General features: G+C 34.8%; 3 protein-coding genes across 32 annotated transcripts in view; 1 reads left to right on the forward strand and 2 right to left on the reverse strand.

Annotated features, from left to right (window-relative positions):
* Positions 1–13,349, reverse strand: part of LOC127855761 (ras-like GTP-binding protein Rho1) — a 16,344-nt gene extending 2,995 nt beyond the window's left edge. The window contains exons 1-3 of the mRNA XM_052391564.1: positions 12,792–13,349; positions 5,153–5,243; positions 1,169–1,278 (exon numbers count right to left, since the gene is read on the reverse strand). Of these exons, the coding sequence (XP_052247524.1) occupies positions 1,169–1,278; positions 5,153–5,243; positions 12,792–12,911 (321 nt within the window). The 5' untranslated portion in view covers positions 12,912–13,349. The remainder of the gene's footprint in view (positions 1–1,168; positions 1,279–5,152; positions 5,244–12,791) is intronic.
* Positions 13,350–31,631: 18,282 nt separating this feature from the next.
* On the reverse strand, positions 31,632–50,768 carry LOC127855503 (CCR4-NOT transcription complex subunit 9-like). Its single transcript, XM_052391156.1, has 9 exons — positions 50,629–50,768; positions 50,232–50,398; positions 48,476–48,596; positions 44,373–44,460; positions 42,843–42,949; positions 40,722–40,817; positions 38,626–38,724; positions 36,781–36,872; positions 31,632–34,010 (listed from the first exon to the last, which is right to left on the reverse strand). Exons 1-9 carry the CDS (start codon positions 50,653–50,655, stop codon positions 33,836–33,838), a joined length of 972 nt encoding a protein of 323 aa, XP_052247116.1. The 5' UTR covers positions 50,656–50,768; the 3' UTR covers positions 31,632–33,835.
* An 11,090-nt stretch (positions 50,769–61,858) lies between these two features.
* Positions 61,859–72,089, forward strand: part of LOC127855476 (parathyroid hormone/parathyroid hormone-related peptide receptor-like) — a 233,525-nt gene continuing 223,294 nt past the window's right edge. For 6 of the 30 annotated variants that reach the window (XM_052391094.1, XM_052391089.1, XM_052391092.1 and 3 more), the window contains exon 1: positions 61,892–62,537. The gene's annotated coding sequence lies outside the window, so the exon portion shown is untranslated. Of the gene's footprint in view, positions 62,538–72,089 lie in introns of all 30 variants that reach the window. The other 24 variants (XM_052391073.1, XM_052391071.1, XM_052391077.1 and 21 more) reach the window with 14 other exon arrangements.

The following is a 72,089-nucleotide window of genomic DNA, read 5'->3' on the forward strand; positions in this document are numbered from 1 at the left end:
ATGCCAGTGTTTTTTGTCACCATTTTGGGAATGGGGCCGGGTCCCTTTGGATTAAGAAAATTCGCGGCGTTTAGACTAAAATTGGGAAATTAGTGTTGTTGTTGTTGTTTTGCTGACAAATGCTTCAAATGCTTCAAAATTGAGGATACAAGTGTGTCCAGTATTAAATTTACTAAGGTTGATCTTATATGGATGGGAGATGAACAAAATATTGATCTAAAAAAATATAGTTCCTTTGGGAATTTTAAGCTCCCATTTGGGAAAAATATATACTTATTTCCATTGGGAATGGGTCCGGTTACCGGATCCGATTTTGAATGAAAGAAAACACTGTTTGGATGACGTGTCGTTTGTATTTTGGAATTTATGAGGCCTTTCCGCGCCAAAGTTGCGTTAGACAAGTTGCCTTTCCGCGCCAAAGTTGCGTTAGGCAAGTGGCCTTTCCGTGCCAAAGTTGCGTTAGGCAAGTGCAAGAGTCACAACAAGATATGTGTTTGTCTCGACTGCATATACACAAACATGCTGGGTTATATGTGTTTTGTTTGATTTTGTCCGATTTAACAATCGCGTTTGAAATCTACCTTAGTTGAAACACTATCTATCCAGTTTACTGAAGGACAAGGTTTTAGAACCACACTGTAATTAAGACATTAACGATGACAATATCGGGGCAAAATACAATCGAGCAACAAAAGAAGAGCTCAATTTTAGTTATAAATGCAATTGTTGTGGGCTTATTTACTACAATGGGACAAGATAGCTTACCGATTTTACAAAAGTCTAGATGTAGATAAAATAACAATGTGTTTTTATGAACGGAGCATTGGGCCGTTTACTCTGCTTATGAACGGACTCATGGCCAACACGATAACCGGGTATTATTGTTTTGTTTATTTACTTCAAATCAATTGCAAACGGTTAGGTTGAAGCTAATAATAAGAGTATTGGTTTGCGTTTAATGTTTATGTTTCGTCGAGGGGCGGCTAACAATGTTTAAAATACGTGAAAATCGATGCGTTTTATCTTAAATGTGGGGAAAGTTTTTGCATTAAAATTTTGTCTTGTGAAGAATACATGCATACCAAAGAAAAATCATGCAAACAGCCTAAAGACAATTTACAATAAATTGTAATATATTTTAAAAATTAAAAACAACGATAATGCTTACCTTTGTCACAATGTTATGAAGCGAGTCTGGGTTTACGATAGAGAAACACGCGAGCACTAGGTCTGCACCAGTATATGACACCGGACGAACACGGTCATACGATGAGTTGCCTGAAAATATACAATATGCGCTTGCTTATTATACGGTTTATATAAGAAACAACAGTGCATTTCGAGAGTTGTCGGAACATGCCCTAACAAATAATATTGAAAAAGTAAATCAAATGTAAGAGGCATAAATGTAATCCCACTTAAAATAAGAGAACAATTGCTGCTTGTTTGAAATACTTCCTCCGTGCGATAGATAGACGAATGGCGTTCATATATTAGTGCATTTCAATTGAAGGTGCGTTTAATGGTCGACCGTACATAATTTATTATTTGAGATGAATTAACATATAAGTAAATAAAATTAAAGCAGATCTGATCGTTATCTCGACAGTTTCCCTATGAACAACATGCCGTTATATGCATTTGTAAAATAAATCTATGACATTGATAAACGGCGAATGCACAAAAGAACGGCGTCCTTGTTTACTTTCAAAGTAATATTTTTAGAGCTAAAAGTAGCGTGTCATCCAAGAATTAATGGCTGCAGCATGTGAATGACAATGCTTTACTCGTTTTGCTGACGTAACGCTATGATGAAATGATATTGCCGAGACTTCCGAAAAGTAGGGGAGTAATGAATATGCATCATCATGCGCATAAAAGTGTCAACGTTAATTGCGTCTTATCATCGCTTTAAATGTATCCCACGGACACTATAAATTTAGAATTGCCTACAGGTTTAACTTAACAATCGGAATCTCATTTTCATTTTAAATTAATGTTTGCCCTTCAGTGGCATATGCGCTCGACTGAACGAGTGTCTATTCGCCTTATCAAAACGAATATTAGTACAGACACTTGCAAAAAATAAAAATAAACATTGAAAAAAGGTTTTCGTTTCCGATATTCATATTAAATTTCATAGTTTGGTCATATTGAATAGCCTATGTTGAACAAAATTCAAATAACCTTCTTCGGTATGTGATATTGAGGGCAAGCAAGGTTACCCGACAAATCTGATTAAATTCCTTTGCGTTAATCAATGGCATATACTTGGCATTACAAGACGTTTCCTCATTTGCATATATGCAAATTAACGAGACGCTCCTATTCGATTACCGGTATTCCAAAATAAGACCCAGTTTAAATCATGGGGGCACGAGCCGGCATCTCTAATCTGTCTTGACCAGAAAGGTACAGGATCAAAAAGAAAGCGAACAATATCTTCGAAGGATTTACAGAGAGTTAAAGCATAGTTCGACAGATTACAATTAATCCAATTCACTTCAGAGGGTTACAAACAAATCCCTTTAAAGTAAGTGTACATTAACAGGATTGCGGCACACCTATTAAGTCTACCCTATGTTTAATACAACAATGGCACGCGCAGTGCGCTAGACGGGAAAACTGTTAACTCTTTCAGTGCTGGAACCGATATTTGAAGGCCTTTGCAAACAGTTCGGATCCAGATGAGACGCCACAGAACGCGACGTCTCATCAGGATCCAAACTGTTTGCTATTCTGATACTATTTTTGAAAAAAATGTAAGAAAATGCTAATTTTAGAAATTCAGCAGACAACATTTTAGCAGACAATAAATGTCCCAGCATGCAAAGGGTTAACGAGCAAACTATCCTTATTGCAAATTATTTGATATGTATAATACGCCAAGCGTTCTGAATAACAATGCGATAAGTAATAGCCACAAAATATGCGAATTTTTTCCCGAAGTCATGGGGTTAATTTAAAACAAAAAGCAATCCAAACATAATCTTGCACTTCTTTTTGTTTGAAAGGACACATTCTTGTTAATGAATGAATGTACACAATCGGAAAAATGTATTTCTTAAATAACATTCATTAACCCCAATTATGCTGAAACAAAAGACAACTTATTGAACATTCGCCGATCAAAAGACTCGCCAATCCCGTCGACATTGGCAAACGATTTGAAATCAAGACACCTGCACGACACCGCACCTCTCACAAAAGAAGTGTTAGCCAGACAGAAATGCCTGACATTCCGCGAACGTGATCGTCTTTAGCCTCGTTATAAGTCTTTCGGCTTTTCTCCTTTAGAATTATAAAAAAAGATTTGTTTTTAAGTTTCTAAAAACGGCACTGACAACTTTGAAGTTCAAGTGGGCTTTTTTAACTTTCTAAAAACGACACTGGCAACTTTGAAGTTCAAGTGGGCTTTGCGAACCACTGAAATGGCTTAAGAAAATTATGTTCGAATACGGCATTTAACTGGCAGTAAAATGCATACAACTGCATATTTTTTAACATTGATACGGCATGTGACCGTCATGCACTTGGATTTGTTTAACACTGACACAACAAATGTTGTGCAAAAAATGCTATTCGGAATGGTCACTGTTAAAATAAGCATTTTGCTTTGCTACCTGTCTCCTTTTATTTTAATGCACTTTACCCCGAAAACAGGCAGAAAAATAACAGTCTTCATCCAAAGTGTGGACATAGATCAGAAATAAATAAAGTAATAAATTACAAATTACTGTACAATTAAATCATTATGCTGAACTAACTTCGTTGATACATGCATTATCAGATGGATTTACATGTGCACTTAATTCAATGACAAATTATTTTCAAGCGAAAAATTATTGATCACTCTTGCTTTGTTTTGCATATCCATCCATTCAGTTTAAACCCGGTGCAGTTTGCGGTTAATTGAGTGATTAATGAGGGCCATCGCGATCGTTGTCGTTATGGATCTTCACATTGAGCTACTTTTACTCGTTGAAATGTTTGACATTCTCAGGTCGCCAAGGTTTACTGAACTTACGACTGTCGGTATTGTTCCTTATTTGTTTATTAAGTCCTCGATCAAGAGATGTTAAGTATCAATTGTATGTTCTTGTTCTCTGCATAAGTGTGTCTCCCGCTTGCGCATAAGGACCTTGTATTGTTTCACGGGAGTTGAGGAAAACGACAAATTAACCCGGCCGTGCGTGGGGTCTCCGCATACCTTTACTGTATTATATACACCCATATATCTGGTAAAATAAACTCTGATGTGTGTTTTGCCGAGTGGGGATATCTTTATTTCCACTGATAAAGGCTTTGGGCTTTAGGTATTATTCCACCGCATACCGATGTCAGAAAGATAATTTCGGCTGACATTAGTTCCCAGATATGAATGGTCTTAAACTTCATTAAAACACCTGATAATGTCTTCAAATGCGCCTTCTTTTGTTAGAGACATGTTAAATCGATTAAATTTTTGCAGATATCTGATCTTGCAATTACTTCTATCACAAATGCTCTATTAATGTGGTTTTTTGAATTGGTCTGGAATTCCATAATTTGACGCTAAATCATGGAATTCAGTACGTGAAGTGAGAAATAAAAAATACTAATTTGAGCAATTATATACTTAACGCTAACTTATACCATCCTCTTCAATTTAGTTATCGAAATTTCCAATACTTATTAAATCCGGAGTGCAATGTACGTTATATTTATTATACAAAACATGAATGCTTTTAATTTGATTATAATGCTTATTGCAATATACAGCTTGCCAAATAACCACACATGGCTAAGCCAGTGTACTAAGAAAATAATCAATATATTTCCTAAACACTAATATTATACACTTCAAATGTTGTCCAATGACCAAGCGTGTTAAATAAATTTAAAAGGTACCAATAACATTATTTCAGAATAAAACTTAAGGGCCACTTAATGAATGTTTATGAATACCTTGGTAAACAGCGTTGACCCAGATGAGTCGCCGCATGATGCGGCGTCTCATCAGGGTCTGCGCTGTTTGCTTTAAGGAATTTCCGTATTCTAAATATAGAAATAAATATACTAGACATCCCTTATTTTGGAACTAAATTGATCCAATTTAGAAGGATGGGAGAGTCCACTAGGCATAAATAGGTTAAGGAATGACGAATCTTACCTGACGTGTCCCAGATTGATAGGTGGACTTTATACGCCGCTGACGCCTGATAGGTGGCGTTGTACGTGTCGAATCCGGTTGGGGTGTACGCCTGCAAATACAGACAGCAGTAGTGTCATAGCAGCGATAAAAACAAATAAAAAATGCTTAAGAAGACTAAGCATGTAATTTTCATGTACCAAGTTTTGAAGGAAAAAAAGGATCATTACGACGACTAAGCATTTTCTGTTCATGTACCAAGTATGTATGGAAGAAAAAGGGCTGCAATTTCCATTTAGCTAATGCTAATCTTTCATCATCAGGAACGAGTCCGCCTTTTAGTGTTGGATATCATTAAGGAACCCTTTATTACGATATACATGAAAGATACGAGGGTTTTGATACTCCCCATGAACTCTTTCTCCCGACGTATCTTCCTTGATGCATTAATGATTGGGATTAAGTTTTAATGAATTCGCACCGGCTGCCATGATGCGGGATTTACGTTCTGGCCTAAACCCTTTTAACAGGGGATCATTTTAAACATTTTTCATCACACGCCATAAATTCTCAAGTCATTAAACCGTTAACAGAAGACCAGATGCCTCTGCCGTGGCTTTATATCCGGCTAACAACAACATTGTAACATTCCCATTCGCATACTTTTCTATTGAAACGTAAGTGTGTGCATCGCCAAACATCGCATCGTCTAGACCGCCTTTAGCGATGTCAAAAACGCCTTTTAAGGAAGTTTGGCAAACGTTCAACTTACCCTGCGTCTGTTTGCATGCCTGTTAACGGAATATAATTATAGCAAAACAAAGCGATACCTTTTTAAAATTTTGATAACGGAAATTTGCGTTAACCAGGCTTGTGAAACATTGATGCACGTGGCGGATTCTTGGAGCGCATTTGGCATGTAAATTACAGACGTGAGTCCGTAAAGATAGATAATACATTGAGCAACTCCTGAATCTGTAAAATGTTAATCATTTAAAGTGCGTACCTCCGCTAATACCAGTGTATGTGCGGACTTAACCATTACCGGTAATATTGACACGCATACGCGTATTTGAACAAGTATCTAACGAGTTATTTAACAACGTTTCTGTTCTGATGTTCTGTTTTGAACTCTAAAATTAATAAATTCGCGTGAGATAACGTCTTACAGAAAACGTGGAACAACATAGGATATTTTCTTGCGGAAACTGAAAAAAAAACTTAAATTGATATTGGCTATGGATAGACGTGCGATACACGTGGCGTTATGGTTAGGAGAACACACCATACGGTTCCCGCCCCATTTCACTCGTCATTTAGAGATGACCATTTGAATTTCATGGGTGTATAGACCCGTTTATGACAGCCGAGGCATATCTGTATGATAATGGCTGGAATGCTTTCATGTTAAAGACGCGGTGCGCAACACACTTGGTTTTTATTGAGCTTCTTTATAGCACAGTTGATAACACATGGGCACATTTTAAAGTTCATTCGGGTTCAACAGTTTTTACCCCGTTGTCTTTAAGGACGCCCGCGTTTCCTTCTTAAAATCGAAAAGAACAGTTTGCACACGTTCGTTTGAAGATACCGCCCTTTTTGAACAACGTCAAACATTGGTAATAATGTTGCTATTTTCAAAGAAAAAGCCTAACGTTCATATCTTTTTTTACCAGTATATATGTTTGGAGATATTACAATCTTTCATATCCGTTCTATTATATTAAAACACGTGTTCTATGTATATGGGAAAGGCCCATTCTGAGAACGAGTGTAACCCAATATAACGTAAAACCGGTTTCATTGATGATTTTTATTACCAAACGCTTCAACGCACAATAGGTGTGGTGCACGGATATTTTGTAATATTAAAGCATGTTCTTAACATCTTAATGAAGGGTAAAACAACTGATGCAATGAAAACAACCTTGGTGATGTAGGATATTTGTTCAAAAACATTAATGTGTGATCGCCAGACCTGTCGATTAATTTCACATCGGCATAAATTAGTTGTGTCTGGTTCAGTTTAGCGTGTCTTAAGAACTTGTCATTCATGAAAACGCATTTACATATGTATATCGTTATAAAAGTTTTTCGATCGTTTTAATGATACTTTCTTAAGTCGTACCGAACCAAATGTGTCATTCTCGTGTTTTAAAATGAACACTGTATGGCACAGCGGCATGGATTTAACCCTTTCAGTGCTGGAACCGAATTTTGAAGGCCTTTGCAAACAGTTTGGATCCAGATGAGACGCCACAGAACGTGGCGTCTCATCAGGATCCAAACTGTTTGCTTTTCTACTAGTATTGGTTTGAAAAAAAAGAAGAAAATGCTTATTTTAGAAATTCAGCAGACGACATTTTAGCAGACGACAAATTTCCCAGCATGCAAAGGGTTAAGAAATGAAAAACAACAAGAATACTAATGCCAAGACCTCGCTATAAATGAATTCATTAACTTCGGATTCTAAACACCCTTCTGTATATACAGGGGTTGGATAACTAAATACTAAGAGTTTTTTTTATTTGTAGAGAAATGACAGACAATCTATGGTCTATATATCTCAATAAAGTCGCGACGTTTCAATAAACACCTGGCTATTCTGAATATATATATTTTTTCGTATTTTAAAAGATCTATCTTTGTTAAATCTTCGACCTGTTGCTAAAATTAATCGACGTTTATTTAGACAGATGGTTGTCTTCTATGAGAAAACCTTATCAATAAAAAATTATTCCGCCGGTCCAGAAATCCCCAGCTGTTTTCTTAAATGCTTTATCCACGATCTTACTTTTCACCCAATCTTTTATGATGCACTTGTACTTATTTCCCATATCTAGCATGTTTCAGACCGTCTATTCAAAAAAAGGCTCTTATGATCACATTGAAAATTCACGACTAAAGTTTGTGCAAATATTTTCGGAAAGTAACAATTAGCAACAAACAAACATATCTTACAATGCATGAGACGGCACTTTTTATAAGTATAATATTTCAGCGAAGATAAAGTTTCCTTTACTTTTAATCTGATGAACAAATTGTTATAAGTGTACACGGATTTTTGATGTTCTAAGTACTTGAGTATTAATGTGGCAGCTTTTTGCAATCAATGACAAGCAATGTCAAGTGTTGCCGTATTTCGTTGAAAAAATACCAGAGTATACTAAACGGCGTCTAACTGAACGCGGAAGACAATACACAAACACACGTCATAAATCGCGACAATTTTATGATAGACACCTATCAACGCTATTGCGCAAGACCTATAAATGACAAGATCGAACAAGCTTAACCTATCACTTCCGTTGACAAGCTCCTGTGAATAATAAATACTTCGTGCAGCCAAATCCACCCGAGGGGACGGGGGTTAGGCAATCAGTACAAGGGCCGACTAATTGAAAATCAATAACGCAACACACTAGCATTGTCTTGCCCCCCCCCCCCCCCCGAAAACGTCCACATTCATCAAATGGATAAAAATATTAAAAATTATTTGCATTTTGCAATTGCTTTTTTTTATAGTAAACGGACAATCCAGTACGAGCAGTGGTCGGTACACGCCCTTTTCACCTAGCGATCCGGATTCGATCCCCGAAACCGGCGCCTGTGAGTATTAATGGTGGTCGCCATACCGGACATATGGGGTTTCCTCCTGGTACGACCCACAAATACGCAGCACAATCGAGTATATAATTAAGTAATCATCAATTGCGCTTCGCTTAATTGCACAAATAAATGTTCTGTACAAATCAGTTCCCTTCAATGGGAAAATAAAATACCCAGTCATTCATTATACCAGTTCTAAACGACGATCTCAACAAATAGACATTGTAGACCAGTTATTATTCCCCCAATAAAAACGTCTGACATAAGCAAACGTGAAGTAATTACAGCCAAATCCAGTGACAATTAGTGCATTAATTAGTACATTAATGACCTAGTGTAATTGCGGAGTAAAAATAAGTGCGTGCAATTTAATGCGCATTAATATTTTTCGTATGACTTGTGCTGCAACATTACTGCATAACGAGCGTTTGATAGGACATTAATGATTCAAGCACATTAATCATGTATTTATACTAACTTATTCGTGATAAATGTGCATCCGACTAAAGTATTTGGTGCAATTTATATGGACTCGAACTCAATTTCATTATGTATCTTATGATTATTTCAAGTTTTATTTTAAATGTCCACTTTAAACGGGCGTAACTTTCTGTTGTCATTCCGCGACATACCGGCGGGCGCAATAGTCATTATGATAAGAGGTAGTGTTTCCGACAAATGTGCATTCCATGAAAAAGTCTACAGTCATATCGTACATTCCGCCTTGGCAAAATCATGAATGTTAAATAAACATAAATTGTTTGTCTAATAATAATTATTTCTCAATAATTTTAGAAAATATACCGGATTTTCGCAGCGGATTTTACCGGATTTTAAATTTTTAAATACATACTATACATTGTAATAATAATACAAGTACATATACAGCAGGTCTCTACGTATCGTGTTTAAACTACTCCTCAAAACAATCTATACATATCTACTATATCATTCATAAGTAAGTAAATGTCAGGGAAATAGTAACATAATACATGTTCCAGCAGATTATATATTTGATATTTTAAAATACCAATTTCTTGGCAGCATTGACATTTGAAACTGAAAATGCCAGGTTTCCAGCGAAGCCATGCAGATTTCATTCATGTTGACATTTGCTGACTTCATTTGCTGGTATTTTTGCGGATTGTATTTTAGGGTGACTTTTACAATTGCGTTATGTCTTTTGTTATATCGGCAATGGTATTTTAAAAACAGAAATTACCTTGAATGTGCACTTTATCTATACAATTGGAAATGTCATTAATACCGTATACGATTCAGGAAAACATTATTATAGTCGTAATGAATTCCCCTCAAAAAACATCGTTATGTTTATCTTTTAATTTTTTAATAAATTATCAAACACTACATTTGTGGTTTATGATTGCACTAAGAAATCGCCATAGGAGAGTTTAATACGATTGACGTCAGTATAACCATACTATCATCTTAAAATATCATTTGAAATGACTTTCATTCAACGAAGATAACTACGTGGGTGTGGGTGTGTATTCACCGTCTGCTCTCCATTTGTGACATCTTAATACCAATGTGCACGCTCTTAATAAAATATTTGCATAATAAGTTCAACCACTCTCTCGTCTCTTCTATTGCGGTTTAGCGGTTTCGTGGATTTAAGGACAAATATCTTAACATATTTTGTTGTAAACGGAATACCAACGTTTTCCGTGTCTTAGGTCGATTATGGTTGATCATGGCTAAATATATTAACCCATTTATGCCTAGCGTCCTGAAAAAAGGCCTTGGCAAACAGCGTAGACCAAGATGAGACGACGAATAATGCAGCGTCTCATCTGGGTCTGCGCTGTTTGCTTAAAGAAATTTCTGTAAGAAATATTCTAAATATAGAAATAAATATTCTAGAAATCCCTAATTTTGGAAATAAATTAATCCAATTTAGAAGGACGGGAGAGTCCGCTAAGCATACATGGGTTAATTCGAAACTTTTAAGGATTCGTAATTTTTAACATGGCATTGTTTTTTAACAGCAGTAGTTTTTTCCCTGTTAACTTATAATGAACACTTTTAACACATTATAACCGTTTCTTGTCTTTACAGAATTTGTCCGATGTCTAAAAAACCGTGTTAAAATATAGTTTCAATTAAAATGTACATTTCATATACCCCTAAACACGTGCTAAATAAATGGTTCTGTTCGTAAGGAAGGCCAAGGTGAAAGACAACTAAATGTTAGGTGATTGTGAGACGCCAGAATCAGTTTTTTTGACCGACTGGTATCTCCTTTTATCACCGCCCGCGTGTCCCGCTATATGTCTATATATCTTTAAGAATAGTGTGGTGTGACTGAAAAAGTTACACTTTTGTAATAAGGACATACAGCTGACACTGTGTTATGTTTGGGCCTAAATTTGGAGATAAGTTAGAAAGACAAGTACGCTATAAGTATTTTATACTTATGAATAGCTGTTTAGCGTCGATTATATAATGCCATTTTGTGTGCATGTTAATGCTTTTAAGATTCTGTTATACATGCATTTAAAAAAATACAAATAGACTTGCGCGAGCAATTAGTTGAAGATTCACTTAAAAATTGACAATGTATTTGTTCAACATTCTAGCAATGTAATTTTGACTTTAATATACACTGCATTTTATAACAGTTTCGTTTGAATTGTTGTATCAATTAAACGCTTATTAAAACATTATCGCTATTTTTTAATTTTGTAGAAACATTTTTTGCCGAGGTTATTTGTTCAATACTACATCAATGTTAAATGTCATATCTGACAACTTCCTTCGAAGAACAAATACACATATTTTTTGTCTCAACAAATGACAGAAATTAATGCATCATTGACCTTTCTAAGCAAGTGAAACAGGCCCGATATATCTTAGTGAATGACGAAATCCGCATTTTTGCCCGTCGCCGAACCGTGTGATTTTATGACGAAGGAAGATAAAACACCTTGATTTATTCTTTCTATAAACGCACGGCTAGCCGATATACTAGTCAAGGATGTGGTTTCCATGTCGATTTCACCAAATAGTTGAGTCTCAAAGGACGGTTATACGAATCACAGGCCATTTTACGCCAAATATGTTATAACGAACGAGTGCTTCCAAACTTTAAATCATTATTTTAAAGAAAAATTAACGTTACAAACTTCATTGATTTTATGATTTGACCGGTTCTGTTGTTCTTTATATTTAATATTTAGAGAATGACTGACTCTTTTGTTTCACTGCAAATAACTCAAGGCTATTTCGTTATTTCACAAGTCAAGAGTCATTATAAATCTTTTGTCGGCCAATGACGGAAATCGAAATTAAGATCTTATTATTTCGGTACATAAACAATCTCGCGATACCCTAGGGCGTTCATTTCCTTTCCTCTTCCACTCACGTGGTGGGGTTACCGTGAAAATCTGATACACAAATATTTCGATTGCATAATTGATCATTTGCCGTTATCTGCCTAATTTACTTTATCAGTGTTTGGTATCAAGGCATTACCTTTGCCGCCGGTATCACAGATAGTGAACCGGACTGACTTAATGATTGCTTTCTTCTATCACAGTGTGAAATGTATGTAACGTATTCATAGAAATTACGTGTCCTGTGTACACCACACCTTGCAAATCAAAGATTATACAAACCCAAATACAGGTTTTCCCTGCTGCTTTTTTTAATGAAGCTGTATTTTCCAAAGCGAAAAGTATGGATAACACACCTCGTTTGGCATTTAATCGTATATTATAATCATTACATGTATTATATAATATATTATATGCGTCATCATTAAAGTGTACTTTTATTCCATGCTTATTTTTACTGTATACATAATTGTTTAAATTAAATACATCGTGTACCGAGAAGTGTTTACTACATTAACTTAAACCAAGGGGTCTTGATACAAATAAGAGCACGTTGTTAGATGTCTAGCAGCAGTTCGTCCTTCAGAAAAGCTATACCATCGAGTTAAAAGTAAATGTAGTTTCATCGAACAGTTAATTAATAATACCCTTTAAACTTTGTAATAGTAATATTAAACTGAAAACACGTTTCTTACCTCAACGAATGTGTTGCTCACGTAACGTTTGATCATCGTCGTCTTGCCGCATCCACAATCCCCGACGACGACGATTTTCGTCTTCACCTCTGTATCAGATATACCATCCATTTGACCCATCTTTTTTGCTTTCTAAAAAAGTTTAATGTCCGTCTAGTACACAAATGTCACTTGTTTAGACTTCACCACTCGTTCAAACCACTTACACAAATATTGGGATGATATATTTAGTTATGTCCGAAGAATGTTTGTCACATGTTCCGCGCGCTTCGCTGTCTCTATTTTCAACTGAGATTTCTTTACGTCGCGTGTATTAATATCTTTATCGAAATTCCCAACACTTTTCAACCAATAGAAACATTACTAGCGGTCGCTTTATCCGGTATTAATTATCACAAATTAGCTTTTTTAACGTATTCAATCTCTGTATCTAGAGTTACCGTAGAAATAAAGCCGATCTAACCGCAAATTCGCGTCGCGCTAAACCCGTCTTTACTCCACCTGCTCTATAAGGTGTGTGAATTGCATACCTGTATGGGAATAGAACCTATTCATTAAGATACCGTTTGCTTACATTGCGGACCAATCAGCGCTCTCGACAGTACGCATGCGCGGGTTTAGGAAAATGGCCGATATTTCTCAATGAAGAAGAACGCTATTAAAATACAACGTGTTTAAACATGCACAATCAGTGAGGAAGCGCGCATTCTTATTATCAAAGGGTTTCTTCAAGCGATGAATGAGTTAACAAGGCATGAAGATCTTTTTTCTATGTTCTGCATTGTTTGGATATTGCAAAGAATGCGTGTTTAGGTTGATGAAAAGAACAATTTAAGATTAATCATACTTCACAATTAATTATGTAGTAACTGCTAATGTTACTGTATAAAACATAACAAGCGACGCATTTTACAAATGTAAAATGATTTAACCCTTACCGATCAAAGTAGTTAACTTATAAGTAAAAGCGTGTGTAATTTTGTTAATATTGTGTGAGATTTTTTTTTTTAGCATAATCCGCATTTTCACAGAATGAATGAAGCTTCTTCCTTGAAATGCGAACGTTGAATGGACCTTAATACCGCTCTATAGAATGTTGTATTTATTTTATTATACGTACGGGTTTTAAGTACATAGACGTTGTGATGGTTTTATGTCTTATATGTCACCTTTGTTTTATTTCGTTATTTCATTCGTTATGATAATACTCTGCGTTCAAGCTAACATGTGTTTTGGGTGTTTTTTTTATACATAATTATAGTTTTATTGAAAAACACATGATTTACTAAATTTTCAAGTCAAATAAAACTTTAATCGCAAATAAATGTTTATAAAATCTAGTCCCTTGATGTTGTTAACGCTACACCTTTAAAAAATGCTTAAGAGGAAACGCACATTATCGCACATCATGGCGGTCGTATTTATCCAAGATAAGGCAATATCTACATTTTGAAACGGTAACATTTGCTATCTTTCAAGGACGTGTCCTTAACAGGGCATGAAGGATGGGAAATTAACCTCGCCGGCTAGCATTGCACAAGATGAAATGAAATCATGGCAATTAATAGCTACAACAAAATCGAGACAAGCACAGTTCAATCTCAGTCGTTCGATGTTTACGGGAACCCAGCTGTCTAACCACTTGATGAGGTGTTACTTAAGAGCATACTGTTGTATCATTTGGAGAGATGAACTCCCCTTTGTCTATTTAAGGGTACAATACAGGGCCCTCAATCTGTGAAATCCACGGCCGAAATTCGGCCGCACCCCCCCCCCCCCCTGAAAAGTATACTTTTTTCCCCTTTTTGGTGGAAAACTTCCCCCTAAAAAAAAATTTTTTTTTTTTTATTGATAGATGCCTCATGATTATTATATCTCAATTCTATTTTCATTTAATCTTGTCAAACATACTAAATTATGAAATAAGCAATGAATATAGTGCAAACATGTACAAATGTAATAATTAGAGAGTAAGTTAAAAATCCCCCAAAAAGGGAAACGCCGTGAACATTCCCCCTGCTATGGGTAGCGACCCGCTTCCCCTAAAATGGATTGAGGGCCCTACAATATGTCTTAATAAAGAATGGCAGCTAAGTACTGTGTCATTTATTCGGTCAGTTGATAAGTTACTCAGCTTAAACCAATGTTTTGTTTGCCAATGCGACTTACATGTTATGGTCATAGTTGATTGTGTTTTGGTTAGTTTTTAGGCATGTGTTAATAACGGTCAGTATCATTTGTTTGTTTTGGTCGGGCCCAATGATTTGTTTCGATCAGTATGTCTTATTGTAATTAGTATTAATTGATGGCCTTTTTTAAGTCAGTATAATTGGCATGTTTTGGTAGGTATTGTAAGATTGTTTTGGTCAGTATCCTTGCCTGTTTAAGGTCAGTATCATTGTGTTTTTTAGGTCAGTATCATTATCTTGTTTTGGTCAGTATTATTATCTTGTTTAGGTCTGTATCATTGTCTTGTTTTTGTCAGTATTATTATCTTGTTTTGGTCAGTATCATTGTCTTGTTTTAGTCTGTATTGTTTGCTCTGTTTTGGTCAGTATCATTGGCTTGTTTTCGTCGGTATCATTACCCTGTTTTGGTCAGTATAATCGACTTGTTTTGATCAGAATCATAGGCTTCTTTTGTTCAGTATAATTTACTTGTTCCGGTCGGTATAATTGTCATGTTTTGGTCAGAATCATTGGCTTATTTTGCCAGTATAATTGACATATTTGGTCAGTATCATTGGCTTATTTGGTCAGTATAATTGTTATGTTTTGGTAAGTAAGATTGCCAGATTCTGCCAGTCACATTTTTTGTTTGGTTAATATCATTGGCATATTTGGTCAGTATCATTGTCTTGTGTGGGTCAGTAACTATGTCTTGTTTGTTATCAGTATCATTTGCTTATTTTAGTTAGCATCATAGGCTTTGTGTCAGTATAATTACATTGGTTTAGCCAGTATCTACTTTTGTTTCGGTCAGTAAAATTGCCTTGATTTGGCCGGTAATATTATCTTACTTTATCAGTATCATTGGCATGTGTTGGTCAGTATTATTAACTTTTTTTGGTCAGTATTATCGACTTTTTGGTCTGTATGGTTGACATTTGCTTGTTTTGGTTACTTACTATCATTCGCATGTTTTGGTCAGTATCATATGCTTGTTTCAGTTAGTATAAAGTGCTTTTTTTGTCAGTATCATTTGTTGTTTCGGTTAGTGTTAAGTGCTTGTTTTGGCCGGTATCATTTGCTTGTATCGGTTAGTATTAAATGGTTGTTTTGGTCAGTATCATTTGCTTGTTCCGGTTGGTATCAAGTGCTTGTTTTGGTCAGTATCATATGCTTGTTTCGGTTAGTATTAAGTGCTATCACTTGCTTGTTTCGGTTAGTATTAGTTGCTTGTTTTGGTCTTTAACATTTGCATGTTTCTGTTAGTATTACGTGTTTGTTTTGGTCAGTATCATATGCTTGTTTCGGTAATTATTAAGTGCTTGTTTTGGTCAGTATCGTGTGCTTGTTTCGGTTAGTATTAGGTGCTTGTTTTGGTCAGTATCATTTGCTTGTTTCGGTTAGTATAAAGTGCTTGTTTGGTCAGTATTATATGCTTGTTTCGGTTAGTATTAAGTGCTTGTTTTGGTATGCATTGTTGGTTTATTATGGTCATTATTATTTATTATTTTTAGGTTATGCTTTTGTTTGGTTAAAGGGGCCTTTTCACGTTTTGGTAAATTGACAAAATTTTAAAAAGTTGTTTCAGATTCGCACATTTTCGATTTAGTTATACCATTTGTGAGGAAACAGTAATACTGTATATTTACCATGCTCTAATATAGCCTTTACATGCATCATTTGAGGATTTTAAAGCATGACAAATTTAAAGCGTTGCTACGCGAACCGATTCAATAATTTGGAGAGTTCTGTTGTTGTCGTTATATTTTGTGAAACTACGAGGATTGCATATATATAGTATAAAATACTATTGTATGCAAAAGGATGGTCGAGGGGCCTAAATGGGACACTTTTTACGCCAGGACTCCATGGGTCAGTGGTTCGCGCCTTTATGAGGGTTACTTTTTTTCTTTAAAAATAAATAATTTATTCTTGATTTTTTTACTGGAGCTTTTTAGTGCAAATGTTTACATTTAGCAATAGACAACATTTAATTACAAACTTCAAAACATGCCAAAATCTGTGAAAAGGCCCCTTAAAGTATCATCGGTTTGTTAAAGAAGGTGTCTTGTAGTTGTTGTGGTAGGTATAATTGTTGTGTTTTTGTCTGGTCATCACCACTGGTTGTTTCTGTCCCATTGGCTTGTTTTATGAAGCATTCGTTCTTTCTGGTTGGGAACAGAGTGTAGAGTGTACGTACCATCAGTAAGTCAGCGATCTGTGTGATAAACCTCAATGTACATGAATGTAAACTCAAAATGAACACTTTTATTGATGGCTAGACACCGTTATGTATATCAGACACTGATAATCTTTTATCGGCCGTGGTTTCGTAATTGTAATTTTTATACTTATTTATCTTTGATTAGTACGAATTGGTGTTTATCTGTCCATGAACTTCAACAGTTGACTTAACTTTCATTATTTATTCTTTTACGTTTACTTAATTAAGCGTTCTACCTTAATCCCAGTGCACTCGATGATTTAAAAAAATATTTAAGCGTACTTACTCTCTCTTACTTGACCGTTACTGCAACGTTCGATCGTTTGAACTAAGGTTAATAACTTAATACAAAACTTCGTGTTAAATGAATCCAACTACTGCGATGGACTCGAACTAGCATTCACCATAATACCTGTTTGTCTAACGTGATTGATTTTACTCCATTAGAAGTTCGATTGTGGTTCATTTATGGTCGCTGACCTACCGCCTTTTTATGTGCAAGGTATTTTATGGTTGCTGACTTTTACTTTTTGTACTTGATATATCTCCCAATTTGTTTTAATTTGCATTCTTGAAATGGTTTTAAAGCATCAAATGCGTTTTGTTTGTCATTTATAAATGTTTATTACAATTGTTAAATTTTCATTCACCATGTTTCATTCAAAACAAAATTGAAGGACACTGATTGTGTCTTGAAGAAAACCTATACAAATTGCTGAATACTTCTTCTCGTCCCACTCGTCCTCGTCCTCCTCGTCCACCTTGTCCTTCTCATCCTTCTCGTCCTTCTCGTCTTCCTCGTCCTTTTAGTCCTCCTCCTCCTCGTCCTTCTCATCCTCCTCGTCATCTTCGCCCTCCTTCTCCTCTTCTTCCCCTTCCTCCTCCTACTCCTCTTCATCATCATCATCATTATCATCATCACCATCATCATCATCATCACCACCACCACCACCACCACCACCACCACCACCACCACCACCACCACCACCACCACCACCACCACCACCACCACCACCACCACCACCACCACCACCACCACCACCACCACCACCATCATCATCATCATCATCATCATCATCATCATCATCATCATCATCCTTATAATTATTATCAGCGTAATCTAAACAGCATCATTATCAATAATTTTACCAATGGATGATCACGGTCAACAACGACATGCTGTATGGTCATTGTATTAATAGTGTTAAAATGTCATTGCACTAGAGCAGCGAAACACGGTCTATCCTTTCTCCTTCCGATATTAACTCGATAATCGGTTTAATGCACGCCTAATCAAGTCCATTGAAGAAAATAGTAAATAAAAGCACGACTAAGCCAGACAGCGTGGTTAACGCCCATCGAATGCGGCTGTTATAATTTACAACCATCCCGGGTAGCGACATGGGCTTAGCAAGTTGTTTAACATTATCGTATCTATGAATGAACACCCAAATATTTACTTTGCGGTTTTGTGATTTAATGCTTCGACAGGGAAAGAGTATACTGCGCCACAAAAGTAAGGTTGTCCATCAATTTAGCGTAAATTTTATATCAAGCGCGTTGAAATGCCTCATAAGCACGGGAAACATTATCAATCATAGACGTTGAAGACAGCGAATTTTCAAACATAAAAGACAATAAATGTTATTTTTTCCGAAACTGACACATATGGTAGACACGGTCTCTGCACATAAATATTTATTGATGCAATATTTTCATTCCACTTTGCATTTTTCTTAAAATGTATTCAAGTGATTACATCAGTTTTTTATAACATCCATTTTATTTGTGCAAATATTAATCGAACTTCCTGTTCTTGTAATACGCAATATCTTAATTAAAGATATATTTACAGTTTTCATTAGAAAACGATTTGCAAGTTTTATGTTGAAATATATTTTTAAACTATGTAATGTTTAAACAGATTACACATGTATGTGTAAAATTAAACCAAGTCTATATCGATTTTGTGTAAAATTGCTTCTATGTGCCTGTATATATTATTTCTTTAGCAATAGTTTCTTATCAGCTAATAAACCCTGATTTGAAGATCTGATGAGAAGGAGTTAGTCAATCGCGGATAACGTCAAACCAATTGATCCTTGTTCTGAGAAAACTGGGCTTAATGCATGTGCGTAAAGTGTCGTCCCGGATTAGCCTGTGCAGTCTGCACAGGCTAATCAGCGACGACACTTTCCGCTTTTATGGTATTTTTCGTTGAAAGGAAGTCTCTTCTACACGAAAATCCAGTTAAGGCGGAAAGTGTCGTCCCTGATTAGCCTGTGCGTACTGCACAGGCTTATATGGGATGACACTTTTTTGCACATGCATTATGCCCAGTTTTCTCAGAACAAGGCTCACTTGATCTAATAGCCAAGCATAAGATTTACAAAGAGGATTGTGGCCACATGTGTCGCTTCTCAACTAAGACGAATGTGACAGTCATTTTGTATTGGCCAATAAACAACGCTGATTCCGAAACATTGTTTCGACTCTAGTGTTCTTTTATATATTTTTTTCCCACTGAAATTATAATTTAACTATGATGTATTTAGGTTTTTGTGTTGATAAAGGATATCATACAACGAAAATTCGATATAATTCCATGCACATAACTTCGATTCACATGGGTACTTTTGCATTTTAAACACGCGCATAATTATGTGTCTTGGACAGAGTGCAACAACTGGGATTCTCTGTGTCCAATTATCAGGGTGTAGATAATCAACGGGGTTTTCAGAGGTAAACGCACAAACTGGACAGAATGTAATAACACTGTTAAGAAATTTATTTTTGCAAATATCTGAAGTTATTGAAATAAATTTGAAAAAAAATATAGTGCTTAAAAGACAGTTTTTCGTGCATTTTGTGCCGATATCTTAAGGTATAAGAATAAATCCTTTAATACGTTTGAAATCGGTGAAAAAATTATTTTCACGTTGCATGTAACATAACCGTGTACGATGAATGCAGTAAAAATAGAATTTTCTACATGTTTATTAAATAAAGTAATTCTGATGTATTTCGAATTGCCACAAGCAGCATGAATATCCGTATTTTATGCAATAGTTGAAATTCTTAAGAACACTTGTTAAACAAAAAGTTATTTGAAATATGTCATTTACCTTCGTGTTAAAAACCCTTAACGTTAAAACGTGGAACCCCAAAAAGTAACGTGATCCTGAACCCTGTTATAGTTCTGTACACAGTCCGATCTGAGAAAATCTGCCGCGATAATAAATTCGTAGTTTTTCGTTTGCATGGCGCTTTCGTTTTGTGAAATACTGTATATTGAGTTACTTGTAGAAACCGGTAGTTTATCTTTACGTTGGAGTGGACGACGAGAGTTTTATCGTTTTCTGCATGTAACTGTATATGCATGACGGACATTTTAACTGATAACAATTTTGTTGTAAATTGATTTAAGAAGGCAATATTTTGTCGGGAAAAAACGTCTGCTTAAAGTGGCATTACATGGCTGTCAGAAACTACGTGTTTTTATTTTGTTTTCAATTATAGTTAGCGAAATAATTTATATTAACCCATTTATGCCTAGCGTCTAGAAAAGAGGCATTGGCAAACAGCGTAGACCCAGATGAGACGCCGCATGATTCGGCGTCTCATCTGGGTCTTCGCTGTTTGCTTCAAGGAATTTCTTTAAGAAATATTCTAAATATAAAAATAAATATTCTAGACATCCCTAATTTTGGAAATACATTTATCCAATTTAGAAGGATGGGAGAGTCCACTATGCTTAAGTTGTCAAACATCTTATTCGGTAAATAATATCGCATATCGTTCTCAAACATTTTATTCGGTTAATAATTACAACCTTAAAAGGTTTTAACAAGTTAATGTAATAGTTAACCTAGAAAATTATTTAAGCGATGGAATATGTTATTTTGGTTTCTTAGATATAAATCTTACTTGCCAAACATGTTTTAATTGTGGAACACAGTGTATACAAATGATCTTTCTCATGCATTCGCGTACATAAGTTTATTAAAAATACTCGAAACTGTATTTTGATTTGAGCAAGTTCTGTTGTGTGTGTTTGTGTTTTTTAGTTGTTTTTTTTTTTAAATAGAAAATTGTGCGGCACAGACATATGTATGTCGAGCATTCCAAATGTCGGCATACACAACCATGAGCGTTCCTAATCATTCACTAATAATTATGAATAGTATGAAACCATTCGAAGAAGCGAAAGTATTTTGTTTGCATTTGTCGGTCGGTCGGTCTTTAGATAATGCTTTACCATTCGACCATGAATATTGGTGATGACTTGAGAGGACTGGACGGCGCGTTTCAATTTTGATGTCTTCTTGTCGAAGGTCAAGGTGACATGTGATAGCAACAGTATATTCGTTTCAGTACACTAGATTGAGAACGCTTTAATCATCCAGATTGGTATAGTGGTGACTTGTCTGAAAATGAAGATGCCGCCTAGATTGAGGTCACCAGGTCAAATGCCACGGGGCAGAGGTTTTATAACGGGAAATTCGGCGGTAACTTTTACCTAAGAACATGCACGTTTACAGCAAATGGTGTTTGATTTTTCGGTCACAATGTCAAAGGCCAAGGTCACGTGGGCTTGTATAAAAAAATCTGAATGATATGCAGAGAACGCGTTGACCTACGATCATCTTAATTAATATTGACGGGTATTCATTGTGAGGTTAACAGGTAAAAAGTCAAAGTCGCAGGTGTTTGTATCATAAAACTGTGTTATGAAACTGGTTCCTGCACAATATAACGAGAACGCTTTGACTTATGATTATCTAAAATGTTATTCTGATTTCTGGGATTTTCGAAGTTTATGAGGTCGTTTCCGAGCCAGAGGCTACATAATGCGTGAATCCGGAGTGTACTCCAGGGGGAGGGGGACGAAGTACCCGGAGGAAACCCCATCTGTTCGGTATGGTGACCAACAACAAACTCACATGCTGCCGGGAACGGGAATTGAACCCGGGTCGCCTAGGTGAGAAGCGAGCCGGACAGCCATACAAATTACATTCACGCAATATCTAGAAAGTTCTTAGGCTCATTTTAACCCTTTGCATGCTGGGTAATTTGTCATCTGCTAAAATGTCGTCTGCTGAATTTCTAAAATCATCATTTTCTTCACTTTTTTTCAAAGAATACTATCAGAATAGCAAACAGTTTGGATCCTGATGAGACGCCACGTTCTGTGGCGTCTCATCTGGATCCAAACTGTTTGTAAAGGCCTTCAAAATTCGGTTCCAGCGCTTAAAGGGTTAATAAATATGATAATTAGTCTTTCCAAAAGATGACGCCAAATGATTTTTAAAACATGAGTCAATGTCAAGGTCTCTTTGCTGATAACCTGTGGTGCTATACATGTTTTACACACATTGAAGAAATTATAGAATTAAGATGATAGATCACTAGTGCTTCTGTTGTAGATCACTAGTGCTTCTGTTGTTGTTGTGTTTATTTTCACTAGATTTTTCTCCTACAAAATCGTCAATTACTATTGGCGATTATTATTTAAGATTAAGTTTGATATTGCCTTAATTTGCTGTCAAATTCATTGCCATGCTTAAGTCCACTGGAAGATACTCCCGACGCGCGTTTTAAGTTTAAATTTTGAGTTTCAAAGTATTTATTTACGCTCGATTGTTTCGAGAAAAAAGATCAAAAGAACGCTGAGTCGGGATCGAGCCCGTGACCTCCACGGTGCTTCTGGGACACCAAGTTCACGATAGCCTTGTGTGTTCTGTATTCTACCGGACAAAATTGCACCAATTTGCTATGTTCCATTAAAGATAAATTAACTATCTTTACTGTTAAATTACTGTTTTATAACAGTCAAGGAACACAATAGAAACATTTTCCAGTGGAAAAATGCCAACAAAACAAACAAGTTTTCTTATTAATTGCAAATCTGATTATAAGAGCTTTTTTATTTTTAATTGTTTTGAAGTTCGTCATTAACTGCTTTAAATTGGGCAATGTAAACATCGGAACAAAAGAGTACCTGGAGAAAACAAGAATACAATTTAAAAAAAAAACAACAACAAACAAAACAACAGTTTCATTAAAAACAGCAACGATAATTAACTACAGTTATGACTCAAACAATATAACAATTAATAAAACTGTTTGGAGTTGTACATGTTATTATAATCACGAGGCCGACTTGTGTATGGGCCCCATATTTGGCAGGCATGGCGCAGATGTTGTGGACATGATAACTCGTGGCTAGTTGCCAAAACCTGACAATGTTATACCAAAGAGTTAATGTAGTTAATGCTTTATTACCTGAAATGTCTGACTATGCGGTGATGGCATGATCATTTTTGTAGCAAAAATTAAGACGTTAAATCTCAGATGTTTTACGGTAATTAAGTTGTGCATTCATTGAAGGCCACGCGGACTTGTATAATACAAAAGGCTAAAGCCCCATTATTGTTTTCAGGGGACGTGCTGTTGTTTTTAGCCACCATTTCTATGAGATGAATCGCTGAAAAATCATATTTTGACAAATCGAGATAATACTTCATTTAAAGCTTTTCTTACGGATGATCGCGAGTCATCATATATACCGGTAATCCCCGAAACATTTCGTATTTCTTAACTTTCTCTTTGCGTCTGTTTTTTTTTCTCCATTTACTTGATTCATTTCTCAATCCCTCATTTCATGCACGTAATCTTTCGTTACATGGGTATCTTATTGCATGTTGCTGACGAGACTACATAAATTATAATGTATATATGAATGCACATGACCATCTGTACGTATTGTACTGGCAACGACTAAGAAAATGAATATGAAAAGGTCTGGCTTTGTGTTTTGTTGTGTTACGTTATTTCCTGAAGGGAGTGGGTAACGAAATAACAAACAACAGTGCAAGCTAACGAAATGTTTAGGTTAAAACACACAATAAACTGTTGGGATGCAGTCGATGGTTGTGGAAAACTCAACAACTTTATTTGTTGAGCAGTACATTTAGAGATATGGAATTTATTCAAAGTTCTCAATTACTAATAACACGAATTAACGACATTTCAGGAAACTGACTGGCACGTTGCTACGGAATTATACGAAACATCATACAAAGAAGGACCGAAAATATGTGGGCCGCGTCATGCGAAAATGGGTCTTATTCCATATGCGGCCAGCGTATCTCCGGACCAATCTTGTAAGGAATTACGCTGTCCGCTAATGAGACCGCGAAAACCTTGTGCGACTTTACAGCAGACAGGGTAGCTCCTTGCCAGACTGCGAAAAATGGTCCGGAGCTCCGCTGGCCAAATGGCATATCACTCATTTACGCATTACACGGCTCATGATAACTTTATTGTCATGCTTTTTTGTTGTCGTTATGTTTTAAGCCTGCTTGAGAAATTGTGTCAAAGACTAATGGTTTTAAGATAAGAGGGTTGATAAATTAACTGTCTGACAAAATGCATTAGGTAATTTAACAATGTTACCACCTGTTCGAAGCCAAGTTGTGGATTATCCGCAGTATTTTGCAGCATGTTGCACAATTTTCTTACACCTCTTTGTAGACAGCTTTTCTTAGATAACATTAAGTAATGCTTTGTCATTGAGATAACGCTTATACCTTTACGCAATATTTTTTATAAAGCATTTCTAGCCATCGCATGCCATAAAACAACAGTTATCTTGAACGTGTTCGCAATATACTGACAATGTCCACATTAGTGTTCAATCGTTATGCAATTTATATAACTACCATCAACACCTCGGAATGGAAAAAGGCGATATATTTATATTAGAACTAAAGCTTTTCTTTTTAAGTTGTTTTTGTTATGCAATCAACATTTGTTCTTCAAATTTTGCGCTCATACTTAAACCAATGACGGTTTATTAAGACCTTGAACATATTTATTTAAGTTGTGGAATAACAATCCTTAGTGTTTCAATTAGCTATATAAATTGTTTCTTAAATAGACGTATGTTATAGATGGCGGGGTGTTATATTGCTTGGGATTCCAAATTAACAGGAATAACCCTGAATTGGCTTTAAAAATTACTAATGGGAATTATTTCCTTTTTCTTAAATATGTTGACCAGTGATTCTCGTTTTTTCGGTGCCATTTGCATTTTTGCATGTCGCCGCTTTAATTCTCTGAATTACAAATTAAAACAAAAGGTGTACGTATTTTGATGCATATGTCATGTGTTAAACCTCATATGTAAGCCGTTCTTACGTTGCTAAAACACAAAATCATGTCGCAGTATGCCTCAGAATATGCGAAAATTACCGAATTTTGGATGTCGCCGGCGTGGGTCGTTATTTTACCATATTTAAGCGTTATATTAACATATTCACACGTCAATATTTTGGAACGATTTTTGTTCAATAAAGCATTTCCATCGGAATCTAACTGTTTGACAACAGCTTAATAGCAATACATTATATAACATTAACCCATTTATTCCTAGTGGACTCTCCCATCCTTCTAAATTGGATCAATTTATTTCTAAAATTAGGGATGTCTAGTATATTTATTTCTATATTTAGATTATTTCTTACAGAAATTCCTTTAAGCAAACAGCGCAGACCCAGATGAGACGACGCATCATGCGGCGTCTCATCTAGGTCTTCGCTGTTTGCAATGTCCTTTTTTCAGGACGCTAGGCATAAATGGGTTAATTAATGCCCAGACTATTTTCCGTTGAACAAAACATAATTCCTTCGGTAAGTGTAGTCGTAAAGCCTGGTAGTCTATTATTAATTACGGACCAAGGTCATTTTCATTAATTGCATTGTACAAATGTGTAGTAAAATAAACAATACAAACTTATAATTATATAATTCATCTATACATTTTAGTATAGTCCCTTTATCAATTTAAAGCTAATACTTGTTATTCACCTTTACACACTGTAGTTAAATTTCCTTGCAAACGCCATCACATTTGCATTTTGTTTCAATAATGTGCAAATAAATTCGAAATAAAGCATTTAAGAATCGTTTTACGTTTCATGGTTATGTAAGAAAAACATATTAACTAGTTGAGTCAGTCAGCCATAAAAACTGCAACAACGGCTGCACTAAAATATGCTAATTTCAAATGATTTTATGTATTTGTTGCATTTCACTTCAAATGTGGACATAGTAAGAGCGCACGTAGACTGCAAATAAAATAAGATATATTAGTTGCATAATTTATACGCTGTTGATTGTTAGTGCACCTGCAATGTTTCTTTTTATGTGGGCGGTTAAAACAGGATCTGTTGTGAACAAAATAATACAAATAAAGTTCTATTGTTATCTTTTTAAAGGAATCCTCAATAAACACATTATATTTTCCATTATAAAAGTATGTATGGGTTATGCATACTATATAAGAAATGTATCCTGGTAGGTATATCCATTATTCCCAATGTGTTATTCGTGGGTGTAATAATAAAAAGAGTATAGAATCCTTTGTAACACCAGATGGTTTACCTAAAAATGTAACACGATAAAAATCATCAAAATATACAAATATGCGTTCCTTATTTTGCATAAACAGATGTGTCTTATTCGTCCTAAAGCGCTTGTACTTTCACCTAATGTTGTGTATCTGTGAATTTTGCACATTAAGTTTTACATCCGTTTTTCTTAAAGAGATGCGTTCACCTGTTGGCATTATTTTCACAGTCACAGAACACAGTTTATGATTGGGAAAAATGCGATCAACAAATGCTAAAACATTCGTGAGTTAAACATTCTAAAAAACAAGAGCACCACATAAATTTAATGAAATAATTTGTAACAAAAAAGAACACGGTACATCTGGGAGCGTGTTAACAAGTTTTTCCTCGGTAAACTCGTGCTAAAATAATTTGTGTTTATAAAAAGTCATCAATTTAAATTTATAATATTATAAAGCGTTACAAACGCGAAATTATTGATTTGAGTTTTTCTGTTGTTTTCGTTACATGTTGTACTTATATGCGGATTGCTTATATAGAGTATAATATGCATTTAGAAACCGAACAATACGGAAGGTCAAGTGGTCAATGTGGAAGCATTTTAATTAAAAAGTCATTGATTCGGATGAAGCTTTTTTGAAATTCTTACATCACTTTCTTTTGTTCTGGAGTTTTTTTTTTAGAAAAGCTTTTAATTAAAAAAATTAAACTTCAACCTTAATGATAAACTCTAAAAATGACAAAATCTGTGAAAAGTCCCTTAAAATATCGATTGTAGGACATAAGCCCCCCAGGTCAACCCCCCCACCCCCAATGAAAAAATGAACATTTGGACAATTGCCCCCAGTCGAAATGACAGGTAGGATATAAGCCCCCCAGTGCTTATTTTGCATCTGGACATTTGCCCCCCAGTGCTTATTTTAGAAGTGAACATTTGCACCCCACTGCTAATAGCATATGTTGTTTCCATTAGACTAGTATATATCTGTATTTGGATTCAGTATAATTTCATATCTCATAAATATACAATCATAGAAACTTAGATCATTATAATTTGAAGTAAAAAAGGTCCAGAAACTCACTTTAATTGCCTAATCTTAGGTAAAACAAACATCTTAAAGAATTGTATTGTTCTTTAAATAGTCAATCAAAAGGATTATCAGCTTGTTAAAGGTGTGACATGTGGCTTTGATCACATACTTGTTAATGAAAATTAAAGGCTTCTTTATTTAATCAATAAAAAGGATTATCAATAATAGTTATCATAATTTAGTACAAATAATTGATAATTAAAGTGTACACATATATGAACTCACACCAAATCCAACTTCAGTCTCTTGTGACTCAGTGACATATTGGAATATTTTGACACTTATTATGTTAGTGGCCCTTACCAGTCAACCCGGGGGTCAAGAGGAGTGATCAAAGTTACCCGAACAAACAATCCCAGGTATCCAGTTGATATGTGGAATGTGAATGAAGCGACTCTGAATGACGGGTCACGTACCAACAATATTTGCGAGTCTTGGAACAATGGATTCGCCTATCTAGTAGGACAGAATAACCCCAGTCTGTGGTATTGTATGAGTAGCATGTAGAAGAATCAGATCAATGTGTTGACAGAACTTGAACGGTTGAGACAGGGTGATCACCATCACGTATGTACAACTATATGGGTAACTGTCTGTTTTTTGAAAAAAAAAACAACTCAAAAGTAAAACAGGGAAATCCGATTTTTACAAAATAAAGGAAATGCAACTTTAATAATATCATGTCATAGTCATGTGAGACCTTGTCCTGATAAAAAAGTTAAAAATTTATTCGCACCTTGAATTTGGACTGTTATAAAAATTCACTGTACAGCAACATAGAAAATTTTGCAAAAGAATAAATAAGTGTAAGCTACATAAATTAAAATACATATTTCGTTTTATTGCAATTACTTTGGAAACATCTGGTGTATGTTTACATAAAATAAATCATGTACACATAAAGTATGTTTTCTATAAAGAAATGATTTACGAAGTATGCTTAATGAAGTTAGCTTTGAAATGCTGACAGGCCACAGTGGCGTATCTACACGGCGGCCTTGTTGGGGCGGGTCTTCAAGTTTTCACACAAGTCAAATACATATATAAATACAATGTATAAAAGATGGAATTAAAACAAAGGCAATGGTATTTATGGAAGAGCGCTTTTATTTTGTAGGAGAAATCATTTATAAACTTTGCAAATATAGATTCATTCTAATTGTGGTATTGGAATTCTGACAAAAATGGAAACAAATATCGAGGAGTATTAAACATTTTACAAAAAAAACGTTAAACCGCTAGGATACAGAGTCTGAAAATAAACCATACGTCGCGAATTTGTTACACGTCGTATACGTCATAAAATGTTGATCATTCCAGTGTGCAGTGCTTTACCTTCTAAAATCACGAACATCATTTATTTGAAGACACGATTGTCTGTAGGTGGTCGAGAAAACATTATTTACTAGACATTCACTCTTTTGCTATAAGGTCGGTGACTAAATAAGACTTAGACAGATGGCGGGAAACCTTCATCTAGTGGAGAGAAGCTGGTAAATAGATGGCTTAAAACAGCGACCTTTGATTCTTGTCGAATTCTTTCTTACATATCGCATGAATTATCTTATCATTGTTAGTTCTATTCAGTTTGGAATGCTCTTTGAGAAAAGGTATGGTTATTATGGTCTATGCGCAAAAGTTTGACCTTTTTCTTAAAATTATTGCTTTAACATTGGATTTGTTACGGAAATCTTTAAGTATATTTGACCTATTTTAAGCACTCTGGAATGCTACTATAAGCTTTTGATAAATGCCATTTACGTTTAAAAGCTGGGTTTGACAACTAAGGCGAAAAATAACTATTCTAGCTACTATTGACGATAAATGTGTTTAAGAACTAACATATACCAGATCTCAGATGTATAGTGTATAGTGAATTCTGGGACACGAGGTTTCCAATTGAACGTGCAAGCGCAAATCACGTTAAGCGCACTTCCGGCCCTTCTCTGATGATTTATAACAGCCAATCGGCAAATGCATTTAAATTGGGACAAAATGCAACATTTTTTTCCCTGAAAATCATGCGAAAATGAAAGCAAATTTCTGTACACAAAAAATGCGTTTTCATGTACATGTATATACATTGCCTGGACTTCTTATTAAATTTCTCTTTTCAATTCGATTTAACAGACAATAGTTAAACGCCTATTTTTTCCAAATACCAATCAAATGATACATGCCTTGATAACAGTTGTCAATGATTCAAAAGATCCTTATCACAACAGCATCAGAAGGCGAATCAAACACATGCTATTTTTCACACCTTTATTAACATCAGAAAGATCATCACACCTGCCCAATGCCCCACTTAATGGTTAGCCTCGAATCGATGATTACAGAACAATAATTCAATCAGCTCAATGGGCGCCGCCATAATCAAATTTTAAGAAAACACCTGCACTGTTGGAGAAAAAAACAGTAGCCAAAACCCACTTTCGTTTTATTGGATTTCGCGCTACTAAGGATATTTGGCTACTACACCAGGAGACTTGAAAAACGATTTAAAAATTAAATAATAAAACAGCCAAATTGTATACTGACACACCATCTAATATGGATAGGGGCAAAAATCGTTTTCCTCGCATATCGCCTCCGTCGCATACTAGGATACTTCATTTGGTTCGTTAAGCAGAGACAAAACTGCCGCAAACATGGTGTTGCAAAGTTATGTGCTGTACCTTCCTACTTATGCAAAGTTATATGGTCGTTCAGATGTAACACACAAATACAAATGTCTTCGTGTATTACAGCAGGTAAACCTATTTCGGCCTATCAAGAATGCACATTAAATGAAGCGCTGACAATTATGATTTCTTAAGGCTTTAAATGAATTTCAAAGAACATAAAAAGCATGTTTTATGATAATATGTTTATTCTTTTTTTAATTCCCATATTATTGAGTCTCATTATGATGGGAACTGTTTAATAAATTCCCATGTAATTCTCATATTTAATGTGAACTGTTCAATAAAACACATATGATAAACAGCTAACGTCGTATATTTGCCTCATGGCTAGGTCTACATATAGCAAATGCCATAGCTACGCCACTAAAAAGCCGTTATCACAAATATGTCAATACTGCTGCCTGTTACGTATATGAGCAATTTAATATTCATAAGGAAATTAGAATTTATATTATAAATACTATTTAAGTACAATAAAGTATCCATTGTTATAAAAAATACCAAGTGATTAATTCATTTGCTTATACGGTGTCACTTCTGTTATATTTTTTTATCGTAACCAGAGACATAGATAACAAGTTATCTACATCTCTGTCGTAACCTTGAAGAAAACGTCCTTTTTGCCGTCAAATCTTTGTCCATAAAATGGGCCATTGCCAATGAGTCCCACATGAGCTTCACAAAAAACAGCATTTACGACTGAAACGCAATGATTCAAACGATAAAAAGAACAAAATCACTTACCTTTCTCAGGGACCTATACACAACTTGTTTGTATAGGTCCCTGCCTTTTTGCACTCGCGCTTTGTAACGTTTTGTTCTTCATAACTTTCCTCATTATGATTTTCTTTCGCTGCTTTTGTACTTAATATTTATATAATAGGAAAGACTATGAGTACCACTGAAGATGAAAATAAAAACCTTTACAGTTTCTATTAAAATGGCTGTGCCTTTCCTTTTTATCATTAGCAAATTGTCTAAATATTACATAATACTTGATTTTGTTCTACTGCGATAACATAATATATTTTACGACAAAAATGCTTAATGGTGGATTTTAAATACAACAAATAACTTTTATAAAAGTTATTTTATTTAAACATTTGCTTGCAATTGACAATCAAAGTGCCTGTTTCCAATTAAAGGGACCTTTTTAGGTTTTGAATAAATTGACAAAATTAAAAACAAAGTTTCAGATTTGCAAATTTTCGTTGAAGATATGTTTGTTTTAAAATAGAAAAACGTAAAACTGAACATTAATCATGCTCTTAAATATCCGATCTATGCATTTTTTAATGATTTTAAAACCTGAAAATTATTAAGCGTTACAAATGCAAAAAGATTGTATAATTTGGAAAGTTGTGTTGTCATAGCTTTATTTTGCGAGGATTGTTAATATTTCGAATAGAATTTATTTCATGTTATGTCAGCACGGATGGCTGAGTGGGTTAAGCGTTTAACTTTGACTCCAAGGGTCAGTGATTCGAGCCCATGTGTGGATAACTTTTTTCTTTGTTTGATTTTTTGACAGGAATTCTTTAGTACTGATGTTTACATTTATCAATTTAATGCATTTATAACAAACTTCCAAACATGCCAAAATCTATGAGAACGCCATTTTGAATAACTCAAACTAGTCATCAGAAAGGCAATATGCCAACACAACATGTATTTGACATCTTCATTACAGCAATAAGTGAAAACTCTTATTAAGTAATTTATAATAAAATCATCGTATAGCATTTAGTCAATAAACAGCAAGCTTAAAGATAAAAAAGCCAATAATTTTTCAAATCATTTAACAAATACATGAACTGTATAAATATTATATCCATTTAATTGGTTTACATAAAACTTGATAAACATGATATGGAACAAGAAACAATTAAATCAGAAAAATTGACAAAAATACAACTTAAAAAAAGTCTATGTTACTTTTTTATAATAACCCTGAGCATTTGAGACTTAAACCTTTTGCTATGTTTAAGACGATCGGTTCAAGGTCACACTATTAAATCATTTACTTTCAATGTTTTAATGGAATAAGAGTTTGAAATTTAAAATGCAGTTTTATTCATAGATTTTTATTCAAAGATGCTAAATATTAATTATTACTTGCAGCTTAAATCGAGGTTTAATATCGATAAAACTTTAAGGGTTTACAGTTGGCAATTTCTCTTCTCAATTTTGGCTGTATAGCCAGACAATTTTATGATGGTACATTTCATCATAAGGTACTTGAAAATGACAGAATTAGCTCATCATACGAGTCATTTTTAATATCTTGATAAAGGCAGAATGACCGGCAAGCAAGTTAGTTTACATTGACCATAGATGTAAGGAATTAAGTGAGTTCATAGTTATACACGGTATCAATTAAAGGTCCCTAAAAAACCCCAAACTTTTAGTGTATTGAAAATGGCAGATTAATCCCAACATGCAATAGCTTATAATTGTGTCTTGTTCTGAGAAAACTGGGCATAATGCATGTGCGTAAAGTGTTGTCCCAGATTAGCCTGTGCACAGGCTAATCAGGGACGACACTTTCTGCCTAAACTTGATTTTCGGCAAGGAGGGACTTCCTTGAAACTAAAAATACCATAAAAGCGGAAAGTGTCGTCCCTGATTAGCCTGTGCGGACTGCACAGGCTAATCTGGGACGACACTTTACGCACATGCATTAAGCCCAATTTTCTCAGAACAAGACACAAATGTTTCAGTGTCCAATGTACAACACTATCCCCAAATCCTTCAAAAATGGTCTGCTCAGAACTATAACATAATTTTCAGTAATACTAGCCAGCTGTAAATCTGTTGCTTAACCCATTTATGCCTAGTGGACTCTCCCATCCTAATAAATTGGATCAATTTATTTCCAAAATTAGGGATGTTTAGTCTATTTATTTCTACAGTTAGAATATTTCTTACAGAAATTCATTTAAGCAAACAGCGCAGACCCTGATGAGACGCCACATCATGCGGCTTCTCATCTGGGTCTATGCTGTTTGCCAAGGCTTTTTTTCTAGACGCTAGGCATAAATGGCTTAACCATTTCCCACTCAGAAGCAAAGTGAAAGTGGCTATTATGTAAACAGCATAAAACCAGAACAGCCTTCGAGTTACTCGCAGTGTGTTCAGGTTATTTGCGGTTTGCTGCTAAAAAATTAACCAACAGGAGCTATGCTGTTTGCTGCCCATCGGTATCTTAGGGCTGTAAATGAAATCTTTAAAACTTGAATTCAGTAAGAAAGGTCTTTAATTGTTTTAATTGTTTTTTTAAGGGACTACAATGCGTTAAAATAAGTTGCATGACTGAGTAGTAAAGGGTTTGCAATGCATTCACTGCTCTATGGTTTAGTTAGGCATTCATTGCTGAGTTGCTAAGCAACACATTCATAGCTGAGTTGCTAAGCTGAGTTGCTAAGCAACACATTCACTGCTGAGTTCGTAGCAAAACATTCACTGCTGATGCAGAGGCATGCCTGGATTTCTGGGATCAGGCACACCGGGTGTCTCCAAATTCTGCTGCAGCTGAGCGAACCAACGCTTGGTTGAGTTCTCGTCAGTCAGGTGGTTCACGAACGAGATGTCCTTGAGCTGGTCTGGAAGGCACTGCCGGAGAGCCTCTCTTGCCCTAGAACAGAGCGGGACTATGACGTAGAGAGATAAATATCAGAGGGCCGTTTCATAAACGATCGTACGACAATTTTAACTTACAAGAGAATTTTGTAATCTTAATAAGAAGACGAACTAGCTCGCCATGCTCGTCAAGTATATACTGCCCTAAAGATGCCAATATAATTAATTAAGTACTGCAAATTTATAATCATATGATATGGACTTTAGCAATTATGCATCTTCGAAAATGTATTATATCTTAAATGTGTGCTACAATTTTTATTGCAACGGTCCCCAGGAAGATAAAACTGAAATTAACCAGGGTTTGCGTAACAGTTCTTTTTGGTGTGTTTAAATCTACATAAATCAAACGTCTAAGGCTTATTGAAAGGCTCTTGAGTCTGTTTCTTGGGTAGAACCAGTACTTGTTGTCTTTTGAGGAAGATTTAAAGAATGATCCCACAGTGGGTATCAAAGCCATGACACCATGGGCCATGACCCCCTGAACCCCCTGTCGCTAGGAGAACACCATATCCACAACTAGAGTTTTGTCACAGACGTGTCGAATACCCCCACATGCCACATTGACACAGAATATTTTGCATGTTGTCTTCACAAAAAACAGCGGACACCATGCTCAATGTTTAAAACGCACTAAGTGACCCGCTGACCTAGTTTTTGACCCGGCATGGCCCATGTTCGAACTTTACCTACCCATCATCTAGATACAACTTCTGACCAAGTGTGGTGAAGATCGGATGAAAACTTCTTGAATTATAGAGCGGGCACCATGCTGAATGTGTAAAACATACTAAGCGACCCCGTGACCTAGTTTTTAATCTGGCATGGCCCATGTTCGAACAATGGAAGGATATAAAGATTAATAAACATTAATTAATAGGAAAAAAGAGTCAGATTTAATAGCTCTAATAAGAAAAAGGGGATTTGTATGTGCAATTATATAGAAAACAAAAAATTGTATTTGGTAATTGTAATTTAGTTTTAAATTATATTTTGTATTGTAATTGGTATGTATTCGTAAATGTGGCACAATGTTGAACACTTGCAGACAGGGAATATAACCGTTATGCTCCAACATAAGACCCTGTCTGTATGGAACCTCACGAGAATTGGGCTATGAAGAAGAGACGACCCCCCAGAGTGGCGTTAAGACAATATTTAAAATGGTTATTAGTAATAACCCTTGTAAAATAAGGGTAATGACTTACGTGTCGCCAAACGGTCACCTTTATAGGGCTACATAAAAATTATAAGTAAAACAATGAAATTTACAGTTAAAAATGAGGAAGAACAGATAAATTTATACATAAAAGTAGATTATTTACATTATGTACAGTACTATATGCATTTATTTATATAAAATACAAGTTGCCACCCTGGAGGGTTAAAAGAAGGAGAGGTTTGGAAGTGTAGGCTGGTGTGGGTGGGGAATAAACCAGCAGGGGGATTACCACTAGGTTGGACTAAGGAAGGTAATTGTGGAGGTGGAGTCTACGACGGTTGTTCCCCATGGACCAGAGGGAGTGCACGGTAGATGAAGAAAAGTATGAAAACAATTGAAGGAAATTACATCAGTGTGATATAAAATTGCTAAAAAGACCAATTAATACCTCAATGCAGGCAAAAACCAACAAAATGCTCTTATCCAACCAATATTATTTAAATATAGGGGACAACAAGAGAGAAATTAGTACAAAAGTACCTTATCTGCTATATAGAATAGCAATTTAATACAAAAATAAGGAAATTTGCTATATAGAATAGCAATTTGACACAAAAATAGGGAAATTTGCTATATAAAATAGCAATTTTAACAAGAATTAAGGGAATACAAGGTACAAAATTTGCTATGAACGAAGTTTAGGGGGTATATAGCAGTGAGCTTGTCTGTCTGTCGGTCGGTCCGTATTAAGTGTCAGCTCTTTAATTCAAGTTGTTTTTGTCCGATCTTCACCAAACTTGGACAGATATTAGAGAGCGGACACCATGATCAATGTTTAAATCGCACTAAGTGACCCAGTGACCTAGTTTTTGACCCGGCATGACCCATATTCGAACTTGACCTAGACATCATTTAGATGCAACATCTGACCAAGTTTGGTGAAGATCGGACAAAAACAACTTGAATTAAAGAGCTGACACTTAATACGGACTGACCGACAGACAGACAGACAGACAGACAAGCTCACTGCTATATACCCCCTAAACTTCGTTTGTGGGGGTATAACGATCTGTATTTTTGTTTTTAATTTGATGTGAAGCAGTGAAATACAGGAACATACTGGGGACTTAAAACTGGTATGTCTGAACTTTCTAAAGTTTTGTGTAACAGTAAATAAAATGGTGCATTTATCACTTATATTTAATATATATCTAGGGGATATTGTATTTTATCTGACCCTATAGCCTTGAAGGATGACCTTGACCTTTCACTTCTCAAAATGTGCAGCTCCATGAGATACACATGCTTTCCAAATATGAAGTTGCTATCTTCAATATTGCAAAAGTGTACATTAAATGAGCAATTTTGACCCATATATTTGACCTTTAACCTTAAAGGATGACCTTGACCTTTCACCACTCAAAATGTGCAGCTTCATGAGATACACAGGCATGCCAAATATGAAGTTGCTATCTTAAATATTGCAAAAGTTATGGGAAATGTTAAAGTTTGCACAAACAAACAAAGCAACAAACCAACAGACAGGGCAAAAACAATATGTTCCCCACTATAGTGGTGGGGGGACATAAAAATCCTATGATACCTTGGATTGTCTGATAGACGCAGGTAACATCTGACAACATGCTTCAAGAGTCGAGCGGAAGGCTCTCTTGTTAAATGTAGCACCATTTTACCCTGGAAAATTAAAGCATGATTGCTGGCAAAGACATACATTTTGTAACAGATTTAAAAATAATTATGTAAAATTACATGATCAGTAAAACACAATCAGACATGGTTGTCACAAATTATGATCAGCATACAATTCTACAATCTTTGTTCATCTCATGAGAAACCATAAGCTCTTAGTCATAAACAATTTAAGAATCAGACCAATTTTTTTTTCTAAATACCGTGTATTTTATCAGAAAAGAATAGAACAGAATAGTTTATTTTTGACTTTCGCAAGTGAAGCTCATTGTCATAAACATACATATAAATAACAGCATGCGTTGAAGTACACACAAAACACACATCATTTTAAAGATCAGTTAATCTAAATGAACACGAGATAAACATATTTTGTGAACAGATTTCGTGAGAATGTCACATGGATGGGGTTAATACATAGTGATCACACAATGTTATATGTATAGTTTTACAATTGTCGCAATAATTACATAATTCTGACATTATATTTTTTTGTAAAAAAAGGATTATTATTATACACTACATATATATGACATTTCCTCTTATTTTAAAGCATGTTAAACTAAACATGGCTAGCTTTATCAGGTAGAGAAGTCAAAGGATATCTAGAATCAGATTTTGGTTAAATGCAGGTATTTTTAACCAGGTTTTCTGAAGGAAAAAACTGTTATTAGATTGGCGAATGTCGGCAGGCGGGCGGGCTTGTGCCCTGGTGGAACAAGCTTGTCCGGGCCATAACTTTGTCGTTCATTGTGAGATTTTAAAATCATTTGGCACATTTATTCACCATCATTAGATGGTGTGTCGCGCAAAAAAATTACGTCAATATCTCCAAGGTCAAGGTCACACTTTGAGTTCAAGGGTCAAAAATGGCAATAAATGAGCTTGTCCCGGCCATAACTATGTCATTCATTGTGAGATTTTAAAATCATTTGGCACATTTGTTCACCATCATTGGACGGTTTGTCACACAAAAGAACTACATCAATATCTCCAAGGTCAAGGTTGCCACGACTAAAAATAGATTTATTTTGAAACAAAGGGGGTTAATTTTAAACAATCAGTTCAGTTTTACTTGTCTCCCTTTATCAGACTTTTTTAAAAATTGGTTTTGTGACAATTTTGTCCCTTGTTTTATATAGCATCATGATGATACTATAGGTAGAACTTATGCTTATCACAAGGAAAACTTCAAAATGTACAAAAGCTTCGCAGTCAGAGACAAATGCCCACACAAACAGGGCCTTGACACCCATTACTCAATTATTTGATGACATATCAAACAGAAACCAATTTAACACTTAATGTCACAGTGACCTTGACCTTTACACTAGTGACCCCAACTCATAAAGGGGTCATCTACTGTTCAAGGCCAAAGCATGTGTGAAGTATCAAGCCAATCAAGCAATTTGTTGACGAGTTATTGATCGGAAACAAACTGGTATACCGACAGACAGACCGACAGAGGGGGCATAAAAAGTGTTGATATGGGTGTGTTACTTAATGGAGGTATAAGTATTATGGATGGAAGAATGAAAGCACAAACAAACACTATTGTATCATTGCTTTATGCCTTTATGCATCTGTAGCTGCTGGGGGCATAGAAACAATTTTGAAACATTATGTAAGCTGTTCTTCAATTGTTTGACTATGAAAAGGTAGAACAATTGTAAATTTGTGAATCTTATAACAATTAGCTTTACATATATTTGTAAATAGCTTTTTTCTTGTTACCCACCAGTATCATGGCCACGTGTGAGAATCTCTCATAAGTCTGGCATATGTAGGACAGCCCAGTTTCATCCAGAAGAATCTTTTGAAGGATGAATGTGGCTACCTGGACAAGCAAACAAGTAATAAACAGTGAACAATAGGGAAATGTGGCGACCTGGCCCCGTACCATAATTACATGTATAACGCGCAACCATGTATAATGTGCAACCACGTATAATACGCAACCATGTATAATGTGCAACCACGTATAATACACAACCATGTATAATACGCAACCATGTATAATGTGCAACCACGTATAATACGCAACCACGTATAATACGCAACCCTGTTTAATGTGCAACCACGTATAATACGCAACCATGTATAATGTGCAACCACGTATAATACGCAACCATGTATAATGTGCAACCACATATAATACACAACCATGTATAACGTGCTCCCAAATATAACGTGCAACCATGTATAACGCACGCCCTGTTTTCAAGAATTATTCTAAGACTTAAGAAAAAAAACAAGCGAATTCGTTGAATTGATATCCTCGCCAATATGCTCCTGGACACAAAAGTGTTATATTTGACATTTTTTCAAGATACAAAGGGCCATAACTCCGTTATTAACAGATGGAGTACAATGCCATTTGGCATGCATCATCCTCTTATCCATATATATATACTCATACCAAGTTTCAATGAAATCCGCCAAAGCACTTCCAAGATATGGCTCCGGACACAAAAGTGCCGGACGGACGGAAAGACGGACGGATGGACGGACAACGCCAAAACAATAACCCTCCGCCTATGGTGTGGGATAATTATAAGGAAATAAGGCAACTTCTCCAAGGGAATCAGTAATCTTTGATAAACAATAGGGAAATGAGACTACTTTGCCAAGGGAACCAGTATCCTATGATAAACAATAAGGAAATGAGGCTACTTCGCCAAGGGAACAAGTAACCTATGATAAACAATCCGAGAATGAGGCTTCTTCGCTTAGGGAACCAGTAACCTATGATAAACAATAGGAAAATGAGGCTACTTTGCTTAGGAAACCAGTAACCTATGATAAACAATAGGGAAATGAGGCTACTTTGCTAAGGGAACAAGTAACCTATGATAAACAATAGGGAAATGAGGCTTCTTTGCCAAGGGAACAAGTAACCTATGATAAACAATAGGGAAATGAGGCTTCTTCCCCAAGGGAACAAGTAACCTATTATAAACAATAGGGAAATGACGCTCTTCCCCAAGGGAACAAGTAACCTATGATAAACAATAGGGACATGTGGATTCCTGGTTGACAAACAAGTATCGGTAACAAAAAGGAAGAGAATATTTTTTATAAATTTCCTTTATTTCACTTTAGAGATTTATAAGGTGCATAACAAAGTTGCTTGTTTCACTACTAACCCTAACCTTTTGTGCTGACCCTAAACTTTTTGTCCAGGTATAGCTTTTTATCATTTTCCTTAAATTATCTGAAATAACTATTAAGTTTGTGATTATTGTTACTATATTCAATCATAATTGCTTAATTAAATTTAAATTATGTAAAACTACCTAAAGAAATAATGTTTGACAGAGATTTGGAAGATAATTCAGTGTCATTGCATAATTTTATTATATTGGAAATCGTTTAAAAAAGTTTACGTCCCCCAAAAACGGTTTACCTGACCTTACTTGCCTTGTTGCAACGTTAGTGAAAACAAATGATGTTTTTCCTACTTCTTGTTTTAAAGAACATCAGAGTTTTATAACACTGAAGTCACAAGAAAATAAATGTGTAAATTGTTTCGTGGGATGCTAACCTAAATATGTTGGAATGATTCACATTAAAAACTATTTCCTTAAAATATGTTAAAAATAGGGTTGACATACATAAATGATTGTCTTTGAATTCTTAGTAAAAATATATTAACTTTAAATATATGTATATTGCCCCTACTTCATCGTACAATCTTGATTTAAATACATGTCTATTTATGGTGAAGACTTTTTTGTTCTGTATTTACACAAATATTCCTAAATATCAAGAGTGTATGTGGTTGTATTAGAACTCCAAACCACCCATGCCATGCCTAGGTATACCTGTACATACAGTTTTTGAGAGTTCGCTCCCATACTCCATGATTCGAAGACAAAGGGGGATAATCTCAGTTGTGAGCAGGAAGTCTATCACTTCTTGTTCATCAGACTACAAACAAACATCCAAAATATTGGTGTAAATAACATATATTTTTTTACTGTAGAACTAGTAATGGCTGGAAATAAATAAGTATATGGTATTAATAAATGCTATAAAGATTTTGCTAACTACATGTATTATTGTCAAGTCAGAAAAAATACTTACTTTCACTTAAACTCAATTAAATTGAAATGTAAATGTGCAGCGGTAAATTTAGCTTACACAGCTCATAACAACTGCCTCGTCTGTTGTTACTTTTTCTGAGTTTTGTGCATGAAAAGATTAAAACTTCACTAATATCCAAAGTTTCATCAAGATGGTCATGCAATGCCAACTGTAGTTATTCAGATGACACCATTGTATTAACCATTGATTTTTACTCACGAAAAGGTGGTTAATTGTTCAACAAATTGTAACTCCCTTTGTCCTAGGCTATGTGGCACTTTGTCCTAGGCTATGTACCACTTTGTCCTATGCTATGTGCCACTTTGTCCTATGCTATGTGCCACTTTGTCCTAGGCTAGGTGCCACTTTGTCCTATGCTATGTGCCACTTTGTCCTAGGCTATGTGCCACTTTGTCCTATGCTATGTGCCACTTTGTCCTAGGCTATGTGCCACTTTGCCTCACTGCCATAGGCAAACAAACATCGCTAATACCCTATCTTGGAAGAAGCTGTAGAAGCTCTCAATGAAACTATTACAAATGTATGTCAGTGATTCTTTTTGTCCAAAATTACAGCATCTTACAGGCTGCTTCCCAATGGCAAAAAGTAACATTTTCCCCCATAAATCTGACCAAAATCTCCCCCCTCCCCCCCAAAAAAAGAAACAGAACTTTTCCAATAAATATACAGGGATTTACTTCTGTTACACTTTATAACGTAAATTTTAAAATTCAGTAAAACATTCAAAAATAAACAATATGAATACTGTAATTTATAATCATATTAATAATGTTTCATTTTTCCCAAATTGCATGGTTTATCCCGCCATTTTTCCCAAATCCAAAAGACACAGGCTTTGAGATATGAAGCCACAAAAAAATCCCAGTATGTCCTTAACCCTTTGAGTGCTGGAACCGGATTTTGAAGGCCTTTGCAAACAGTTTGGATCCAGATGAGATGCCACAGAACGTGGCGTCTCATGAGGATCCAAACCGTTTGCTATTCTGATAGTATTCTTTAAAAAAAATTGAAGAAAATGCTAATTTTAGAAATTCAGCAGACAACATTTTAGCAGAAGAAAAATTTCCCAGCATGCAAAGGGTTAATAATGTTTCATTTTTCCCAAATTGCATGGTTTATCCCGCTATTTTTCCCAAATCCAAAGAGATATGAAGCCACAAAAAACTCCCAGTATGTCCTTACTTTGACTAGCGCTCCTTACTTTGACTAGCGCTCCTTACTTTGACTAGCGCCCCTATCACCCCAAGGCTGGTGCCCAGTATGTCCTTACTTTGACTAGCGCTCCTTACTTTGACTAGCGCTCCTTACTTTGACTAACGCTCCTATCACCCCAAGGCTGGTGCCCAGTATGTCCTTACTTTGACTAGCGCTCCTTACTTTGACTAACGCTCCTATCACCCCAAGGCTGGTGCCCAGTATGTCCTTACTTTGACTAGCGCTCCTTACTTTGACTAACGCTCCTATCACCCCAAGGCTGGTGCCCAGTATGTCCTTACTTTGAGTAGCGCTCCTTACTTTGACTAGCGCTCCTTACTTTGACTAACGCTCCTATCACCCCAAGGCTGGTGCCAAGTATGTCCTTACTTTGACTAGCGCTCCTTACTTTGACTAACGCTCCTATCACCCCAAGGCTGGTGCCCAGTATGTCCTTACTTTGACTAGCGCTCCTTACTTTGACTAACGCTCCTATCACCCCAAGGCTGGTGCCCAGTATGTCTTTACTTTGAGTAGCGCTCCTTACTTTGACTAGCGCTTCTATCACCCCAAGGCTGGTTCCCAGTATGTCCTTACTTTGACTAGCGCTCCTTACTTTGACTAGCGCTCCTTACTTTGACTAGCGCTCCTTACTTTGACTAACGCTCCTATCACCCCAAGGCTGGTGAGGCGGAGGTACTCAAAGGGCCTCGTCTTTGTGTAGGTGTGCAAGAATGGATACAGGAACAGGGGCAGGTTGGCTGAAATAGCATGCAACGATTACTAGTTTTAGCTTTGCTGAAGTAGCATTCATTTCTCACCTCTTCGCATAGCCTTTGTGCCACTGGAACAGCATTTTAATTGTTTCATTTCATTTCTTTCAAAACAAAATGTTGTTAAAGCACTTATTTATAGAAAATAAAAAGAATACAAAGAATCAAGTTAAGCTCGTATGATAATAAATTATGCTTATTTTAGAGGAAACTAGTTTGTTTGAAAGAAATGCTTGCAATTAGGTCAACCAGCATAAAACCAGAAAAGCCTGCGAGTAAAAAAAACTCACAGACTGTTCAGGTTTTATGCTGTTTGCTGCTCAGTATCTAAGGGTTGGTATTGAAGCCTTTAAAACTTGAATCTAGTAAGAATAGTCTTTAATTAAATTTAACTTTCTAAGGGACTACAATGAGTCAAAATATGTATTTAAGTGTTGAAGGGTTAAAGCGCTTGGTGGGAATGGCATTGTAAGAAGAATAAACACTATGTATGTATTAACCTGCTACTGCCTGTACAAATACTGTACTATTACAAGTGATCAAACTATTATGTTGTCCATTGAATCGTGTTTTCTGGATACTGGTTGTTGAGGTATCCATCAGAAACTATTTATCATCATGATAAGTTAAGGACAGAGGTTTCAATATTCTTAAAATGGTCTGTGCTGGTACTGCATCTCTACTGAATATCCTTCATGTTATCTTTCCTATATGATTGTGGTAATTAGAATGACAGAGCATTTTTCGAAGCCAAACAAAGTTAAAATGAAATATTAATTTGTGTTGAAATGTACAACTTTGCTTCTATTGAAATCTTTGAAAGTCAAATTTGTTACAATTTTGCTATTCGTTTGTCTTGTTTTTTGCTTAACCTTACAACCAACAACATATGTTGGCAATTTTCTTTAACAAAAACATTAATTTTCTTCGAAATGCACAACTTTGCTTCTATTAAAATCTTTGAAAGTCCAATCTGTAACAATTTTGCCATTACTTTGTCTAGTTTTTTGCTTAACCTTACAACCAACAACATATGTTGGCCATTCTCTTTAACATAAAAAATTAACATGTTTTGGAAACAAACTTGGTTTCCATGGCACCCTTCACTAAGTCTACCGAAGTGTTCAGATTCCCATGAATAAACTTTGGGTATTTCCCTACAAGAATATGCAAGCAAACTTCCTAGACAAAAAATGCATATGAATTACTCCAGTGATTAAACTATCTGAGCTATATTACTATCTTACCAACACAAGAACAATGTTTAATCCAACCGCAAAATGATTGTATAGAAGGAAATCTGGGTGTCTTATGTACTAAGATCTATCTGACACCCTTATTGACTGACTACTTTCTGCAAGTAAATATGTGATGAAGTTATCTTAAATGCTAATAGTCTCCCTACGTATACCTGCTAGGAAGGCTGATCTGGTCTCTTGATGTGATGCCACACACTGTAGTAGAGCCAGGGCATTGCACACTCGGTTAGACTGGTGGGCCTAGAAAGACATCAAACACTTCACACATTATTAACTGTAATGTGAGACTGTATGCAGAGGAATTATTAATGATATACAGTCTGATGAACATAAAACTAGTGCTTGTCACCATAGTTACAAATATCCCCTGACACCAAATGTAGTCAGAAAGGGTACTCATTTGACCGGTCAATATGCCAACCCTGCATGAGAAACACGATGGCGATGTCTATGCAAAAACAGGTACTTTTCGCAGATTTATACCTTTTATTACTTTTGTTAATTGTTAAAAAGCTGCTCACTTTCTTTCCATTTCAGCAAGAAAGTGATAAGCGTTTATTTCATATTAATACACGCTGTTTATCACGTATTTCCTCTCTGTGAATTTTTTTAGCCTAAGCTGTAATTTTGTGACCCGCTGGGAAATTTTGCAGCGAAATAGTAAAGTCGAGATATAGAATGATTATTAAAACGATGTAAATGCTTATCATATTCTTGCCCATATAGACGTCGTAATTTTGTTTGTCACGTGATTACCCCTCTGGTAGTAATATGCGGAAAGTTGTAAAAATGTAATTTTTCTACCCTAAAGCATGGCCTGTTTTTATCCCAAGATCATTATTTCAACAAAGTTTGCAAAGAACCACAATAAAATGTTACTTACCAAATATCAAATTATTTAATCATATTGTTTAAGAGGAAGAGTGTATAGCAACAGAAATTCTAAGTTGAAAAAAAAATGCATAACTGGTGTACTTGTATAAATAGAAAGCTAAACATTGCTTTAATATACACAATTTTTATATTACAAGGAAAGATCCAAGCAAGTTTGAATGGTGTACAAGAACGTCTTCAGACAAATTTTCATGAGCAGACGGACAGACGTCAATGGTGATTCTAGTACACCCACCTTTACTTTTTTGTAGTGAGAGGCACAACTTTTATGTGCTAGCTCATCCTAACACACAGGAAGCTGACAATCAGATGACTCCAGATCCCAGGATAATAGTCTTTGGTGAGATTTTAACTCTTTTAGTGCGGGAACCGAATTTTGAAGGCCTTTGCAAACAGTTTGGATCCAGATGAGACACCACAGAACGTGGCGTCTCATCAGGATCCAAACTGTTTGCTATTCGGATTGTATTCTTTGAAAAAAATCCAAGAAAATGCTAATTTTAGAAATTGAGCAGACGACATTTTAGCAGAAGACATATTTCCCAGCATGCAAAGGGTTAAAAAGTTGTGAAAATAAATATCAAAGGGCCATATAACACAAGCAAATACCTAAAAATTATATTGCTATCACATGACACGTAGACCAGTTTCTAAATACTACCGCTGTTGCTATTTTTAGATATCACGTGAAGCGTCGAATTTCAGAACGCGGCTGAACGTGTATAGATCTTTGGCGGAGCATATCGATGATTATAAACCAGTTGATTTTTATAAATTTCATTCGGGATTTTCATGATCACTGACACTGTTTACAATTACGGCAAACATATGCATACATGGATGTGTTGTTTAGTCAATAAATTGATGAGGGGTTATGAAATAAATAATTTCACACCCAAGTCATATTTCAAAGCCATAGTATAAAGAACCACTAGTGAATACGTGTATATACATTTTATTTAATATTGAATTGATTCAAATTCAAGATACCCATTGTCATCAGAGCAAATGTGATCTGAAGAATAAACATTGATAATTGCGCAAAACAAAGATATACAAAAGTTGTATAATACAAAAGGTTATTATATAACTTAAATTTTCAAAGGTATGTTTGTTGGTCTGTACTATTTTTCACAAACGATAGAATGTGTAAAATGTGTGTTGACTCAATCATAAGAAAAAGCAACAGAAAATGCAAAGCACACAAACTATTTAAATGTTGTGTCATTTTTCATTTAAATTGAATTAAAGGGATCTTTTCACGTTCTGGTAAATTGGCAAAATTAAAAAAAGTTGTTTCAGATTTGCAAATTTTCGTTTTAGTTAGGATATTTGTGAGGAAACAGTAATACTGAACATTTACCATGGTCTAATATAGCCATTATATGCATCTTTTGACGATTTAAAAACCTGAAAATTATAAAGCGTTGCAACGCGAAACGATTGAATAATTTGGAGAGTTCTGTTGTTGTCGTTTAATTTTGTGAAACTACAAAGATTACTTATATAAAGTATAAAATACGTCTACCATACATACTTTGCAGGATGGCCAAGCGGTCTAATAGGTTTTTACTCCAGGACTCCGGGGGTCACTGGTTCGAGCCCTGCTGCGGGCTACTTTTTTCCCTTTCTTTAATTTTATTCTTGATTTTTTACTGGAGCTTTTTAGATCCAATGTTTACATTTATCAATATAAAGCATTTAATGACAAACTTCAAAACATGCCAAAATCTGTGAAAAGGCCCCTTTAATGTTCTTTTTCAGTTTAAGATATTGAAGAAGTAATTTATACAGGTGAAAAAAAAACGAACGTGGAGCAAACTGAACTGTCTATGCACGCACCTTGATTTCTCTTTAAACGTGATTGTGAGTGATAAATATATGTCACATCGTGACATAAATCTCTCTTGTGTGTGTGTCTTTATTTTTCTGAAAAATTCTGTGATCCCGTTGTGGTCAATGAAAATTCTTATTTTAATTGTGTTCTTTCATACACTAACAAACACTCTTTATAAAAATATGTAAAGACGGAGTTTTATTTTAGCGGTACCCGCTAAATAGGTTTCGTGTTTAGCATAAAAGCTTATAAATATTTCAAATGTATCTATAAGTATTAAGCACTTAATTATGTATCCGAAAATTCTTTCACAAGGAAATTCGTTTCTACGCTAATTTTGACATGGCGGACATTGTTTCATACTTTTTTTTTAACTACCCGGACATTATTTCCCACGCTATTTAGACATCCCGGACAATCGTTCCAACATTATTTTGACAGACCTGATATATATACCCCTACATAGTTTTAACCCCCAGAATTCTGCAACATTTTGGCAAGTTACAGATCTCAGTGTAAGTCGATATATACGATTATTTTCTAACGTTATCATTCCTATGATCACGATAAAAATTTACAACAATATAAAGTATAACACAAAATATGAGAACATTATTTTTTAACTATTTCAATAACGACATATTAAAATACCTGATAAAATGCCCAGAGTGCCATATTATTTTGATAAAATGTGATAATAATGACCGGGATAGCAATTATTCTGGAACGAATCTTCGGGCTGTCCAAATAACGAAGGAACAAATGCCCAGGCTGTCAAAATTATGTAGGAACCATTATGAGCATTGTCAAAATAATGAATGCACGAATGTTCAGGTTGTCAAAAAACATAGGGACGAATGTCCGCCTGTGTGAAAAATAGGCTAGGACGAATGTCCAGCATTCACTGTATTATTATGATTAAACTGGCTAATATCTATACAGTATTTAGTTTGAGCATTTGGCGTTACATTAGTCTTAGAAATGACTATGTAATGCTTCTACCACGATAAGACATTGGGGTACCATACATGGTGTTCAATGACCAGGCATCTACCACCGGTGGTTTATGACACCATGCTGTTATTTAGTATTTGTCGGCACAGTATCTGATCATAATGAGATAATTGATTTTCCCGGAACACAGGGGCTATTTAACCACAGATGTATCAATAAACAAGATAGATATTTTTTTAATCAGCGCGATAAAAAAAGCTCTAACAAAGCGTGTCAAATGTGTGGAAAAAATGGAGAAAAACAAGTACTTTAATGAAGACAAAATATTTAATGTATTGACACAAAGTCAATACATTACATCATTGCGCGGGAGTATTGGAAATTTATACACGTTCAGCCTCGTTCTGGAGTTCTGCTAGTCATGTGACTTTGCGCTCTTATCAATTTTGGCCTATTGTGAAAAGGGTCTATTGAATAGCTACTTCTAATTTTCATTTATGTAATCTTAAAAATAACACCTAACAACTTATGCAAATACACTTAAAAAAGTGATGTAGTATTTTAACAAACCGTTAGATGAGGAGGATTAATGGCCGGATACATATTGACAATTTCTTGCAACAGTGCTGCAATTGTTCCGAAACTGTGCCACAGCATGGGGGCCAGTTCAGGCACGACTTCACGCTTCTTGCTGCAATTGTAAAATTAACATCCTTCAAGGCTCATGGTTTGTAAAAATAAAAAAAGCTTACATCCCCCAGTTTTAGTGAAAACAATTTTGTAATAAAATCAAAATTGCAATGCATTCCCAAATAACTTAGTAGATTTTACAAATCAATAGCTAATTATTTGTCTTACTCTTACTGTTTATGTTATTTAACTCAATATCATTAAAATCATCAGTTTATTTGGTTTGAGATTATTTTGAGTGAATGCTCTTCTTGCATTCACAAGAGTAGACATGTAAATACTTAAGTGACACAACAATTACTACTTAACTATCCCTGTCCCATGCAGTGCTATAGCTGCTTTTCCAATTCACCAGAGAGGGTCATAGTCATTTATGTGAAGAAAAAAACAACACTTTTATTTAATGCTAATAAGTTAAATATAAAAGATTATTTATGGCTATACACTGTCAATGAATATGAGTGGCAAGCATAAGATGATGTTTAAGCACAAATGCAAAAGACTGCAGTTGAGAAGACAACAAATTTCCTTTTAACCCCTTAGAAAAAAAATATATTACTTAGAAATCAACAAATATCCCTCTCATTAGATGCTTTATTCAGTTAATTTCTAATATATAATATTTCACTACAGTATGGTCAACAAGCATATAGCTGTATGTGTGGTTATAATTTGCTGTTTTTTTACTTAGATACCCTAAATCAGCTCCCATAATGCTTTCTTAAATTTAATGTTAATTGAATGAGTTCGTTACACAAATAGTAGATTTTACACATTTCTTAACAGAAAAGGTTTGTCTTTTATATATTACTATATATTTACTATTACTTTTATAACTATTTTACCTCAGTTTGTGTGGGTAAAGCAATTTCTATGATGGTAAACAAGATTATAAGATCATAAACATGGGGCAAGTATCACAAAGGTACTTAATGAATATTCTGACTTGACTTTGTGTCAGACTGAACCAGGAGTTTGTTCAAGAATATGTGAGTTTGCTTAAAGGTGAGGTTTGAGAATATTTATTGGTAGAAAGTCATTCTCTGTACTAAGCTGAGTCGAAATTCAAACCTCATCTTTTCACTCAGTGTTTTTTTTCAGTTTTGGGGGAAATGGGTCGGTCCCCTGAGCGGGAGAAAATTCACGCGTAAAAGGGGAAAAAGGGGAAATATCAATACTTTGCAAGAAACAGTACAAAATCAAGTTTTAACACTACAATTCACCGTACATAGAGAGAGAGAACATTATTCCAACTGTTGTTTTCAGCAACATGTTATGTTCATGTTCAAAGACAGATGACGTAAAGCAAAAGTCGTGATAGTGAACTACGTACGGTTTGCGGTAAAGGAGTAAAGGCTAAAAGAAAGTAAACACGCGCATGCGCCAGTTCAAGAAAATTATAGTAAATAAATTTGTAACGAAAGACGTATTTATATGAGGTATTGAATAAAATTAAACTACACTTACGAGAGGGAAATTTTAAAATATTTGGGTGAAAAATATAAACTCTAGAGATGGGGGAATGGGGCCGAATAATGCCAAATATTTCATCAAAAAAAAACACTGTCACTTGAGCTAAAAATTTAAAATGTTCCTGATACTGGGTCATTGATAAATGTGTGTGTTTATGTTTAACCTTAGTTCCTGCAGTGCATTCTCCCTGGTTTCAGGACTAGTGAGCTCACTTATCCACTGATAGACCTTCTCTCGCTCAGCCTGCGACATCGACGCTCCTGCCATTATGCTGGGTCCCCCTGCCGAACTTGAGGTGGGTGGGGCTTGCCCGGGATTCATCATTCTTTGCTAAAGAAGTTTGAGGTCAGGTTTTTAGCAAGGATGGATTTTTTTATGGAAAAAAAAGGTCTAATATGTGTATAACACAGTAGGCAGTACTTATTCTGCCATTTAAAAAGCCGGAAATCCACAACTTTACTGAACTTTTTTTGGTCGCGAAAATATATGATACAATAAATGTCGCCCAAAAGACAGCAGCTTTTAATTACTTATGTATTATAATAATTATATATGTATACCTGATTTGAATTCATTTCACTTATCATATCTGCGGAGAAATGCTGTCAGCATTTCTTATCAAACTAATACATTTATAAGCAACAAATTGAACGGAGTTAATGTTTCTTATATCTCAGTAGGTTTGTCCTATGAAGGCTACAGTCAACTAATGTTTTTCCAAACGCCAATCTTGTGCAAGGTTACACTGTGTTTTTTTTTTATGGTTTCTATGCTATTTCTATAGTATATATGTAAGCTGTAAAAAGATATGCGTCGCGCGGGGCAATCCACACATACAGTATAAGCGATGTATATACGATTTGAAAATCAAGTGGGTGTTGTGATTGCGCTTAAAGGGATCTTTTCACGCTTTGGTAAATTGACAAAATTGAAAAAAGTTGTTTCAGATTCGCAAATTTTCGTTTTAGTTATGATATTTGTGAGGAAACAGTAATACTGAACATTTACCATGGTCTAATATAGCCATTATATGCATCTTTTGACGATTTTAAAACCTAAAAATTATAAAGCGTTGCAACGCGAAACGATTGAATAATTTGGAGAGTTCTGTTTTTGTCGTTAAATTTTGTGAAACTACGAAGATTGCTTATATAAGGTATAAAATACGTCAAGTATGTGTATTCGGCGGAATAGCTCAGTAGGCTAAAGCGTTTTTACTTCAGGACTCTGGCAGGACTCCAGGGGTCACTGGTTCGAAACCTGCTCCGGGCAATGTTCTTTTCCTTTTTTTAATTTTATTCTTGATTTTTTACTGGAGCTTTTACGATCCAATGTTTACATTTATCAATATAAAGCATTTAATGAATAAGTTAAAAAATGCCAAAATCTGTGAAAAGGCCCCTTTAAAGCGGGTATATACGATTTTGTCAAATATTTATGAATTTATATAAAATGTGTAAACAACTTATTATATATATATTTCAATATAAATGAAAATAAAAGTTAAGAAGAACATGTGTCGAAAAATGCGAAATAAGCCAGATATTTAATTTTGAAATTGAAAACGGCTGTACAGCCGAATTCGCCAGCATGTATATCATACATGTACGATGTGAATCTAAACTTAGTTAACGGTTTATTTGAATTTCTGCAACGATATCTATTCATACGACACACGAACACTAACTCCAATCCTAATACAAAGACGAATGCTTTGGTTAATGAAGGAAAATATGTTCGTCACAATCGGCTCGGGCCGCTAATTTGTCTTTCCTGCATTTTATGAAAGACGGCTTTAATGTATAATTTTATTGTCTATTTTGTGTAATTGTAACATATTTTATCAATTTATTACAATTAAACACATATAAAAAAATCGTATATACCCGCTTTAAAGAAAAAAATAGATTTAAAAAGAGCCAATATCCATAACTCGCATACTAGTTTATTTATAGAGGAAAAAACATATCAAATACAATTCTATAGGTCTTACTGGTGTTGAAATTGTGTTCTTTCAATATAAAATGTCAATTAAGCTCTTAAGTGGCTGAATATACAGAAAAATAGGCTATTTTAACGTGTTTATCATCTACTAAAAAATATGAATAACTTAATCAAATACTTTGGATATATATTAACTACTTTGGATATATATTAACTCAGCATCGGTTTTGTTTGTGTTGTTGTTTGTGTATGCATGTGTGTGGATATGCTCTATTCACAACTATGTTAAGATCTAAAATACCAATAACTTAGTAATGCTATATTAACACACCCCCTATATGTATTTAAATAAACATTTTCTTGACACAACTCTGTTATGATCTAATAGTTAGTATATATTACTATGTACTATTGGCCGGAGGCATTTGTTTACAAAAATTAAATTTACTGGAATTGACTTGACTTGATAATGAAGAATGAAGGGTACTCGGTAAGATACATTTTACGCGGCTGTTAGTAAAAATATACCGGTATTTGGCTCGAGTTGCGAGACGAAAGACGCCAGGCTTATACATCCTTAATAAACGTACGTGTACATTGAAAAAGGGCATGTAAGGAAAAATATCGGTTTTAAAAACAAAGCAATAAGTTATTAATTGTTACATTTGAGTTCCATAAAAAAATTATAAGTCGTTCAATGATTTCCAGTAATTAAGGCGTACACTACGTTGATTTACATCGTCATTGAACATCGGTCATTTAACCCATGTATGCCTAGCATCTAGAAAAAAGGCCTTGGCAAACAGCGGCGTCTCATCTGGGTCTGCACTGTTTGCTTAAAGGAATTTCTGTAAGAAACATTCTATATATAGAAATAAATATCTAGACTTCCCTAATTTTGGAAATAGATTGATCCAATTTAGAAGGATGGGAGAGTCCACAAGGCATAAGTGGGTTAATTCATGCATTCAATACAAGAATGTGCACGTTTCTGAACATATAATTGTCCATACCAGAGTATTCTATATGAAAACATCGCTGACTACATGAACAATAATTTGATAGTAATTTGTATTTATTATCCGGCTTGATTTTCAGTAAATGACATATGATTGTATGAATTTGTTGCTAGGGTTATTATATTTTTAAAATCAAATGTCGATAAAAAGGCAATTAACACAAGTAGAAAAATGAATAAATATTCGAAATGTCGTTTAGTATATATATAACCTTAAAATATGCGTTTTTAGAAGTTAGCATGTATTTACATGAATTTGTACTACATTCGCAATCACATGCGCTATATTTTCAACCATATTGAACGGTGCCTTTGATTACCGCTTCAGCATATCAAATACTCCGTGCAACAGATTTTATCCATTTAATGGATAAAAATAATCAACCAAATATGGTTTGCATAAATCAATTTCTGGTATTAAAACGCACCCCATGGCATGATGACCGGTAGGCGCACACCGGCGCGCGCACGTGTGTAGTACTTTTTTTAAACAAACGCACCGTATGTGATTTGTCTCCCGCATGACTATCATAACCATTTATTTGGTAAATAAGATATGAACGCACGGTGCAGGATCACGAGACTTGTGGAGTTAACAATTAAACGTTTATGGCTGTAAACTCACCGGTAAGTGGTGCTTATTTTCAAATAACTTTTTTAAACATTTTTTTTAAAGAATTTCAACAAGTGCATATAAGACATTTATTTATGCTGAATATTGTAATGTGAAAAACATCAAAGTTATTATATTTAATAAGCATTGGTTCTTGGCCAAAAATTCGATGTGTACAACATTCATGTACGCGGTTATCCTGCACGCAATTTGCACCGATTTCAGACGTATTCAAGGATTTATTCTTAAATCTTAAGCTATCAGTTCAAACTGCAAGGCAAACTGTTTTTATGCATTAAAGACTTTTGTTAATGTATTTAAATAACATGAGATATTTGCAAAACGAACATTCTTAGCGGTGTTGTGTTTACAATCTATCCAGCACGTGTTTTAACCCTTGTGAACCCCGTTGATCATGCCCCATGTAGGCTGCATAGCACGGGGGCTACTGAAACGACCCAGAGTCTTTTAACCCATTTATGCCTAGCGACTAGAAAATAGGCATTGGAGAACAGCGTAGACCCAGATGAGACGCGTCATGATGCCGCGTCTCATCTGGGTCTACGCTGTTTGCTTCAAGGAATTTCTGTAAGAAACATTCTAAATATAGAAATAAATATACTAGACTTCCCTAATTTTGGAAATAAATTTATCCAAATTAGAAGGATTGGAGAGTCCACTAGGCATAAACGGGTTAATCCATGGTGTGCAGTACCTAGTATACTTAATTCCGGTTTAAAGGCAAACAACATACAACAAAGATCTTATGATTGTGAAATTATTCCGTAATGCTTCATGCATGGCGTGTGACCAGTGCGGCTATAAAATTGTGGATATACCACTGGTCTTCAAAAGTAATTATAATATATGTGGTGGTAGTATCATAAAGACAAATGCGTATAGGGAACTGTTCACAAGGTCTTTCAAATAAATGTATTTAATCTCCGTATCTATGTTTAATACTTACAATTTATTTGTTTGGTAGAAGGTAGTTCTCAGCGGCATATCAACTTTATGTTGCTAGCTTGGGCATGGATAAAGACACGAAAATGCACCATTCTAGAGTATACAAACAGGACCGTCGTTTTATATCACACATAACACATAGCTTAACGTGTGTCACATTTTCGCACTAGGTTTATTGAACCGTGCGCATTAATAAAGCTAGCTGTCTTTCATTGGGAACGTAGACTTTGGAAGCAGTTAAGTACCTTACACCAGTTTAAAGCTGCGTCTTCAAGACTATGAGAGATATTAAAGCTGAGGTAGAAAATGTGTGTAACGATATTCAGCAGACTCAATAGGTTTTGCAAATAATATATTGAAGAATGAATGTGTATCATGTAATATATATAAACACCCGGATAATACATACTATGTGGTGTTTGCTTCACGTGATCAACTATCGACTTTAAACACAAAGTTTATATAATACCTTTACCGTTTGTCCTTTCATTAATCTAATTACTAGTATGTATTCAACACTGATGATTTTATATAGACTACATATAGATAATCCATGAACATGTTTTAAATAATAAAAATAACCCCAAGAGTTTCTTTGTTAGAACAAAGCGTTACATTACGGAGGTCATGGATTGGACTGGATTGATTGTAAATACATTTATACAGAGTTGATAATGAAAAGCGCCATAAGACTATTTTGAGATCCGGTTGACACAATGTAAAACCGACGTGTTTCAAACTTGTGTTGATTTATCAGCAATCTAACTTTTATTAGTTGTCTCTAATAATGTATCAATTTGGTAGCATATCTCTCCATTTTTACTGTACACATGCACACATGCACATGACAGATCATCTTAAAAAGTGTGAATAAAGCAAATACCTCCTCGATGGGAGGTAGGCAGGGTTATAGTTGAGGATGGTGATAAACTCAAAGACATATTTATTAAAAAGGACGCTTTGTACGCGTGACATAGTTTTAAAGATTATTTGAAGAAGACTAGGTGATTGAATATGGGTTATATCGAATCCAGTTTCTCACGCGGCGAATGGGTATTGGCACTGACAGAATATTCTGTAGGTAGGATAATAATTGATGATATAATCAGTATTACAATAGACCAGCTTTATATATAGATGTTTGTTTTAAGAAATAATTGATAGTAACCCCTAATCGGAGGTTACATTGTTGGCGACCGAATTGTTAAATATTCTTGCATTTAATCAAATAAAACTTCGCGGTGTGCCCAACAGTTTTTCTGAAGTTATAGAATGTCTTATATTTGTTCAAAAGTCTCTCATGACTTTAAAGCAAACACTATTTCAACGCATTTCAAAAGCCTGTCTCTAAATATAGAAACATATTTACATTCCGCCATAGCGAATTAAATTGTAATAATTACACACCTTTGTGTCTCCTTTCTTTTATATCCCTTAGCCAATATACGATATTTGCTAACTGGCTAAATACCTGTTACTATATTAGAGTAATCACACTAAATATAAAACAGGTAAAGACCACTTGCAAATATTAAATAAACACAATTAAAACAAGAGTTGTGCGACCAGGCGATGTTTATACAAGCCATATACAAAGCTAGTTCTTCAAGTGCTAGCATGTTTGTTCTTAATAAGTAAGAAACCTTTTAGAGTAATTGTATAAATATAATGGACCACGTGTTCCTAAATGCACTTAAAGTGTGAATATATTGATGGCCATGGCATTGTACATATTATTTAAAGTAAACATGTCATAGTAACAGGTGATCCACGTGAAGTTGTGAACACTATTTTGTTTTAGTAATATGCGTTAAAAGATTTCCCATTTTCTACATGTTAAAGGGAGTATGCACGATTTTATCAAATATTTATGAATTTATTTAAAATGTTTAAAAAACTTATTATACATATATTTCAATATAAATTAAAATAAAAGTTAAGAAGAACATGTTAAAAAAATGCGAAATAAGCCAGATATTTAATTCTGAAATCGAAAATATCTGCACAGTCGAATGCGCCCGCATGTATATCATGCATGAACGATGTGAATCTAAATTCAGTTTTAGTGCAGATTCGTTCATACGACACAAAGACACACTTTTGTTTCCTAACAAATACGAGTAAACGTGTTGGCATCGGCTTTAACCAGCCAGTTAAGAAATTTACTGAAGTAAACAATATTTGATTTCTAGTACCATATACAGATTGTTAATTTATGTTATTTAGCATTCTTAGGTCATATTCATGTGTTGGTTTAAGATTGCAAGAATTACGTGTTGACATCGTGCATACTCCCTTTAAATTTGTCTGTAATATCTTGCTTATAAATGAATTCATATATATCATGTCTATAGCTTATAGTAAAATGTATTCAAATTGCCAGGGAATTCAGGGACCACCAACAACTGAGGAAAACAGAGCGCCCCGAACTTGAGAGCCTGTATGTGAAGCTGTTAGTTAAGTTTAGTTTAAATCTATTTAGGCCAACATTGTTTAATACATTGATTTACGGGACCGCCGACCGTATTTTATGTAAAAATGAAATAAAAGTATCTATCTGCAATTTTATTTTCATAAAATTACATGGTCAAGTCAAACATAAGTATATTGAATTAAATGCGATTCGCGTATTAGATGGACATATTCTACAATTTTACGTAGAGATGCGCACCTGTCGATTACATCATTTTAACAAGATGGCGGACAATACAGAAAATAAATTGTGACTCTCGGCAAAAATGGCAAATAACGATCAAATAAACGATGGAGATCATACATTTATTTAGAAGGGATTACTGAAATGCAAATTAATGCATGTAATAACGAACGATGCAAAAAACGTTTTCGATACCAACAACATATTAATAAGTAATCTACTCAGTGGATATATGTAACGGAAACGAGTGTTTGCATTCAGTTTATTCGCAAAGTTAAAACATCTGACAGGAATATCGTTAGAAAATGGAATAAGGCAAACATGGTTTCATTTATATGTTAGTTGATCTGTTTATAATCAGATTCATATGCATATATTGCTTTATTATGTTTGCCTTGCTCTACAGTTTACTGAAACAGCATGGAACTTTAATGGAAGACATAGCAAGATAAATATATTAATATTAAATAAAGTTAGTTAAATACATCAATTACCTTTAAATGTGCTTGTTTATATGTTTATGTTGTTCCGACAACTGCCTCTAATGCGATTAAATGTTTCTCTCAAAACCAGGTATCCACAGAACGTTGTTTGTCCCCTTTTTGCATAAACTGCGCGTTAAAATGCCCTTTTTGAAAATAATACGCCATGCCCCTTTGCCCTCCTGGAAAAAACTAATATGGTGTTATACTGTTTAGCGTTTTTCGGAATATAACAGTCTAGTCAGAAACATACATAATAATGGTATTATACTGTTGCGTTTATGTAAATGACATTTTAGGTTCTTTTCAATTTGACAGTGTAAAGTTGTCTTGTGTTGGACACTTTTTCATGAATATTACTAGTATTCAACATAGATTTCTACTCAAGAAAGGTTTTTGAAGCAGGACATTAAACAATAAAACAAAATAGTGCTAGATTACACTTTATTTGATAAAAAATAAACACTGAGTGATTTCTTTTAATAATGTTTTAATGTACAATTTTTTATTCAATAGCAGACAATGAAGACATTCCACAAGAATTAAGATTAAACAGAAATGTTCTTGAAAAATGCATTAATAACACTATTTCTATTGCTTCTAGTGACTGTTTTCATAAATAAGATATACATTGTATAGTACAAAAGTAACGTAAAAAGTTGGTTTATAAAAATAAAGATAAATCGACAAGTTTAAACCTTTTTTGTCGACTCTGTGATTTTTGTTCTTTTATTTTTATTTTTATTTCGACCCCTATTTTTCAAAAAAAAATCCCGTAAATCAATTGATTAAAAAATGTTGGCCTTATTTTAGCTCGATTTCATTGAAAGCCTATGACTTATTTGAAATGCTCTCGCGTCCGTTTTCTGGGACTAGATCCAGTACTTGGTGTCTTTGATGGAGATCTAAAGAACGCTTCCACTGTCGGGATTCGCACCCGGGACCTCCTGATTGCTAGGCGGACACCATGTCCACTACGCCACGGCGAAGAAGAAGCTGTTCGGACCACCCGTTTCATCCTTGCTCCCAGACCCCAAGTGTCGTGGCGATCTTGATGAAGAATATAAAGAAGATGACATGCTTATTTTACGAAATCGACCTAAATTTTCTGCGATGTCTTAACCAAAAGTTAAATAGCCGTTGGAATGATCTATGTAAACAGCTTGTTGCCTTGCGATTTTTAAACTTGAAGGTCTCAGGTTCATATTCCTAAATGTACATAAAAGGTAACGATTATTATTGTCCTTCATTTACGTGATTCGTACAACGTGGTACCTGTGTACAGAGCTTTCAATTAGCGATGTAGGGTCGGGGTGGTCAATCTACAACGCATATCTTTTCAGATGTTTCAATTGACGCTTTTCTGTTTTATTTATTTCAAATTTAGATCGACTCTGATCTATTGCACAAAATCGTTGCGATCGTGTTGTTATCGTTTTCAGAATTAGGCTATATACATAATCTATTGACAATCATGTCGTGACGTGATCAGTGTTGCACGAGCTAAGGGACGTTTGTGATATTGTTATTTAATCTACTTATTTTGCGCCGTTATTGTGGTTATATTGGTTTGCGAACCGAGGTCGGTTATCTTCCATTGCCAATCCCATAGTCCCACAGTTTTGATAAACTGAACATGTTTTGGGCATACTATAATTGCAAACTAGTTTAATGACACATGCATTTTAACCAGATAGAACACATGTGATAGAGCATATGCCATTTAATATTTTCCCACTCTTTTAAGTGCAATACTTTTCTTGCGGTTATCACTTCTCTTTATGTTGAATATTTTTGTATATATCGGTCACGTTCGATGATCGAAAACAGTTAAAAATGATATCCAAAACACAGTCACTAAAATGGCGTGTTTACACCTGTGAGTGTTGCTTTCGAGCCTATTGTGTTACGGTTGAAGGAACTTAAGTTTACTCAATTCGTTAAATTAATATAATTTACGAAATTTGTGTCCACACAAGAATTAAATTGGACATTCCAAAAACGAAACGTTTATTCCAATATTTGATGATTGACTCAAAGAGTGTATGAAGTGCTTACCAGTTGACACGCATGTATCAATTAGGCTTTATCCTCGTTCACTGGCCTTTCCTCTCTCCTAAGTCACACCATCCTTTTCATGGCCTTTGTTCGGTAGCCGTTAAGTAATTTCTATCGGATAATGTACCACTTGTGCAAACTAAGAACTAACCAGCCAGTATTTGAATATTTACTATGCTAATATTATCCTGTCGAAGTTTCTTTACTTAGTAACCTTTGGGGCTCTTCTTGCAAATACATTAATTTATTATTAAATATATTTATGTATTTTTTGTTTTAAATGGCTTTGTACGTACACTAAATGTGAACTTTTATATATGCTATCCATTTGGGGAATAATGCAGAGGAATGCTTTTGAAACAATAACGCTCAACATACATTTATTATGTGTTTGCGTTGTTCACAGAACTAATGATCAGGGGTAGATATTTTCGTTTCAAATAATAAGATAAGAAAAAAATAGTTTCAAAAGTTATCTAACAGTAAAATTAATAACAACCAATAGCAATAGAGATCCTTCTAAACGGAATTATATGCCTTATACACTACAGGTGGTTAATTACGCACATGTACGTGATACAACATATGCAAATCTTTGAAACTGTTTGTGTATGTGCATATTTACTGTGATATTAATATAGAAATATAAATAAACAGACAATTAGATACACGGATAAATGCTCTTGTGTTTTCCATTAAGATTTATTTTAGGAAACTAATTTTGAAATTTCGACTATTAAAAAGGCAGTAAACAACTGAAACTGTAATCAAAAGAATAAAATTGATGTTTAATTTTATTCTGAATGGCTTAAATTAAATAATAAATTACAACACTGGGTTAGGCTTGTACGGCAAAACCCTCAGAAATATAAATGCTATTATTAAGGAATTTGTTTTATACCGCACGGAAAACTATAATTATACGCAACTAGATGGAATAGGTTTGCAAATCAAAATATTTGTTGAAATAAAACTTTAGTGTATTGAGCTACAATCAGCGGTCAGTCTTGATATGTGATATAGTTATCCACGTTGTCCCATTTCTGACGTTATGTTGTGGACACTAACCAATTGCATAACAAAAGGGCAATTATGGCCCTGAAGCGCTTACCCCAGTTCAAGGTTCACAAATTGTCGAACTCATGGTTACAGTTTTTTCCCCACTTGACCCTGATTCAAACCTGACCGTGGTATTGTCAACAACATGCTGATCAAGATTGACTCACAAACGTGTCTTTAACAGTTTTTTCTCTGAGATTTAACCTGGTGGCTTAGTTTTTGGACACAAATGGCCCAAATTGGAACTCGGCCTAGATAGTATCAATATATACATTCGTTCCGAGTTTCATCAATTGAGTTATATATGTGATAACAATGTTTAATAATATTCGACCTGATGGAAGTCTCTTCTACACGAAAATCCAGTTAAGGCGGAGAGTGTCGTCCCTGATTAGCCTGTGCGGACTGCACAGGCTAATCTGGAACAACACTTTACGCACATGCATTAAGCCCAGTTTTCGCAGAACACGACTCATATGTTATGCTGATAGAAAGTCTTTACGGAACAAAATTAAGATGCTTTCAAAAGAGGCTTTCAAACCCGCTTTATACTTATTTTAATTCCTAAAATTAATTGCTGAAGCTGCACAGAGAAATATAAAGGCCGGCAAATTCAAGTTACGTTTCTGTGGGTAATATTCATGTAATGCAAAGAGAAATGTAAAGGCTGGCAAATATCAAGTTACGTTTCTCTGGATAATTTTCATATACTTTTCATGAAATTGCCTTGAGGAAGAGTCAAGGATGTTAATGTAGAATCAAACTATCTACAATTGAAAGAATAATATGTATGTTGCATGCGCTGCGGCGTAACTGCGGTATCAGTAAAAAATAATAGGCGGCTTTCTGGCAACTCGACATAACGCGCCTGCTTGTAAACCCGGGCCTTTGGATCAGAGTTTGTTTATATTAATAATTCCGCAAATTAGCGCTCGAATAGAGTTAGCCTCTCACGCCGTACCGCGGTAGTATTCTGTTACAATATTTGCTTTTACATTTATTTCATTTTCCAAACCAGAGTGTTTATTTTGCTCTTTCTCACCTTTGTCGATTGGCTGTAAGAAAATTACCGCCTTTGAAACCTGTTATTCATTGCGGTCTTTGGGATATATTTATTTCGATACGATGTGGTGCAGTGAATATTAATGTACTTGTGCGATTGTTCGCTTAACATTTCTGACAGGGTGACATATGCCAATCGGTCGTAAAGTGAATACAACGTTATTTGGGAAGATTGTGGACGATTTTTATGTGAACGTTTTTTTATGAATTCATATATCGGTTCTATAGTGGTTAAAATAAGTAGTATTTGTTACTTTAAACAAGCTGCATTAATTCACTCACGCTTGTACGATTGAACTTTGGATGGGCTTAAAATATTGAGACGCGTCAAGCGAAAAAGGTGAAATCGAGGTATTGTTGTTAAAATCACAAAACTACAGAGAATTTTTAAAAATTATACCGGTATAATTTGACAATACAGTAATTTATATTCCAAAGCCATAGTGGTAAATTATAAAAATAACATTGCCACTGATCAGCGACAGTCTAACGGATGTGAACAATAAATATAGACAAATCTATCGGATTTTCATTCATGCGAAATTCGATTCCGACACGTTCAACATGTATTCGATGTAAAAGGGCCACAGGACAGGATTTTCGTTTACATGGTAATGACAAACTATAAATACATGCTATAAACTACATATTTGCTTCTCAAATTATGTATATACTACACAGACTGTCTCTGCTGCTGCTAATGCTGTTGATTTTGGTGCTGCTGCTGGTATTACTGCTACTAAAACTCCTACTCTTCCTACAACTTATACATCTGGGTCTTCATCGGGAATTTGTTTCCGAACTCTAATCACAACGTTTTAATCAATATTATTGTGTAGTAGTAAGGGCTCCTAAATCTTAAACCTAACGTCGACTGTTATCAAGAACTAAGAAAGAATTCTAATTTTACTCTAAATTGTAATGAACGTGTTTTAAACATACAGGACATTATCCTTATTCAGGATTTTACAAAGGAGCTTGACTTTCAAATTACAAACACGTCACACAACAGGCTGAGACGTAATCACGTCATCGGTACAGGTAGTAAACACAACAATCATACACTAGACAATATTTAAACATCGTATTATACAATATTCAAGTACATATTTATATAGCGACCACAACATATTATTATAAACTATTTAATCCAATTTACCTAATAAACATACATATTAAGATAATTTTTAACTAAAGGGCAATAACTAGATGGAGGGAGAAAACCTGTCCTATTACAATTGCAAGCATCCAATCAAAAGGCATATTAATGTAATCTTTGGTGGCACCTGAACCTATGACGAAGGACCATTTAGTGTTTACGTTTCGTTATGACAGTCTTCCCATGGATCCCCTCAGTCTCTGTTATAAACAAATAAGAATTTACATATCATTCGATTGCTGTAGGTAATGTGACCGTATTTGTCGCGTTTTGAGAAAACTGTGCTTAATGCATGTGCGTTAAGTGTCGTCCCAGATTAGCCTGTGCACGACACTTTCCGCTTTTATGTTAGTTTTAGTTTCAAGGAAGTCCCTCCTTACCAATCTATCAAGTTTAGGCGGAAAGTGTCGTCCCTGATTAGCCTGTGCGGACAACACAGGCTAATCTGGGATGACTCTTTACGCACATGCATGAAGCCCAGTTTTTTCAGAGCAAGACGCATATTTGTTCAGTTGATCCACGTCAATTACATACTTAATGTTGTAATCATTCACATATGCGGCTCTTCCGTGATCGTTTAGCTGTTCATTTCGATCCTCATCATTTGTTTAATTAACTGTAAACGGTTAAGTAAAATATCCCGAATGACTATTTATAAAAGAGACGTTTTCGCTGTTTGTCGAAATTGTACATTTCCAATATTTTGACACGAATTCAAAAAGTAAAACACTATTATACATCAGGAAGCGAAATAACAATAATGACGAAGACTTATATTATAACCACAACTGCGTTTATGAAGTATCATCAGTTGAAATAGGCACAATTATCAAGCGCAACATGATTTTTTGAATGATTTTTTTATGTTCGTTAAATTTAGTCACAACACGTGGGTCACTTACATGAAATTTAACAAGCTTCATGTGGGTAAAACTTTTCACTTTGTTCTTCTATGTTTGTCTTTAAAACTGAACTCTATTATTCCGTTGTTTAGATCTAACAATGTAAGGTATTTATACTCTTCAACAAAAGCCCAAATCTGCGAGCAAATGCAGTCCTGTGTCAATTATACAATCATGTATTTCTTCTGTGTTGTCGAACCTGCAGCAATACAGTAAGCAGAAGTTTAACTCATTTATGCCTAGCGTCCTGAAAAAAGGACATTGCAAACAGCGTAGACCCAGATGAGACGCGGCATGATGCGGCGTCTCATCTGGGTCTGCGCTGTTTGCTTAAAGGAATTTCAGTAAGTAATATTCTAAATATAGAAATAAATATACTTGACACCCCTTATTTTGGAAATAAATTGATCCAATTTAGAGGGATGGGAGAGTGCACTAGACATAAATGGGTTAATCAATGCGTCTCATTTAAAATGAAATATATTTATGCACTGCTGTTTGACGAAACAAGATAATGTAATATTTTGTGCTTTAAAACAATTGTAAAATATATTTTGTTAATTTAATTTAAGTAACATATACATACTATTCTAACTTTCAGAATGACGAATCCATATTCATTTGTTTGAAACTGCGTGGCATATTATCTATTTACTTCTGAAATACATAAATATTTTTATAAAGTATTGAGAAAATCCGAATGCACATCCTAATTCAAATTACCGTTTGCCTGTGCATGTATATCAAAATACATAAAATTTCTCATATTGTACTCATACATTTGTATGTAAATGGTAGATAAAAGGTATGCATCATAATGTTGTTTAAAAATACAAGTATCGAATTCGATGCTGATATTTAAAAGTCTCTTTATAATTTATACCCTTTGCAGTTACTATGCAACCATCGACTTAACAATTTTCGTAAGCACCTGATACAGTGAAAACTAAATACGAATTTTCTGTAACCTGATATTCTATGGAATTAAATGTACGAAGAGAACATTGTATCATCATCGAACACCATTTAAAGTTTGTGTTTAGTAATTTTAGAGTAATAATATAAGAAATCGTCTTTAACAATTTCTAATGGGATTGTACTTCTGATGCATTTTTATGCTGATGTTATCTTTTCAAAACTTACTGCTATATGCATGACATAATTTGTATTTCACCCCATTACAATCGGTTTTGTTTCAAAGATTAGACATGCTATATATCTCGGTAAAGTGTTATAATAAGGTTAATGCACATGCAATTTTTAAAATCTTGAACACAAACGAAGCCATGGGCCATTTCCATAAAAATGAATGATTTTATAAGTTTTAATGATGCAAATAAATAAGTAGGCTATCTTATATATTTTATTTTTTGCTAGTGTTTTTAGTAACACTAATAAAATCAAATGACTCTTACCGCGGAAGTAAGTAATTCGTATAGATAAAGGTAAAAACTAAATTACATAACATAGTCATTTTTCATATAAACACATGAGCCATCTGTTTAACCTAAATATATACATGTGTATACATTGATTTCACTAAACCTGAGCCTGTTAAATACCTAGCTCATGTCCGTAAAATTGAGCTACATCTATATTTAATTTGTTTATAGTATAGTCTTTATTTACCCCATACATAGGTTTGTGCAGGTCGAGGCCATCATCTATATTTAATAGCTTGCATTCGTTTATACAATAACAACAGCATGTGACCTGGCTTTAAAATTTTAATAACTTGATTATTCTTATATCCATATATGAATAAATCGATATATTTGTTATCTGATTTCCTGGTTAACCTATTAAAATACAGTTCCACGTGTATGCCAATACATTACCTTCTCAACAGCGTGGCGGAAGCTTAACTAGTTTAATAAGCCTCTGGATTAAAGATTTCGGTCCCTATAATTTAAATGAATCATGTTATTTATTTAGCAATAAAGTCTTACTGAAGTAGTTGGTTATCTTCTTTGTAACTCGAGTACTACGTTTCTGCTAATGGAACCAGCTGAGAGCTTTTATTACAAATACAGGAGCATTGTACTACAAGTGGAGTGAACTATTTGATAATGATGCAATATGCATCCGTCTTTGAAGTGTTTCCCAATATATTGTTTTTGAACATAGTGAAACATTATTTTTATGCCCCCGGATCGAAAGATCGGGGGTATATTGTTTTTGGCCTGTCTGTCATTGTATGTGTGTGTGTGTGTGTGTGTGTGTGTGTGTGTGTGTTTGTGTGCGTGCGTGCGTGTATGTGTGTGTGTGTGTGTGTGTGTGTGTGTGTGTGTGTGTGTGTCCCAAAACTTTAACCAAAACTTTAACCTTGGTCATAACTTTTGCAATATTCAAGATAGCAACTTGATATTTGGCATACATGTGTATCTCATGGAGCTGCACATTTTGAGTGGTGAAAGGTCAAGGTCAAGGTCATCCTTCAAGGTCAAAGGTCAAAAAAACAAATTCAAATACTTTAACCAAAACTTTAACCTTCTTCATAACTTTTGCAATATTGAAGATAGCAACTTGATATTTGGCATGCATGTGTATCTCATGGACTTGCAAATTTTGAGTGGTGAAAGGTCAAGGTCATCCTTCAAGTTCAAAGGTCAAATTTATGGCTTCAAAGCGGCGCAATAGGGGGCATTGTGTTTCTGACATCTCTTGTTTAGTGTGTGTTTTTTACACGAGATATAAATGCAATTAAAACATGATATTTTCATGATCGTGATGGCATGCGACGTGAACCCTCTAATTTTGGACTTTTTCATTGTTGTCCTGATTTACATGATGTCACTGCTTTGATAAGGTTATACTGTTCTTGATATAACGTAGCTTTAACAATAAATATAATGTAAACATAACAACGTGAACCCATTTTGCATATGACAAAAGTTTTTTTTCATCGCAAAAAGATAAAAACTTAATTTCAATAATAATCGGTCTTATATTTTTTGGACTTATTATGATTGACTTAATTGCAACAAACGTTTAAATTATTAAAGGAATCAAATGTATTGATAGAGAATGTACATCAGTTGTTATTATATTCGGGGAGCGGAATATTGAAGTCGTTGGACATTACTGTTGCAGGTTTCATCGATATATATTTGCACTTGAGTAGCGTCTATAACCTTAAATATTCGGTTAAGCTATGCATCTACATGTATATGAAGTCACAATGCATGGACCAGCGCTGTACAAATAGTTTTGCATCCTTTAAGTGAGTTTGAATTTATACTAATGACATTCTCAATTGATATTCGAATAGAGCATTTCATTCAGGTCTACGTATTTTACATCTCATGAAAAGTAAATCAGGGCAATTAAATATAATGGCTCAGTTGTATTTGCGTACAGACAAACATATAACATTCTAAAAGCAACAAAAAATAGACATGAAGTTAGATTTCGGTTTGCATTTATTGCATGCTTAAGTAAATATTTTCAGATTTTGTTCACAGGGTTGATTTTGCAATCTTGGTTTTACTTCTTTTAATGCTATACTTTTCTTAAACTCCCACCGCCTTACAATAAATGGTTGGCGGACTATATAGGACTTATGATTTTTCCGCACGTACCAAACAACGTGGTTACCTGTTGTTACGGTCATATTATGCTGTACAATGACAAATTCACATCATTTGTTTTAAAGTAGGGGGTTTCCACTCTCATACCACACTCTTCATGGAAGGATTTTTAATCAATACACATGTTATCTGAGCGATCTATCAACGCATACGTGACTATAGTACAGCAGGTCATTGCCAAACGTTGAGGTCAACGTTCAAAATCACAGAAATGTCTTGTTAAAAAAGTGTTTATCTGCTCGATTACATGGCCATGCATTGACATATTTCAATATAACGATTCATAAAGGAGCCTTTTCGCGTTTTGGTAAATTTACCAAATAAAAAAAAGTTGTTTCGGATTCGCAAATTTTCGTTAAAGCTAGGATATTTGTGAGGAGACAGTAATACTCAACATATACCATGCTCTACATAAGCCATTGATCTGCATCGTTTGACGATTTAAAAACCTGAAAATTATCAAGCGTTGCGACGCGAAACGATTTAATAATTTGAGAGTTCTGTTATTGTCGATATATATTTTCTGAAACTTCAAAGATTGCTTATACAATGTATTAAATACACCTTTCACTGTATGAGCACGGATGGCCGAGTGGTCTGAGCACTTTTACTCCAGGACTCCAGGGGTCAGTGGTCCGAGCCCTGTTGAGGGTTATTTTGCAATCGTTTTTTTTTAAATTTTATTCTTGTTTTTTTTACTGGAGCTTTTTAGATCCAATGTTTACATTTATCAATATAAAGCATTTAATGACAAACTTCAATACATGCACAAATCTGTGAAAAGGCCCCTAAAACCAATATGAGGTAAAGCTTGAGTAAGTTCAAAAGTGTTAACGTCTATGCCAATTTAAAGAAGTTAAAGATCAATATACAGGGCTTCGTTGTCTAGACGGAGCTGGTCAGCTCTAAAGCTAGGAATTTAACAAACAAAATGAGTAGAAAGGATAACTACATTTGATAGTTGGTCGCGTGCACGAACAACATCATCAACTTCAATCCTACACGGGTTTGCTCATGTAAGAACTACATCTACCATCAATATTGAGATAAAAACGAGAAACAAAGTTATATAAAGCACTTTATTGGCGAAAATGGGTTGTCCACATTATATCGTCATCATAATGAAGTGACATGGAAAACAAATTATATGTGACGTTTTGATTTCTCCATCGAAGGCCAAACTCGGAGATCAGCAGTCAAACAGCAGCTTTGATTGTCAAGGGTCTGCATAATGGAGGTATACCTTATTCATTATTTTGCCTGAAAACAGATGCGATGGGAAATATTATGTTGATTGCTATTCTTTTTCCAGTACACTACTGTGCGAAATTGTTTTCCTTATTAAGTTATGTGTCTTGATTGATCAATTAACATCATAAGCAAACATATTGCAGATCTTTTTCCACGGACATCTTTACATTGAATTCTGATCATACAATGAGTATTCTTCACACCCATTATCTCGTTTGAAAAGACCGATGAACACCGATGACAAATGAATGAACATTTTGTAATAGAAATGGACTTTAGTATTGATATTTCTAAAAGTAAACAATAATATTCAACATGAATGATATCCGGTGTATGTTTTGAGATTGCGCTGTTTTGAACATCCTTTTCAAACAAAGGCCTCATTTTCGCGTATGCGTGCTTTCCATTTAATACATTTTAATCCATATATTAATCGATGTCTAAAAGGAATTAATGTGAATGCTTTTCTTCGTAGTCTAATACCCCCATGATGTAGCGGAAATTGAAGTGAATGCTTTTATTGTGGGTAATAAAATATGTTGTATTGGATAATTAGAATACAAATATAGATTATAAATGAATTAAAGCCACAATTAATCAGGGGCGCGCAATACCACGATTTATATGCCCAGCGTAATTTATGTTATTGGTCAACCTCCACACAGAGTTGTCGTTCCATGCTCTCACATTAAATCTCTTAACCTCCACATAGAGTTGTCGCTCCTTGCACTCACACACAATCTCTGCAATCACAAGAAAATATGACCAGATTTGATAGGATTTAATTTTTTGTTTAAGTATTATATTTTAAAAGGAGTGTCATTCTATGTTTATATTTTGAAAAGAGTGTATAAAAGTTTAGCTTCATAAAAAAATACATTACCTAAATAAAAAAGTAGAAATAATAACGGTAAAATGATTGTACCACGCGGCTAGGCTTTGATCGCGTGGTTGGATTTGAAGGCAGGGATTTGATCCAGGTATGCTGGTTCCAGTCAAATCTCTTCGCAAAGGTTGGCAATCTCTGCCATCACTAGAAAAAGTTTACCAGATTTAGGAGAATTACATTTTTGTTTAAGTATTATGTTATGAAAAGTAGTATCATTTTCTTTTATATTTTGAAAATGGTTTATACTTTTAAGGTCATAATAAAATAAATTATATAAATTAAAACATTGAAAAACAACAACATGAAAGTTATTGTACCACGTGGCTCGGCTATCATCACGTGGTAGGTTATGAAGGCAGTGATCCAGCTTTGCTGGTTCCAATCAAATCTCTGCGCGGAGGTTGTTTATTTGTTAATTAAATTGGAGGGAATTTTTTTTTCTTTAGAGGGAAGTTTTATGCGCGTGTGCTTGTTGATTTGTGCTAGGCATAGTGTGAGTTTTGGTAAGCCTCGTGATTTGCGTTGACTGTTCAAAGGCGGTGAACCCTTTGTGCATAGTGTTTTGCGTTGTATAGGTCACATGTCTAAGGGAAAAGCTAAACACCTGTTTACAATAATTTCTTTCCTGTTCCTGGAGTTTAATTATTTGTAGGTCTAATTTGCTATGTCTCACGTGATTTTCTAACAAATTGCGCCGAACGCGAGATTGACAATGGGCAGCGTCGGAAAAATCACGACGTAGTTCTCATGAGCTGCCCAAGACTAATCTCGCGTTCGCTCGTAAATGATCGGATATCGTTGCCAAAAATTCACATAGAATATATATTGTGACACAAAAAATAGTAACGAGCATTTTGTATCTTGTTAAATCTGCGTTACCATACCAAATCAAGCGTTGACATATTTGCTTTTGCTATCAGGAACACTCATTTGTATGGGTTGATTTTATTTTACACAATATTTTACGAAATATTCGTTGATTTTGAGTATTTCTGTGGCTTTACGAGTCTTTGAACTATTAATATGAGTCGTCACATTCGTCCTTGATTTTATTAAAAGCGTAATTAATTCGTGACTTAACCACGTCACTGGCAAACTTATCAATAAATGGGCACATGCTGTTTCTGAGTATTAATTTTAACACCATTAATAACACCTATTCTTAATACAACTGTTTGATACTTACACAGTTGTTGACGATCACGGTAACCATTACAAATCAAAGTCAAACTATTTAACCCAACTTCGCTTTTAAATTGACCTTGTCTTGGGCTATCCGGCTCCCAATGGGTTATGTGTATTTTCTCATTTTCTTGCTTTTGCTGTTGTATTCAGGCAGTGTATTTTCGAAGTGACACAATAACATGCATTTATGTACAATTTAGTAGATGCAAATAGAGAGCTGAATTTCGTTGATGTCACAATATATATATTTACACACAGCATAAAAAACATCTTGGATGATTTTCCAATGACCCTTTTATAAATTCTTACATAACGTGTACTTTATACTGTTGATAAAATATAGGAAACAATTTTATACACATGAATACAATGCTCCCATTTACATGTATGTTATGTCATTGTTGCATGTATAAGAATCCAAAAAATATATTGCACTGTTTATTTGACAAAAGCGATTCCTTAAAGGTAAACACACCATCGTCATTTTTGTCAATAGCTTGTGATCGTCGATATGCAAACTTGAAGTTATCAGTCCATATAACCAGTCCTAAGATCTTTATAAAAGGTAATAGTTACGGCAATATGATGGTTGTCCTCCGGTCATGAACAGCATGTTTCCGTTGTTCAGAGTCTTTAGTCAACGTCTGAGTGGCCCACATATAGGAATTTAAACAGACGTGTTAATTGGCATTTTCCTGATATATTTATTTTAAAGGTAGGATACATGGACAGAACCTCAGATGTAACCAAATACACGTAGGAAAGAATGCACGTTTGTCTGTTTACTGTAAGTTCGTTTTTTTGCACTTGTTGTCGTTTGTTTAAGATCTTTGTTTAGAAGAACTAATGTGCGTTTAAATATGTTGTAATGTAGATAACAACTTTATCCATCTCTATATTACGTTTGCATAAAAACAAAGCCTACGTTTATTGATGCTTTGATTGAGAGGAATTTAGTTTATACGCGTTTTGGGGATATTTTAACCAGAAGAACGCGATTAATAACGTTGTGCTACAAGAAAAAGTAAATCCACTTTGATATAAAGTTATTTCATCTCCTTATTTCCTCCAAACTTCGAGTCTTCTAGGTTTGCAGATGCCGGCTTTTTTCAAATCTTTACCTCCACCAGTATAAAGTGAGCATAAACTTTTGCAAACACGTTTTGTGCATTTATCGTGGTCAACCA

This window comes from Dreissena polymorpha, chromosome 13 (assembly GCF_020536995.1).
Source record: "Dreissena polymorpha isolate Duluth1 chromosome 13, UMN_Dpol_1.0, whole genome shotgun sequence".
Classification (NCBI taxonomy): domain Eukaryota; kingdom Metazoa; phylum Mollusca; class Bivalvia; order Myida; family Dreissenidae; genus Dreissena; species Dreissena polymorpha.

Coding starts and splice junctions, on each gene's coding strand:
- LOC127855503 (XM_052391156.1), bottom strand. CDS start 50,655: ATGATAAGTGAAATGAATTCAAATCAG. Junction 50,399..50,628: donor GTGAAATGAATTCAAATCAG/GTATACATATAT, acceptor AAACTTCTTTAG/CAAAGAATGATGAATCCCGG. Junction 40,818..42,842: donor TGATAGGAGCGTTAGTCAAA/GTAAGGAGCGCT, acceptor GTTTGTTTGTAG/TCTGATGAACAAGAAGTGAT.